General features: G+C 41.7%; 2 protein-coding genes across 2 annotated transcripts; one reads left to right on the forward strand and one right to left on the reverse strand.

The window, feature by feature from the left end:
- The first annotated feature begins 12,900 nt into the window (after window positions 1–12,900).
- Window positions 12,901–15,750, forward strand: GPRIN1 (G protein regulated inducer of neurite outgrowth 1). Its single transcript, XM_044661640.1, has one exon. The coding sequence runs from the start codon at window positions 12,901–12,903 to the stop codon at window positions 15,748–15,750; it is 2,850 nt and encodes a 949-aa protein (XP_044517575.1).
- Window positions 15,751–17,830: 2,080 nt separating this feature from the next.
- On the reverse strand, window positions 17,831–54,514 carry CDHR2 (cadherin related family member 2). The gene is made up of 31 exons (XM_044661641.1): window positions 54,469–54,514; window positions 53,496–53,567; window positions 52,337–52,476; window positions 50,545–50,598; window positions 49,722–49,811; window positions 46,233–46,322; window positions 44,507–44,632; window positions 44,071–44,202; window positions 43,879–43,954; window positions 43,396–43,511; window positions 38,483–38,716; window positions 37,876–38,031; window positions 37,458–37,619; window positions 36,597–36,658; window positions 36,198–36,441; window positions 35,380–35,619; window positions 32,192–32,261; window positions 30,264–30,875; window positions 30,030–30,101; window positions 29,506–29,555; window positions 29,020–29,171; window positions 28,218–28,326; window positions 27,999–28,087; window positions 27,508–27,579; window positions 24,112–24,198; window positions 23,891–23,951; window positions 23,533–23,657; window positions 23,277–23,390; window positions 21,016–21,096; window positions 20,688–20,772; window positions 17,831–18,235 (listed from the first exon to the last, which is right to left on the reverse strand). Exons 1-31 carry the CDS (start codon window positions 54,512–54,514, stop codon window positions 18,110–18,112), a joined length of 3,945 nt encoding a protein of 1,314 aa, XP_044517576.1. The 3' UTR covers window positions 17,831–18,109.
- Window positions 54,515–72,089: the final 17,575 nt, after the last annotated feature.

The following is a 72,089-nucleotide window of genomic DNA, read 5'->3' on the forward strand; positions in this document are numbered from 1 at the left end:
TCCTGAAAGAGGCTTCAGACCTTTGCTCTGAGCCAGCCTTAAAGATCCTCAGGCACCATCCCCCACCTACCACCTACTGGGGAGCCAAGAAAAACTCCACTTGGACCTTTGTTACCAGCAGAATTAGACACCCAAGAGAGGATAAGGTTGTGGGGCTTCTACAACTGGTGTGACTAAACCTTCCTCTTTAGAGAATGAGGTAGAGAAGGGGGATGTCATATAGAATAGTAGAGGCAAAGGATAATTGTAATTGTAAGAGTTTTACATTTCTACAGTACTTTAAGATTTCCAGGATGTTTCTTCTGGGGCACCTCAGAGAGGTCAGAAGTAGCAGTGTTAACCACATTTAAAGCTAAGGGTCCTTGAAAGTAGTGATTAGCTAAAGGTCACCCAAGCTGAGGAACAAAGAAAGCCCTAAGCTTCCTGGAAGCCAATGGGTCATCAAATCTTAAGTAAATGGATCCCAAAGATTTCTCTTACAGCATCTGGATGTCAAACACTTCTCTTTAACAGCACAGGATGGGCAGAGATAGGTACTATATAGTCATAAAGAAGCAGAACTAACAACCTGTTGAGCTTCTAAGAATGGAAGAGTGGTAGAAGGGATGGGAATAGTCGAATCATAGACTTATAAGATCTCAGATCTGGAAAGGATTTCAAAGAACACAGAGGTTTTTGGTTTTTTTGTTTGTTTGTTTGTTTGTTTTTATCCTTACTTTTTTTTTTCTTAGAATTAACGCTAAGTATTGGTTCTAAGGCAGAAGAGCAGTAAGGGCTAGGCAATGGAGGATTAGTGATTTGCCCAGGGTCATATACAAGAAGTATTTGAGCCCAGATTTGAGCCCTGGTCCTCCTTACTCCAGGCCTGGCTCTCTCCACTGAGCCACCTGTCCCCAACATATACCTCTACCATGACCGAGACAAGTGGTCATCCAGCTTCCCCTTAAGGATCTATAATGTTGGAGGTGGCCCTCTACTTTAAGAGAAAGCCCATTATTTTGAGAGAGCTCTAATTGTTTGGGATTTCCCCCCTCACATCAAGTCAAACTCTGCCTCTCTTCATTGCGTTTCCTTCATCTCTCTCTCTGGATCTAGGCAGAATAAGTCTCATTCCTTTTCTGCATGAGAGCCTTTCAGGGAAAAGGCAGTTGTGGTGCAATGGAAAGAAGGCTAAAATTGCAGTCAGAAGATACGGTTTTTGAATCTCACTACAATTGCTGTGTGACCTTTGGAAAATCCCTTCCCCTCTTTGGATCTCATCCATCAAATGAGGAGGTTGGACCTAGATGAGCACTAAGGGCCAACTGGATAGTACAGGGAATAGAGAGAATCAGGCCTAGAGTCGGGAAGACTCATCTTCCCAAGTTCAAATTTGGACGCATACACTTACTGGTTGTGTGACCCTGGGCAAGTCATTTAATCTTGTTTGTCTCAGTTTCCTCATCTGGAAAATGAACTGAAAAAGGAAATGGCAAACTATTCCAGTATCTTTGCCAAGAAAAACCCAAATGGGGTCATGAAAAGTCAGACTCCACTGAAAAATGGCTTAACAGCAACCGCAGCAACAAGAACAATAGGATCATCCCATTCTAAATCTATTATTCTATCTAAATCATGACTCGGACAAAAATAAATTAGAAAATGAGCCTTTTTTTCATCAGGCTAAAAATCCCCATTCCTTTCAACTATTCTCTTGCATAAGTCTTACCACACCACAGGTTTCTCAGCCAACTGCTTGTCATTCCTAGAATAAACTCCAGTTGTATGGGAATTGTCACTGGGAGGATATTTGATACTGGGGACCCCGAAAAAAGAAAGAAGGAAAGAGTAGACACACAGAGGAGAAAATAGCATAGATTTGTGCTAATGCTAGATGAAATTATATCTGAACTCCAAAAATCTTGTTTGGCTATATTTGTTCATATCATTTTGGTTTCTTCAGTTCAATGAACATTTAATAAACACCTACAATGTGTAAAACTCCTATGCTAGACATTGGGGGAGGCATAAAGTTATTTAAGGCACAATATCCTTAATGGGTGGTCGTCCAGATCTCTAATGATGAGGAACTCACTCCCTTCTAAGGCAGTGACTCAGAATTTTTATCCTTATGTCAAGCGTAAATTTGCCTATCTGCAACCTCCAGACATTGCTCCTGGTTCTGTCCTCTGGAACTAAGCAGAGCATATCAAATCCTTATTTCTCACAGAGCTCTTCAAATATTTGTAGACAGCTATTCCCTCCAAAATCTTCTTGTGTCCAAGCTGACCATACCTAGTTCATTCAACTGATCTTCACTGTCATGGGTTTGAGACTCCTCACCATTCTGATCACTTTCCTCTTATCCTTAATAAAATGGGGACTATCATTTCCCTTGTTCTGGATATTGTGCTTCTGTTAATACAATCTAAAAACTATGGTAACTTTTTTGACCTCCATGTCATACTATTGATATATTGAGTTTGCAGTCCACTAAGACCTCACCCCTCCCCAGCTCTTTTTCAGAGCCAGCCTCCTATCATGTTCTCCTCTGGTTCATTGGTATCTCCCAATGATAGAAATGCTATGGGCCCAATGATTGATCATATTGAATAGAAGTGATAATAGCTGCCATCTATATGGCACTTTGAAATTTACAAAGCTGGTTGCACCCATTACCTCATTTGATTTTGCCATCATTTCCTAGCTTTGTAACTCTGAGCTAATCACTTCCCCTTTTCTAAGCCTCAGTTTTCTCATCTGTAAAATGAGAATATTTGCATTGCCTACTTCAAAAGTTTTTGTGAGGAAAATTCTTCATAAATCTCATATTATTATATAAATATGTGCTATCATTATTATACCATAGGCCTGTGAGCAGTTCAGGGCAGAGATTATTGTTCCTATTTTATCGATGAGGAAAAAAACAACTTAGAGCAGTGAGGTAACTTCCTGGGAGTCACACAAGAACTAAGTAACTGGACTAGGATTCAAACTTAGGTTCTCTAAGTGTGAGGCTGATGTCTTTCTATTATACCATACTTCTTTTACAACCAAACACTTCTTCACCTCTACAAGTATCATTTTCCTCATTTGTAAAATTAAGGGGCTAAATGAGATGATATCTGAGGTCTCTGTCCAAATCTTATAATTTTATGATATCCCCTCTTCCATAAGTCATAAGTGCAACAGGCTGCTGTCCAGTGCTAAATTCAGATAGGTATGAAGCAAATAGGATGATAAGGTTCTGTCCTAGAGAACCTCATCCTTCCATAGAGGATCAAGGAGGTCCAGGAAGATCTGGACACAAAAGCATGGGGACCTGCCCCAAATCATCTCATCAGTTATGGCCAAATTGGAGCAAAGATTCAAACAGAATTTCCTAGAAGGTTAGAATTGAAATGGATTATAGGGATCATCTTATTTGATATCTTTGTTTTACAAATAAGATAAGTCTGTTACAGCCTTTAGGCTAGACTCCATCCTTTAAAATATATTCCTTGGGAGCTTGAGAATTCAAGTGATTCTTTTGGAGTGGAAAGAAAAAGGGAAGTCAGGACACTGGAGAAGAATTGGATTCTTTTTTGTCCATGGATGGTCAGGCTTCTAGAACTTCATTGGTTGAATCACATAGCCCTAATTGAACAATCTCTAGACAATAAGTCAATATGGTCAAGCACAGAAAGATATATTCTTGGAGTCAGGAAGACCTATGTTCAAATACCAACTCTGACATGCAGGATGATCCAAAAGTCTTAGTACATGAGTACTACAAACAATAAACTACTTCACGAGTGCTCTTTAACATGCACTAAGATTTTTGGACATCCTGTATTCTGACAGTGTAGAAATCAAGTCATCTCCATACCCTAAGAAGGTTCTAGAGGAAGTACCAATATGCATTGGTAGAGGGAATTGTGTCACTGGAAGTTCAGGTACTAATGGTCCAGTCCCAACCTTATCCCCTCCCACTCCACCTCATTCCCCCCAAATCCAGCAGAATTCTAGGTTTTAGTACTTTGGTCAAGTTCTAAATTGAGAATTTACCTGTGCTATGGTCATGTGGTAATCTCCATTTATTTCGTATCAGATAACTTTGGAAAAGTTTCTTCCCCTCCCTGGGCCTCACTTCCTTCATCTTAGAAGTGGGGGGAGGAGCAAACTCCATAATCCCTCAAGTCTTTTCCAACTCTGATTTTCTAGACCTCTGTATTATAATACAATGAAATCAGTTCTTGACATAAGAAATTTTGGCCTCAAAACTAGCTGTGTGAACCTGGGCAAGTCATTGAACCACTGGTGCTCAGTTTCCTCATCTGTAAAATGGGGATAATAACACTTGTACCCTTCCTTATAGAGGGGCAACTAGTCTGGCTCTTAGTCCACTGAGCCATCATGACAATGGATTATTGAAGGCTAAGTGGAGTACAAATTCTGACGGGCCCCACCAAGATGGAAAGACATCAGGTACTAATGGTATGTTTGTTCTCTAAAGACTAACCTAGTTTAGTTTGAAGTGGGCTATCATCAGGTTATCTGCATGGTGATATTTTTTTTGTGACAGCAACTCTGAAAAACCATCATAGCCTTGAAGAGGTTACAATCTATATCAGGGAGGAAATATCCATACAGATGAAACCACAAATCCTTGAAGGGTTGATATATTTTCAAACTTTAAAACACTGAATATACAGTGCTTTAAAGTTTGAAAATATGTATATATATATATAAGTGGATTATTATAATATAAGCTATCATAATGTTCTATAGTTCCTTCTAGGTCTGACGTTTTATGTTCAAAGCTCTCTTCCAGCTCCAGCATTCTGTGTCCTAAGGTCCCTTTCAGCTCAGTCACCCTCTGTTCTGTTTTCTAAGGTCCTTCTCTCTGATTCGCTCTCCCTCAACCCCACTTCAAAGATGAAGGAATTGAGGCCCAGAGAGGGGATGGAACTTTTCTAAAGTCACCTGGTAAGAAATAAATGGAGATAACCACATGATCAATCATTCGGTACTATTAAGCACTATGTGAAGGCAATGTGCTAGGCATAAAAGACAAAAAGGAAACAGTATAACATTTTGTGTTCTAGTTTTTAACATTCCTTCCAACCCTGGCATTCTTTAATCTAAATTCTAAGATTCTTCCCAACTGTGACATTCTGTGACTAGAGTCCAAGACTCCTTGCAGCTCTGACATTCCATGTTCTGAGGTCCCTCCCAGCTCTGAGAGAACTGATGTTCTGTGTTCCCTGATCCAAAATCTTTTCTAGCTCTGACATTCTATGCGCTAAGGTTCCTCCCAGCTCTGTCACCTCTGACATTCTGTGTCCTCTGATCCAAAGTCCCTTCTAGCTGACATTCCATGTTTTCAGTTCTCTCTCAGCTTCATTATTCTGTAATTCTAATTCACAAGCCATTAATGAACAGGGAGAATTCCTCGAGGTTCTCTCTGCCTTTTTTATGGCTGGAGATAGACACCCTGTCTGCTCCAAAGCCTGTTGACAACAGTTACAGAACCTGCTGGGTCATATGTACATTTGTATATGACTGGGTCCATTTCATTTCCTGGATCCAGCCATTTTTCATACCCAAAATCTTTTTCACCCCATCTTTGAGCAATTAGTACCACCCAGTCCCTGAGGGAGGTGTCCATCTTTCTCTCTCTTTCTGGAGTCTCTCTTACACATCATACACATATATACACACACATACACATACACACTTGCATACCTACAGACATAAAATATGAGCTCATGAGTCCTTGTGTGTCTTGGGAGGATTTTTATTCATAGGTATTTTTGAGCAGCTATGCATCCGAGGACCATCTTAGCTAATCATGGACGTGCTCATCCACAGAAGGCAAGACACAGGGGATGAATTATTTTTGGCCACAGCAATTCATATAAGCATCTCCTCAGGCATGCAGGAGACACAATCTGTATCGGTGAAAGGAATGGCCACATCAAAAGCATTGTAGATTTTTGAAGTAATTCATAAAGGCAGAAGGAGGTATCATAGAAGGAGTATTAAACTCATCTGTCCCAGTTCTGACAATTACTAGCCATGTGACCCTGGGCAGGCCACTTGACTGCTGAGCCTCAGTTTTCTCACCTGTAGAGTCTGAATATAATATTTACACTACCTACTTCATTCACCACTAGGGAGGAAAGTGCTTTGCAAACTGTAAAGGGCTATAGACAGTGAATGTGTTATTCAGATTGGGTCAATAATCATTCATGAAATATCAATTATTTGCAAGAGTAGCATATTTATTTTAAGTCACCAGGTGCCAGTAGGAGACTCAAAGTACTAGAAACTGAAGATACAAAAACAAAAATGAGCTGTACCTGTCCTCAAGAAATTTACATTCTACTAGGGGAAAAGAAAATGTTCACAAGTAAATAAATACAAAGAATATATATAGTAATACAAAGTAAAGGGTGTAGGGAAAGAGAGGCAAGGCAAGAAAGTGAAATAGAGACAGGGACAGAGACAGAGAGCGTGCTAATAATAGGGGAGGGCCAGGAAATGTGTGGAGGACGTAGAAAGTGGCAGCTGAGCCAGGCTTTGTAAAAAACTGGAGATTCTGGGGGCAGCTGGGTGGCTCAATGGATTGAGTCAGGCTCAGAGATGTGAGGTCCTGGGTTCAAATCTGATCTTAAACACTTCCTAGCTGGGTGACCCTGGGTAAGTCACTTAACCCCTATTGCTTTAGCCCTTACCACTCTTCTGCCATAGAACCAATACCCAGTATTGATTCTAAAACAGAAGGTGAGTATTTAAAAAAAACAAACCAAAAAAAACACCTAGGGATTCTGCCAGGCAGAGGTGAAGGGGTACAGATTTGGAGGATCATGTATTCAAGGGAACAGAGGAGGGAGATTGTAGGTCATGTCTGGAGAACAGCAAGTAAGCTAGTTTGACTGGAACAGAAAGTGTGTGAAAAGGAATAATATAAAATAAAATGGGACAGGTGGGTGAAAATCACACTTTGGTTGAGGGAGTGCTATAAAATGCTAGGATTAGAATTTGATAGAGGAAATAGGAGTTGCTGAAGATTTTTGAGGCTAGAAATCAATGCTTTAGGCATATCAATTGACTGTAGTAGGGGACCAGATTGAAGAAGGAAAAGCGTGGAGACAAATTATTGGGCAAGAATAAATTAACAAATAAAATTAAAAGAAGCAAAGCTTCTTTTTATTCAAACCCTTACTTTCCATCTTAGAATCAATACTAAATATCAATTCCAAATCAAAAAAGTGGTAAGAACTAGGCAATTGGGGTTAAGTGACTTGCCCAGGGTCACACAGCTAGGAAGTATCTGAGGCCACATTCAAACCCAGGACCTCCTGTCCCTAGGCCTGGCACCCTATCCACTGAGCCCCCTAGCTATCCCAAGAAACAGAGCTTCTTTGTGCGTGGAAAATACTCTTGCAAGATCTCATTTTACAGGTCCTTTTATATTAGAATCTCTTCTTCCTGCTCTATTCCTCTAAATCCACCAAGCCATTGGCACCGTGTGGTATAGATGCCATACTGGATCAGTAGCAGCCTCAGAGGAGCCCTTATTAGATCCAATATCCCCTCAAATCCACCATACTGAAGAGAAATCATTGTCCTGGTACTATATTGGCTTCTCCAACTTCTGGTTTGCTTTGCTTTGACCCATTAGTCTGTTTATGGGAGCTGCAGGATACAGAAAGTGATACATAAAGGTTAGCTGGTGTTTATTTAGGAAATTTTCCCTAATATATAATACATTTGACCCAGAAGTTTCCCAGGCTTGGACTTTAGTGATAAGCCTACATAGTCTCCCAATGATTACTACCTCTGTACTGTGAAGATGTGTTATTTCCTTTATGTTGGTCTTCCTCTTCCAGAGGCAGATCTCAATGCCTCCTTGCCTTAGCAAACAGTTGGTGAGTCCCTGGGGCCAACCCTTTAGAGATTGGGCAACAGATACACAGATCTTACATCTTACCCCACACAGCTTTCCATCTCGGTAAGACCTGTCTGCACTCTGCTATCAGAGCCTTTAAGAACCTTGACGGTGGCAAGTTGATTAATCAATCACTTAATCAGGGGCATCTGGGTGGCTCAGTGGATTGAGAGCCAGGTCTAGAAATGGGAGGTCCTGGGTTCAAATCTGACCTCAGACACTTCCTAGCTGTGTGACTCTGGGCAAGTCACTTGACCCCCATTGCCTAGCCCTTGCCTCTCTTGCCTTAGAACCAATACACAGTACTAATTCTAAGATGGAACCTAAGATTAAAAAAAAAAAGAATTGGAAGAATCTAGGTTCAAATGTGGCCTCAGACACTGCCTAGCTATGTGATCCTGGGCAAGTCACTTGACCACCATTGCCTAGCCTTTACCACTCTTCTCCCTTGGAGTCAATACATAGTATTGATTCAAAGATGGAACCTAAGATAAAAAAAAACTCAATCTGGGGCATACAGACCTAGAGATGGGAGATCCTGAGTTCAAATCTGGCCTCAGACATTTCTTAGCTGTGTGACACTGGGCAAGTCACTTGACCCCCATTGCCTAGCCCTTACCACTCTTCTGCCTTGGAGCCAATACACAGTATTGATTCTAAGGTGGAAAATGAGGGTTTAAAAAAAATTAATCACTTAATCAATGAGCATTTACTAAGGGCCTACTTTGTGTCCTGTCTTTCAGGATCTTGTTGTATTTTACATTATTATATACATATGTACATATATATATAATTATATTACAACAGGATTCTGTTGTAAAAGGAAAATGTACATTAATAAACATGTATAAAGAATACATATGGTAAAGGTCAGTAATGTCTGGGGACAACAAGAGAAGCTTCATGGGAGTGGGATGCGGAGGAACTTGAGAGGTTTTTTTGTTTTTGTTTCTTAGGGTTTTTGTAAAACCCTTACCTTCCATCTTAAAAACAATACTGTAAATAGGTTCCAAGGCAGAAGAACAATAAGGGCTAGATGACAGGGGTTTAGTGACTTGCCCAGGGTCACACAGCTAAGAAGTATCTAAGGAGGCTAGATTCAAACCCAGGACCTCTTACTTCTTGACCTGGCTCTCAATCCAACAAGCCACCTGGCTGCCCCCTGAGTTTCAAAGAGAGTGAAGGATTCTAAGAGCTAAAGGTGAAGGAGGGAAAGTGTTGAATTAGGGGTTAACGAGCACAAAGGCAAGAAGATTAGAGATGGAGCATCATATTGGAGGAACCCGAAGGCCAGTTTCTTTGGACCTTACCATGTTGGGAGATTGATAATGTTTAAAGAAGTTGGAAATATTGGGTGGGCCAGTTGTGAAGGTCTTTAAAAGCCAAACAGAGGAGTTTACATTTGATCGCAGAAGCAACAGGGAGCCATTGGAGTTTATTGAATAGAGGAGTGACACAGTCAGACCTGCCAAGTGATACGACACAAGGGGTCGTTTAGTAGAGGATGTGATCACTTACTGCTTCATTAACTGCATTAGAGCTCAGAGACTGATGGCAGAGACAAGATGCAATCCCTCGAAACACAGTGTGTCGGCTCAAAATCTCTGAGCAAGAGAAGGTCATGCATGGCTCGTGCATGGGACACCCCATCCTGTACATCTTTGCATCATCTCTCACGCTCCCTCTGATACTTCCTATGCATGTGTCGTCTTCAGGAAATGTTTAGGATTATAGGATTTAGAAAGGGATCATCTAGTCCCAAGACAGTAAGTATAGCTTTGAGTAGAGCCTTGAGAAGGGCTTTGTGCCAGGGCACCAACATTTAATGGGTGCTGACAACCCTCCCTGTTTCAAAAGGGAGAAATAACTGAGCTTAGAACCTAGTTAAAATAGGAAGCTGATAGACAGTGCTTGCTTTCCCAGGCCCTCATCCTACCCCCTCCTCTTGCCTTCTCGCCCAGCCATGGTTGACCTCCGATGCCTATTCCCCCACCCCATCCCCACAGAGCCTAATGCCCTGAAATATGAGGTCTCTTTCTTCCCCTCTTCCCACAAATTAATTTGACTTAAAAGTTTATAGGAAGAGCAGCAACTAGGTAGCACAGTAGATAAGAGAATTGAGAAGACCTGGGTTCTAATGTGGCCTCAGGCACTTCTTAGCCATGTGACCCTGGGTAAGTCACTTAACCCCCCATTGCCTAACCTTTACCACTCTTCTGCCTTAGAATTGATAGGTCAGAGGTGAGGGTTATTTTTTTTCCCTAAGTTTACATGAAAGTAACTTTCTCACCCCTTGGCCCCAAGTTACTAGAATTGTTTATTAGAATTATTAGTTATCCAACTAGTCTGGTCTTTTCTTTTTTTTTTTTTTTTTTCCTTTAAAACTCTTACCTTCTGGCTTGGAATCAATACGGTTTACTGGTTCCAAGATGGAATTGTAATCAGGGCAAGACAATGGGGGTCAGTCAAGTAAATTGCCCAGGGTCACACAGCTAGGAAGTGTCTGAGGCTGCATTTGGAATTCTTTTTTATTTTTTAACCTTACAATACTGTGTATTGATTCCAGGACAGAAGAATGGTAAGGGCTAGGCAATGTGATTTAAGTGACCTGCCCAAAGTAACACAGTTAAGAAGTACTTGAATCCAGATTTGAACCCAGGACTTCCTGGCTCTCAATCCCCTGAGCCACCCAGCTGCCCCCTCATTTTTTCTAAACCCTTACCTTCCATCTTAGAATCCATACTGGGTATTGATTCCAAGGTAGAAGGGTGGAAAGGGCTAGGCAATGGGGATTAAGTGACTTGCCCAGGGTCACTTAGCTAGGAAGTATCTGAGGCCACAATCTTCTCATTTTACAGATAAGAAAACTGAGCCCAAAGGGTTAAGTCATTTGCCTAGTATTATACAGTAATCAAGTAAGTTTCAAGCCCAGGTTCCCTGAAGTCAGTGCTCTTTCCATTATATTACACTTCCCCTTCCATTGAATGACTTTGATGATGATAGACAAATGTAATAATAATAGCTAGTGTTTATACAATGCTTTAAGGTATACAAAGCTCTTTGTTTTATTCAGTTCTTAAAACCCTGGGAGTTAGGTGCTATTATTATCTCCACAGTCCAGATAAGGAGACTGAGTAAACAGCAGCTAAGTGACTTGCTCAGGGTCACACAGCTCGTAATTTGAACTCAAGTAAGTATCTATATAGGATACAAGGAGGCAGCCTTACTCTAAGTGGATAAAAAGCTGGCCTTGGAGCCAGGAAGACCCGTGTTCAAGTTATTCTTTGGAACCATTCAGGCTGTGTGACCCTGGAAAGCCACTGAAGCTCTCAGGGCTCTCTAGAAAACACTTAAGATTCATGGGTTTCTGGGCAGGTACCAGACTGCTGGGATCAAGGGAGTTTTCATGTGGAAGTTCCCTATCCTAATGAAATCCACATATATTCCAAGTCCATATACACTAAGCAGGAACAGAACACAGAACCTAGGGTGCCCACAACTGACAGCCCGTGGCATCTCAGACGACGCCTCTCCCTTCTCTGAACCTTTTCTGCATTCGTTCATTGAGAAGGTTGGGTCGCATCAGGGATTCATGTTTTTTTTTTATAGATCTTTTTTTTTTTTTTTTAAACCCTTGTACTTCGGTGTATTGTCTCATAGGTGGAAGAGTGGTAAGGGTGGGCAATGGGGGTCAAGTGACTTGCCCAGGGTCACACAGCTGGGAAGTGGCTGAGGCCGGGTTTGAACCCAGGACCTCCTGTCTCTAGGCCTGACTCTCACTCCACTGAGCTACCCAGCTGCCCCCCAGGGATTCATGTTTTTAAACATACGATACCTAGAATTATGTAGGAAACTCATTACACGAAGTATAGCTATCAAAATCCACAAGTTTGTGGACCCCAAGTTAAGAACTCCTGCTCTAGGTGATCTCTGAGATTCTTTGCTGTTCAAAATTCTGTGATTTTACGATTTATAGATTTATAGAATGGGAATCACAATACTTTTTTGTGGGTAGCTAGAGGGCACAGTGGACAAAGCACAGGGCCTGGAGTCAGGAAGACTGATCTCCCTGAGGTCAAATCTGGCCTCAGACTCTTCCTGGCATGTTTGCCTCAGTTTCCTCATCTGGAAAATGAGCTAGAGAAGGAAATGGCAAATCACTCCATTATCTTTGCCCAAAAAACTCCAAATGGGGTGGCAAAGACTCAGACCAACTGGAACAAAAATACTTTTAAACTACCTTCTTCAGAGAATTCATGTGAGGGTAGATTGAGATAATGTTTATAAAGTATTGTAGAAATGTACCTTGGAGGCAGCTAGGTGGCTCAGTGGATTGAGAGCCAGGCCTAGAGACAAAAGGTTCTTAACCACCATTGCCTAGGTGTTACCTCTCTTCTGCCTTGGAACCAATATACAGTATTGATTCTAAGGTGGAAGGTCAGGGTTTGCTTTATTTTTTAAGAGATGTGACTTGTTACTATAGCTAATATAGCAGGCCATATTGAAGTCAGTAGCCAGCATCTATTGTATGCCAGGCACTGTGCCAAGTTCTTTACAAATATTATCTTATTTGATCCCCACAACAATCTAGAGAGTTATTGTGCCCATTTAACAGCTCAGAATACTGAGGCAAACAGAGGTTAAGTGACTTGCCCAGGGTCACATAGCTAATAAATGTCTGAGGCTGGGTTTGGACTCAGGTCTTCCTGACTCCGGGTCTAGCACTCTAGTTGCCATTATTTTGTAGCAAAGAGGCAAATTAAGTGATAGGGGATTGAGTTAGGTGGGAGGTCAGGAAAGGAAAAGATTCATGTGGGCCAGAGAGGATGGGAAGGCTTTAAGGAGGAGGTAGACCTTGAAGAGGAAGGCAGGATTTGGATGATTCTTTTACTACTCAGAGTACTAAGTCTGAATAGCCTCCTCTGCCCTGTTTCAGAACCACTGGACAGCTGTTGGATAGACTATGGCCAAGAGCTTATGGGAAAATGGGCAGCACTAAAGAAACAGCCAGCCTGCAGTTGTTGCATCAAGAACCTGGGCCCCATCTGCCACAGGTAGCTCAATCTGCCCCTCTCTGTGATCAGGTTAGGAGCTGCCAAACTGTGGACCTGACCATGAGGAACTGCTGTGTGAGTGAACTGGGCCTCCCCAGTGAAGCAGCTAGCTCTGAGCCCCAAAGTCAGCCCAAGAAAGAACTCTCAGAGGTGAGTCTGGGACCTAGCCACTCCATTGGTCCTGCAGAATTGGCATCTGGACCAGAGAAACAATTACCACTGAATCCAAAAGAACTGGATCCTAGTGGAAGCTCCCTGGTTTGCTCCTCTGATTCCAAGTGCTCCAGCCCCAATCCTTCCTGGGGCACCAGGGATAAGGAGGAGTCAGGGAAAGAGGTCACATCAGGACCACCAACAGGACCCCCCCAAGAAGAGGCTAAAACAGAGACTTCAAGTCTGCTGCCAGCTTCAACCTCAGGGAAGCCAGATCCTGTGTCCTGTGAGAAAAAGGATCCCTCACTCTTGGGGAAAATAGATTCTGTGACTATGAAGAACATGGATCCCACATCCTTGGAGAAAAATGATTCCACTTCTATGGGGATGAAGGATTCCTTGTCCTCAGGAAGATCAGACCCTGCCTCCTTGAAGAAGGATGATCCTGTGTCATTGCAGAAAGGAGATCCTGTATCCTCAGGGAAAGTGGATCTCTTGACCCAGGAGAAAGCAAATCCTAGTTCCATAGGAAGGATGGATCCCATTTCTTTAGGGAAAGCAAATCCTTCATGCTCAGAGAAAGCAAACTCCATAAGTTCTGGGAAGACAGATACCCTATTATTAGGGAAAGTGGATTCTTTGCCCTTGGGGAAGGAAGATGCCACTGCTTTAGAAAAGAGAGATTCTTTGTCTTCAGGGAAAGTAGATTCTGTGGTCTCAGGGAAAACAAATTCCAAGACCTTGGCAAAGGAGGACTCCGGGCCTTTGGAGAAGGAAGATATCATTGCCTCAGAAAAGGCAGAACCCATGCCTGCAGGGAAAATACACCCTATGTCTTTAGGGAAGGCAGATACCACATCTCTGGAGAAAGTGGAGCCTATGCCTTTGGGCAAAGCAGATCCTATGTCTTCTGGGGATGCGGATCTCACATCCTTAGAAAAGGTCGATCTAGTGTCCTTGGGAAAGGCAGCTTCCATTTCTCCAGAGAAAATGGACTCTGTGTCTTTGAGAAATGTGGACCCCATCTCCTCTGATAAAGCAGATCCTGTTTTGTCACAGAAAATAAAACCTATTCCCTCAGGAAAGGTAGAGCCTGTGCTCTCAGGGAAGACAGATTCCACACCTTTGGGAAAGATAGATCCTGTATCCTTGAGAAAGGAAGATCCTATGTTTCTAGGGAAAGCAGATTCTGTCCCCATGGGGAAGGTGGATCATGTTCCCTTAGACAAGGTGGAGCCCATGTCCTTGGGGAAGACAAATTCTGGCCCCTTAGGGGAAGTGGATCTTGTTCCCTCCGACAAGGTAGATTCCATGTCCTTGAAGAAGAGAGTATCTTCAGGGAAAACAGATTCTAGGTCCTTGGAAAAGACAGATCCTACACCCTTGGAGAAGGAAGAAAGAACATCTTCAAGGAAGGGAGACTCTATGTCTTCAGAGAAGAGGGATCCTCTGTCCTTGAAGAAGGTGGATCCCAGCTCCTTGGAGAAGGTAAATCCCATATCCATGGTGGAACTGGATGCTATGTCTTTGGGAAAAACAGATCCCATGTCCTCTAAGAAGTCTCCAGCCTCAAGAGAACTTCTCCCAGAAAAGTCTAGTTGGAGTCCAACTTGCCCTAAACCAGAGGCAATGCCTTCCTCTGATTCACAGCAGTTGAACAAAGAAATGGCTATTTGTGGAGCACCCCAGGACACCCAGTCTGACTTCAGCCATAAGGCAACAGCAGTTCTCACCACTGGGGCTGAGACCCCCTCAGTGCAGGTCCCTGAGACCCAATCAACCACAGAGAAACCTCAAAAGACTGTATCTGTGTCCCTAAGTCAGGGATGGTCATCAGGGCACTCCCAGAAATCAGCCCTGCAGAAGATGAGCCCAGCTGACCCAGTCAGGGCCAGAGCAGAGGAAATCTCACTGACCCGAGAGGAGATCCAGGAGCTTCCCGAAGCACCACAGAAAGGAGTGGGCCCAACTCCAGCCAGGGAAGTCAGGACTAGGGATAATTTCACCAAGGTACCATCCTGGGATGTGAGCGCTCCCCAGCAGGATGCTGGCACCCAGGCAGACACACGTGCTGTCTGTGTGTCCGTGGCAGTGAGCCCCATGACTCCCCAGGATGGCTCAGGCCCCATGACCTTCAGTTTCCAGCCCACTGCCCGGAATGTTCCAGCTTCCCGGAGTCCTGGCCCACTGCTATCTAAGAAGGATGTGGAAATGCAGGTGTCCATGGGTGTGGAGACCCGGTCGGTAGCCACTGGCCCCATGACCCCAGTGACCACATCACCCCAAGCCTCATACCCAGAAGTGCAGGTGCGAGCGGCTGAGGAAGCTCCCGAGCCTGTGCGGGAGGTCAGCTGGGATGAAAAGGGCATGACGTGGGAGGTATACGGGGCTTCCATGGAGGTAGAGGTGCTAGGCATGGCCATCCAGAAGCATCTGGAGAAGCAGATCGAGGAGCATGGGCGACAAGGCGGGCCATCGGGGCCGCAGCTCCCTAGCACCCGGGCTGGCTCTCTCAGAGGTGGCCCCCGCCCTGGTGAAGCTAAGCGTCCCCCCAGCTTGTTCAGGGCCCTGTTGCAGAGTATGCGGAGGCCCCGGTGCTGTTCCCGGGCTGGCCCCACAGCCGAGTGAGCCACCCTTCACCCTACCCTGGCCCTGGGTCCTCCCTGATCCTTTTTATAAATCTACACCAGTGTCTTGTGGTTTCTCAGGCAACACCTCACCTCCCACACCCCTGTCCCCCACTCTCACCTCCTGCCGAAGCCTCTGAAGAGTGAATCACTCACTCTCTTTTACAGAACCACGCTGGGGGTCAGAGGCAGTCGGATCCCAAAGCACCCAGGGGAGGTCCTCTGGCCAGCCTATAGTCATCCCTGCCCACTGTGCCTGGCTTCCCCCTTCCTCCCCCATGCCTTCAGTCCTGGAGGAATGGGTTCACCAAGGAACTGAACAAAGGCCAGGGGCCACTGGGAATCTGCTCCACCCCACCCCCAGCCTGGGCCCCGGGTATCCTCCCCCCTGCCCTTTCGAAGGCACAAGCCCCAGCCCCTGCACCTGCTTGTGTCTCTGATCCCAAGGTTCCATTCACCCTCCAGCTTCTCCTCTCCCCATCTCACTCCAACTGCAGGCCCTGGAGGTAAGCTCGGATCTGGTCAGTCTTCTGGATCCCTGGGTTGCCCCCTCCCCAGACCTCCTTGACTGAGCCCCTGAGGTAGGGAGGGAGGGGAGAAGGGACGCTGTGCTTGCTCCCCTGGGATCCCCAACCCCTGATGCTAGTAGACATTTATACCCTCGTGCTCGAAAGTTGGCAAAGTGTTTTACGCCTGTTATCTCTCTTGGTCCTCACAATGGCTTTGTGATGTAGGGGAGGCTGCAGGTATTATCAGCTCCATTTTACACATGAGGAAACAGGCTCAGAGAGCTAAGTAACTTGCCCTCAGTCTCAAAGGTAGGAAGTGTCAGAGGCAGGATTTGAATGCAAGTCTCTCCTGATTCTAAACCCAGTATGGCACTGCCTCTCCAGCAGGGCCCTAGATGGGGCGACTCCTGAGAAATATGGACAATTTGGTAGCAAGGACTGTGTGCATGTAGGGCCCTGCTGCAAGACCTTAAGTGAGGTTGGAAGTTCTCACGTATGTGAGGCTCTGCGTGTATAAGACCCCAAGTGCACTGCCTTAAAGCTACTGGTATTTCTCAAATGGCCAGTGGGTCCCCGTTCCTGAATCTCTCAGCAGCCAGGCCAGCTGTGGCTTATCCAAGGGAAGGAGTGTAGATGCTGATGGCAGGCCCCCTGAAGGGGAGGTAAGGGCCTGGAATGGCCCTTTACCTCTTCTTGGTCTATGCCACAAAGGTTGGGCTGGCATCACCAGATGTTTCTTCTGGCCTTCATGACTTCCTGGTTAGAGAGGCAGAGAAACACCCCAAGCCTTCTCCTGATTCCCCCAATCATAATTTATTTCCAAATGCCTAGGGCATCTAAAGGGAGCTGCTATTAAGACAGCCCTATCTCCCCCACCCGGAATTGCTGTGCCTAAGGCACCTGAGGAGGGGTCTTCCAGACCATGTCAGGGCTCATAGATAGTCAGGAGTTCACAGACGAGTGCCAGGGCTTATAAACTGTGTAGAAGATCACAAGTCTGAGGTCACAGACAATGAAAGGGCTTATAAAGTGTCATAGATCAATTATGAGCTTTTCAACAGTCTGGAGCTACAAATAGGTTGGGGTTCACAGGCAGGAAAGGGTTCATGGACCAGGGAGCGACAGACCACTCAGGGCTCACAGAGTGAGATGACAAATTGATTATGGAATAAACAGGTGAGGATTCAAATCCCGGCAGGTTGGAGGAAAATACAGATAAAACCCCTAAGCCCTGAGCAAAGGCAGCTATCCTTTTAAAGGCATCCCACACCCCCTCAACAAGACTGCTCCCTGCCCTGGGTTCTCCTAGCTTCTCTCCTTTCTTCTGCTTGTCATCTCCTGTCTCCTGGGTGTGGTATGAGCTCACTCTACCATTTGTAGTGACCAAACCATAACTCCTCATTCCAGTGCCTGACAACTGTCCTACCCCAACACCCCCTGCCCATTGTTTCAGGGTATAATTTGTCAACCTGTACATTGGTAATAAAATATTTCCCCAAACTGGAGGTCTGATTGCTTGAATTGGAGGTGGTGGTGAAGAGGAAGAGGCCGGAACAGAAACCATGCTATGTCTACAAGACAATTGATTTATTTATCAATAGAAACTGGCTGGGGCCATCCACCAGGCCTGAGGCACAAACAGGTGACATAAGTGGGAGAAAAGAGCCATAGCAATGAAATGCTGAGTCTCCATTACTCTACATCCCACAGGCACACGGGTCAGGACTTACAGATTGTCATGTGGGTCACCAACAAATCAGGGTTTATGATATGTGTTCTGAGGGAGGACGAATGGGAGAGGGGGTGACCTCAGAAGACAGGGTGGGAGTGAGGTGTACAGTGTAGACAGGATCAGAGGTCAGTGGTATCCAGAGCTGCATTGACTTCACCGAATTTCAGCTTTATCTTATCCTTTCCTTGATTTTTGCCCTTTCCTGATTCCAGCACCATGGTCAGCGGCTCTGCAGCTCCTTTCTCCTAGGGAGGCAGAGGCCAGTTGTGGATGAAGAGTGAGGAAGGATTCCCATTCCCCTGACCTGCCCACTGGAATCTCCATGGTGGTAGCAGGATTGGGAGGGTGGGAGGCAGGATATACAGACCCACAAAATCTAGTCCCCCTAAGGCAGTGCCTAGAAGGACAGACCTGAGGATTCCAGCGATGCCTAAGAATAGGCTACATGGAAAGGGAAAGGGGGCCTCCTAGGAACCAAGAAATGGGTCCCAGTGAACTGCTACACCTTGGCCCACCCCAAGGACCAAGGCTGGTGAGAATGGCTTTTCCTTCCATCATTTCTGTGCCCTTCTCCTGTCACTCCAATCCCCCAGCCCAGGGTGCTCAGTCAGGAGCTCAATCAGCCATACACAAGACTCTAGGCTCCATGCTCAGAAGGAGCCAAGAGGGGATGGGGGTTGGCATGGGGAACGAAGATAGTGATAAAGAAGAGAATGATGTCTACTCTTAGAGAACTCACAGTCTAGGAGAAGGGATATGTCTCAGAGTACAAGAAGCTACAGTACAAAGGTAGAAAGATTAAATGTATAAAGTATAAACAGAAGGGCAAAGGTGGGAAGGGCTATCAGCCAAGGCTTACTGAGGGAGGAAGAATTTAAGCTGAACCTTGAAGGATAAAAGGGGAAAGATTTCAGCTGACCTAGATGGGTCATTATAGGCCTAGAGCAAAGGTAGGAAGGGAAAAGGAAGAACATATGCAGGCTTACCTTCCTCTAAGCAAAAAATATCATCTTTATTTATGTGAATCAAGTGTTTGTAACTCAAACTCCATTTGAAATATACAAAGAGAACTTGCTACTAAAAGGAGGACTGTAGTGAGCTCTTCTGAAAAATAAAATCTGTTTTATCAATTCTCTGTTTTAAGAATAAAAATGTTCTTAAGGTGAGGCTTGTATGTGTCCATGGTTTTCTGATCTGAAAATTTCAGGACTATCTTTGAGGTGGTTGGAGTTGACCTGAAGTACTGACATCCTGCTTGGGGACAACATCAAAGTGATTCAACCCTTCTTCTGGAACTTTTCCATACCTCTGGGCCCCTGGCCTTCTCGGAGAGACACCACACACACACACACACACACACACACACACACACACACACACACACATTCCCCTCTCCCACACACACAAAACACTACACACTCACCAGACATCATATTCATCCCACAGGTATCACTACATACACCCACATTATCATACACACAATTGCTGCACACACAATACACCTTAGCATACAAACATGCTTTCATGTATCCCCCTTCTCTCACTCTCTCTCTCTCTCTCTCTCTCTCTCTCTCTCTCTCTCTCTCTCTCTCTCTCTCTCTCTGTCACTCCTTCCCTCCCTCTGTTTCTCTCTTCCTCCCTATCTCTCCACCCCTTCTGTCTTCCTCTCTTTCTCCCCCGACTATTGCTGGACTCTTTCCTGACTGAGACTTTTCCATTCCCTGATAAACAGTGGAACATTTGAAGGCCCCATGAGGAACCCAAAGACTAAAACCTTGAGCAGAATTCCCTCGGCTTCTCTCCAGTTGCAATCATCCCCATCCCAAACATACATTGTCAGAGCTAGAAGAAACCTCAGAGACCATCTAACCCAAAACCATCGTTCAACAGAGGAGTAAACTGAGGCCCAGAACAGATAAGAAACTTGCTCAAGGGATTCTACACCTCCAATGCCACAGATATCTTGAGGGGTCCCTCCCTGGAGCTTCCCTAGAGGAACAGCTCTGGGCCTGAGGAGAAAGGTCCATAGGGAGATGTTGGAGAGTCTGGTGAAGTGCAGTGGAAAGTACAATGACCTGGGAGTAGAGCTTTCACAAGTCATAAAATTTAGAGCAGGAGACCTTGAGAAAACTCTTTTATTTTATAGATCAGGAAACTGAGGGGACTAATGATTTGTTACAAGCCATATAGCCAGGCTAAGCAGTAAGCCAGGATTTGACCTCAGGTCCTTTGATTTCAAATTCAGGATACTAAGCCTGAGAATTTAAGCTAGGAAGTCCATTGCCCAGGCCAAGCCCACCTGAAAGCAGAATCTTGTTATTTGTGAATGGGGGCCTAACCCTCTACTAGACCAAAAGATCTCTCATAGAAAGAACTGTGAGCCATTTCTCCTTTTGCATTTTCCCCAGGGAAAAGCCAAGGTTTTTCTCCTAGTAGATATTAAATAACTGTTTGCTGAATTGAAATGAATAATGATTGTGATGGTGATCATTGAGGGGAATGATGATGGGGGAGATTTTGACCATGAGAGTTTTAATGATGGGCTACAAAAGTGTCCGCTGGATTCCTGAGGAATTAGTCACTAGACCAGTCCTGAGTGAAAAAACCTTTCCATCTTTCCTCCCTGAGCTCCCAACAGACCAAACCTACATGGAACCATACAGACTAGGGATGTTCTCACCTCCCTACCCTTCTCACCTTGTGATCCTTCTGGAGGTCTGTATCCATATCCATAATCATGTTCACATCTGCATTCACCTTGTTCTCATCCAGGGAATTGATGCTAGAAGAGAAGACTGAGCTCCAGGGGAGGCAAACAAGACCCCTAGCCTAGGGTAGGAGGCAGTGATGAGATCCCCTTGATCCACAGGACCCCAGGATTTCTCCCATGGCTGGTATCTCCTCAAGCCCAGTTCTTGACAGGGCCAGGTAATCTCTGGAGCCCACTTGAAAGCTCCTCAGGAGGAGTAAGTCAGGGATAAGGTGATTTGTTCAGACAAGATGAACAGGAGAAGGGGCTGCTCACCTGGCAACATCATCTTCATTATGGGGGGAAAAAGATTCAAAGTCCAGATCCATTGAAGACATATTGAGCATGGGGTTGGCTCTGGAGAAATCAGAAAATGTGAGAGTTTGGAAAGACTTCTAGGTTAACTACCTTTAAACTCCTTTCCAGTATTAAATCTATGATCTTACTACAGCCTCCCTAAATGCAAGAATCTCCTTGTTAGATAGTTATCCAGCTTCTTTGCTTGAGCATCTACAGTGACAAGCAATCTACTATCTTGTGAGTGATTTCTTCATATGATAATGGTCATAGAACAATTGAGTGTTAGGTCTGGAAGGAAACTATCTAATCCATTTCGCCCCTGCCTTTTCCATGACCATTTACAGTATGCATCTGTGAAAAGAACACTTGACTCGAGTCAGAGGACTCACATTCAAACCTTGACTCTGAAACTTACTGCCTGCCTGATCTTGGATAGGTCACATATCTTCCTCAGGCCTCAGTTTCTTCATCTATAAAACGAAGAAGTTGACTTCCATGGCCCTGTGATGTCCCTTCCAACTTTAGATCCATGATCCTGTCATCTTCCTATAAATCCTCCAGAAGATCTACCCAAAGTGGGGGAGAGTTTTCTGTCATCCTTTGGACATTCGATAGGTACCAGAGACCCTGATTTACCCAAAGTCACCATGGCAGTAAGTGGCAGGGCTATGACTTGAATCCAGATTTCCTAATTAACCATTCAATGCTCTTTTTACTATGCCAAGCTGTTTCAGTTCCACTTACTGGAATTTCTTCCCTTGAATGGAGTCAAAATCTGCCTCTCCATAGAACAAATCTTAACCTTCTTCCCCATGATCACCCCTTGAATATTTGAAGACAGCTATACATCTCTTTTCCAGGCTAAACATCTCCAGTTCTTTAAATAGACTCTCATGACAAGATCTCTAGTCCTGTCCCATTCTTGGTTACCTTCCTCTATGTGAGCTCTAGTTTAAAACCCAGAACATTTTAGAGCTGGAAGGGACTTTCAAGATTATCTGATCCATCACCTTCTTTCCATAAATAAGGAGGTCCAAGGAAAGGAAAGGACTAGCGCCAAATCACACGGACATAGTATAGCAGCCCAAGCCTCTGATGTGGTGTCATACTAGTCCTTGGTATAAACCCTGGTTCTAGCATTTGCTACCAGAGACACTTAGGGGAATTCACTTAACCTTTTAGAACTCCAGGTGCTCATTTGTAAAATAAGGATAATTCTCTTACTTAGCTCTTAGTTTTTTTTGATATATGAAGTTGGGATAATAATACCTGCACTACCTACTTCAAAGGGTTGTACAGAAATCAGTCAAAAATATTTAAAGCATGTGTATGTGTGTTTCAAGTCCCTCTATCTCAATCGCTTCTATAAAGCAAAAGTTGGACTAGTGGGACTTAGTCCCTTTTAGCTCTATGATTTTATGATTCCACTTGGAGTCAGAACTAAAATTCAGGTTCTCCAAATCAAAATTAGGGGATCTTTCCACCATATTGCATGCTGGATTTGGAATGAGAAAGAGCTGGATTTGAATCCTACTGCCTCTGACTTACTAGATGTGTGACTGTGGGTAAGTCATTGAGTTCTCTGAACTTTGGTTTCTTCATCTATAAAATGAGGATAGTAATAGTACCCACTTCCCAAGTTTGTAGTGAGAATCTAAAAAATGTTTGTAAAGCACTTTGCAAACATAGCGTCATACAAATGTCCATCATTATTATGCCACAGAATATAACTCCCAGAATTGAATGATTTCTCTTTGCCTCTTCTCAATGCTAATAATAAGAATAAGAATAGCTAGCATTTACATAGCAATTTGATGTTTTTTAAAGCACTTTACTTGTTATTTCTTTTGATTCTCACCATAATCAAGGGGAACAGGTGGGGAGAAAAAACAGAGACAGAGAGACAAAGACAGACAGAGACAGAGACAGAGACAGAGATTATTATTATTATCATCCCCATTTTATAGATGAGGAGACTGAGGCTGAGGAGGTTGTAACTACCCAGGGCCAAATAGCTAAGTAAGTGCCTGGGAACTTGGGTCTTTCTGACTCGAGTCCATCATTTTATCCACTGAGCCACCTAGTCACCAATCCTTATTATTTTTAATAATATTAATTATTATTATTTCTTCTAGCTACTTTCTCAGGGCCAAGAGAGGAAGCACTTTGAGCAGTTCTCACCCCTACCCTGAACCCTATCTCTACCATCACCCAGTTAATCCAGGATTGCTGCTCACTTCTCAGAATTAAACAGGTTTGTCCCAGGGATCACGGGGCCCTGCCGGTTGAGTCCAGCGCTTGCCTTCTTGGCCTCTTTAGCAGCCTTCACAGCTCTAAGCTTCCTCTTGTAGCTGGGGAACAGGAGAGAAAGGAGCTGGGTCAGAAGCAGTTGGTGGAGGTGTGGTGGTAGGAAAGTGGGGCAGAGGGTCTCTATTTGCAGAGACAAGGAACAATGACAACCCAGGACTCCCGAGGCTGCAGGTCTCAAGGTACCTCTTCCTAGTACAGACTAATGATGTAGTCATGATGATGATAAGAATGATTAAGGCAATCCCTAGGCCAACAATGATGCTGAGCAACTCCTTCTCCTTGTCTTGCTTTATCTCCTCCCCAGAGCCCTGGAAGATCAGAAGCACTTCATCATTCATGCCCATTCCCCATTCCCTATTCTTCCTCCCACTCTCATCCTATCCAAGATATCTTCTCCTCTCCCACTAGTTCCAATCCCCCACAGCCCTCCTATACTCCTTAATTCCCTATTCTTTTGCTCTCCCCCCAGCTCTTATCTCCCCTTTTCTGCCCCTTCTAGCTTCCATCCCCCTCTTCTCTCTCCCTGTCTAAAAGTACTCACTATCAACACCAATCCCAGTCGTAGCAACGTGTTTAACACCTCCTGGTCACTCCGGATACATCTAGTCAAGAGAAGACCTGTTAGACTCCTACTCAGGACTGGAGAATCCTCCAGTCTCTCAGGAAGGAACCTGGATCCCATTCTAGAGGCCAAAAAGACCTGTTGCCCCTATTCTCCACAAATACCACCGCCCATTCCACTCAGTCACCCGTGCCACTCACATGTTGAGATCATCAAGGGTCAAAGCTGTTCCATTGCTGAACACAAAGTAAGCATCCATATAAGACAAGCTTTTAGCTCTGAGAGATCTGTAGACGGAAGGTGAGAATATGAGGAAGGAGTCAAAGGATTATAGAACCTAAAGATGGGAAGGGCTCTGTTAGAAAAAGTCTGGTGTAGGAAAGCTCACTACCTTCCAAGGCAGCCAATTCCTGTCTTATTTGTTAGGAAATCTTCCTTCTTTCTAGCTTTAAGCTACCTCTCTTTTACCCATGGTTCCTAGCTCTGGCCTAAGGGGCCAAATAGGAGTAATTGAATCCCTTTACCTCACTGAGGCCTTTCAAACGCAGTGTGACAGCTATTATACCCCAATCCCTTATGCCAGTCTTCTCCAAGTTTAACTTCCTCAGTTCCTTCAACTAATGCTTGAATGGTCTCTATTCCTCTCACCATTTTGGTTGCCCTCTTCTGTACATTCTCCAATTTGTTAAAGTCCTTCCTAAAATGTAAACCCTAGAATTGAAGACAATCCAAATGGGTTCTAGCCAGGGCAGAGGTCATAAAGACAATAGCCTCTCTTTTTCTGGTCAGGTTGCCTCTATTAATCTATCTGAACATGGAATTTGTTTTCCCTTTCACATATCACATTACACTGGGGACTCACGGACTTTGAAGCCCATCAGAGAAGATTCTCCTCCCAACCAGGTCTTCTTCATATAGATGGTTACCAAACCATGCTTCCTTATTCTGCCTTGTGCTGGTTATTGATGCTGATGCTTTATATCCACTATGGGACTATGAGCATCCTGAGGGCAAGGACTATTTGATAATATTGGCAGTAAGACCTATAAGGAACTGACTCATCTCCAGAGCTAGATTAGGACCTAGGGAGGCATCTCTTGACTCTTGAGGGTCTTCAGGGAACAGACCAGTAAATTAAGTGCCTGGGTAGGTAATGGAATATCTCAGGGATTCACAACTAAGAGAGACTCCAGAAAGTAGCATGTAAAGTCGAAGGCCTCTTTCCTTCAGGTGAAGGAATTGGCCTTTCAAAGGTATCTTGTCTCTTTGGGAAACTCTTGAAGCCTTTGGGTAAGTCAGTGAAGCTGATGCTGCAAGTTGAGACTTAGCTAGTCCATGGTTCATGGGAAAAGAAATTCAGGGGTTTAGTGGATTCTAAGTTCCGTGTTAGCCAAGAAACCCTCCATTAAAGTTTTCCTAAAGAATTGTGTCTGGATCTCTCCTTTGCCTCCTAAAAGTAGGTGGTGCAAAAAAGAGAGCACTGAATATGGAGAAAGGACAGACCTTAGTCAAATCAGATTTCTTACTAGCTGTTTGACAGTGGACAAGTCACTTAACCTCTGTCTGCCTCATTTTAGTCATCTGCAAAATGGGGATCAAAATAGGATTGTTGTGAGGAGCAAATGACAGAATATTTATAAAGTACTTAGCACAGTGCCTAGCACATAGTAGTTGCTTAATAAATGTTTGTTTCCTTCCTTGGTTTCTTCACTACCACACCTCGCCTTTTAGTGTATTCACCTTTAACCATGATCTATCCCATCTAGTGAAGTGTCAGTCTCTGGAACTCATTCAGTTAGTGGTTTGTTCAACAAATATGTGCTGAATGAATGTATTTTAGGATATTTTTTTAAACTTTTATCTTTCCATCTTAGAATCAATATGAAGTATCAACTCTAAGACAGAAGAGCAGTAAGGGCTAGGCAATTGGGGTTAAGTGACTTGCCCAGAGTCATATAGCCAGGAAGTGTCTGATCATATTTGAACCTGGGGCTTCTCAGCTCCAGGCCTGGTACTCTATCCACTATGTTGCCTATGTAATTAGAACAGTCTCAGACAAGAATAGATGACCTCTAGAATTAACCATTTCCTTTCCATGGAGACCTTCAAAAAGACTTTGGATGTCTAGTTGTTAATAATGCAAAGAGGATTCCTTTCAAGGCATGGGTTGGACTAAATAGACTCATAGTTCTGAGGTTCTATGATACTTTAAAATAAAGGCCACAGAACTGCTAGTCTCACAGTGGACCACGTACCTGTATTCAAAACTGACTTCTCATACTCACTGGTTGTGTGATCCTAGGCAAGACACTTAATCTCTGTTTGCCTCAATTTCCTCAATTGTAAAATATGGATAATAATAGCACTCACCTTACAGAGTTATTGTGAGGATGAAATGAGAAAAAGTTTTGTGATTGTAAAATGCTTAGCACAGTGCCTGGCACATAGTAAGTGCTAGATAAGTGTTAGTTCTTATTATTATAGTTATTAATGGGATTTAGAGTTAGAAAGGACCTTGAAGACTAGCTTCAAATGTATGATCCCACAATTCCAGTCCAGTTCTCTCCTTCTATAGGTAAAAAAATGGAGCCTAAGTGAGATAAAGTAATTTAACCAAGGGACACACAAGTATTATGTGGTAGAACTATGATTTGTGTTTAGATAGTCTGATTCCAGAACTTACATGTTCTTACATGTTATAAGTTATAAAGAGAGACATTTAGGGTTCAATTTACAAAAAGAACTTCCAAGCAATCAAACTATCCCAAAGTGGAATGGGTGCCTTCAAAAGGTAGTGAATTCTGGGGGCAGCTAGGTGGCTCAATGGATTGAGAGCCAGTCTTAGAGATAGGAGATCCCAGGTTCAAATATGACTGTGGGCATTTCCTAACTGTGTGACTCTGAGCAAGACACTTAACTCCCATTTCCTAGCCCTTATTGCTCTTCCGTTTTTGAAATAATACACAATTATTGTGTTCTGAGATGGAAGGTAAGGCAAAGGAGGAGGAAGAGGTGGAGGAGGAGGGAAAGAAGGAGGAGAAAGAGGAGAAAGAAGAACAAGAAGAAGAACAAGAGCATAAGGAGGAGGAGGAAAAGGAAGAGGAGAAGGAAGAGTAGGAAAAGGAGAGTTCTCCATCCCTGGAACTCTTTAAACACAGGATGACTGATCACTTTTCTTGGATGTTGGGGAGAAGTCTTGCTTAAGTCCAGGTTGGACTATGTATGTTTCTGGCACTTCTGAGGTTCCTCTACCTCTGATATTCTGTGACGCTGCATTCCCTATGGCTAGAGAAAAGGGCTCTCAGAAAAGTTCCTGAAGTTAATGCTGAAGAGGCTGGCTCCGACCACAATGGCCACCTTGGAAGCAAACTGGAACCCAAATTATAAGGAATGAATCCTGCCCTGACTTTAAGATAGGAAGGACCAAACTTTTCCATGGGTAGAGACCTTGAAGAAGCAATGACTGGTATTTAATGAATATCCCAGGCTTAGGCTGAGGATCAACATCTCCCCCAATCCCATCTCAGGTCTCCTTCCACCACCTGTAACCTGTACTTCTTATTCACCACCCCCTATTCTGTGCTCCAAGCCCTCACCTGGAGGTTGAGTCATCAATGTCCTTGATGCTCACAATGGAGACTGTGGTCCTTGTTGCTTCCATCAGGGCACTACAAATCAAGCAGAGACCAGGAGAGCTAAGAGAGGCTAATGTCCCTTTATCTCTCCAGGTCTAGCCCTGGTCCCAGCTCACAGTCTGAGAGTCACTTTGACTAGATCCTGAATGGTCTGAGCCACTTCCCAATTCTGGCAGTACCAGGCTCAGGGATAGGCACAGAGAGAGACAGGGCCAAGACTAGGGATGGACACTGAAACAAGGGCAGGTCTGAAGCAGGATTAAGAACAGAGATGGGGTTGGGAGAGAGCCACAGAAGAAAGGGCAAGGATAGGGACGGGGACTGGCTTTTTGAGATATGGGTATATTAAGGGCTACTCAGGGTTGGGCACACAGAGGCAGGATCCTGTTTCCCTCCTTGGGGCCCTCTCCTCCCAAGAGTCCCTGAGATTGAAGACTGGGCCCAGACCATACGCTCTGATTTTATCAATGTTGTTTCCCACTTCTGTAGCTCCTGATGAGAACTGAAGCCGTAGACGATGGCTCTGGTCCACAGTGAAGAGCTATAAAAGGTTAGGAAAAAGAAGATTGTGGCTCTGAAGAGTGGTAGAGGCTGAGCACTTGAAAGGATGGGAGCTGGGATGGAGTTAGAGAGCTAGCAGGTCAAAGGAGCCTGCAGGCTCATACACTCACATTCAGGGAGGTGCTGGCTGATAGAGGAGGGTCCTTACTAGGGTTATCTTGGGCTCTGATTGTTAGCTGGTAGGTTCCCTGGCGGGAACTGTCGAGGGACTTCACAACCCTGGAGAAAGTCAGAATTAGGGCTAAGGGCTCCCCTCCATCATACTCAGAAAACCCCCCTTCATATCTTCCCCTCCTGCTCTACCCTCTCCCTCCAAGAATCATAGACTTTTTTTTTTAAACCCTTGTACTTCGGTGTATTGTCTCATAGGTGGCAGATTGGTAAGGGTGGGCAATGGGGGTCAAGTGACTTGCCCAGGGTCACACAGCTGGGAAGTGGCTGAGGCCGGGTTTGAACCTAGGACCTCCTGTCTCTAGGCCTGACTCTCATTCCACTGAGCTACCCAGCTGCCCCCTGAATCATAGACTTTTAAAGCTAGAAAGGACCTTGGAAGTGACTGAGTCTAGTGCCCTACCCAACGGAGAAAAATTATATTGCCTCCTCAATAGGTACCCTAGCTTCTGCTTGGTTGTTTGCAGAATCTCACTACCTACCAAAGTAACCCCAAACCACAGAATGTCAGATTTGGAAGAGAGCATAGAAACCATCTAGGCCAACCCACATCCGAATAGGAATCCTCTAAAATATTCTCCTGAAAGTGGCCATTCAGCCTTCCCTGGAAGACCTCCAGTCTTCCACAATCAATGACCACCCCTTCATTCCACAGTTGGAAAGTCAATTATTCCTGCCCTAAAACAAGGCCATTCAGCTTCTTTTTGATTCCCAACTCTGAGACCCTCTGCCCCAGGTTACTTTATGATGCCTGTGTATATGTTGCCCTTAGATGAATCCTCGATATTGAACAGGCCTTCAAGGGGGATTCTGGAGTTATCATTGGTGATGAATTCTATCCCATCAATGAAGAAGGAAAGGACCGCATTGTCCCCATCATCCTTATCTGTGGCCTGTGAAAAAGAGTCAGAGATGGTAGCCTAGAATGGGGCTTTTTAGTCTGAGACCTGGAAATACTGGTGGGTGTGGGGAGGACAGTGGCCAGATAATCAGTTTCATGATTCCCCCAGACCTGAAAGAGAATCTAAAGATCATCAAATCATTAATTTTTTTAATATGAAAAAAGGGAAACAACTTACTAAGATCACATAGGAAATCAGTGGAAGAGAGGAGCTAGAACTCAGGTCTTTTGACTCCTGGGTGGAAATTCTTTCTAACTCATCATGTGATCTTCTAGAGAACATGTCAATTGGTTGAGCCCACAGGTCCTAAGAGGAGGCCTCTTACCTTAACCATAGCCACCTGCTGATTTAGAGAGAGGGCCTCCGGCACAATCACTACAGGGAAGAGACAGGATGAGTAAAACCAGCAGATGCCAGATCTCAAGAACAAGATGCAAGCAGCATTGGGAGAGCAAGGGAATGGGGATGGGAAGATAGTGGTATGGCTAGGAACCAGACTTGTCATTTCATTAAGACAGAGGAGATTCCCTCTATCAAGTAGACCCATACCTACTCTACCCTTTAAAATCTCAGAGAGCTTGGGAAAAAACGTGTCTTCTTAAGTGTCTTCTCTAGAGTCACATAGTTTGTATATGTGGGAGGAAGGACTTGCACACAGATCTTCCTGACTTACAAGAATGTGGGATGCAGGGGGGGAGGGGGGGGAACAAGGAAGGATCTCAAATTTGGCTCCTCATCAGAGTTCTCTGGTCTTGGACTAATGAGGTTGAGGCCACTTCTCAAAACAGCAAGGGGACCCAGATAGAGAGAGGTGCAGGGCACAGAGAAAGGAAAGGGGTTATTCCTCACCAAATGTCTCATCCACAGGCAGGAATTCAGGTGGATGGTCATTCACATCCAAGACGGCGATGGGTAGAGTCTCTGCAAAAGCAGAAGAGAGGGACTCGGTCCTACAGAAAGAGGCTAAAAGGGATGTCTCCAAGGCTCCCTATTTTCTCTCCTCTCTCTCCACCCTGGCATTATTTCAGCCTCAGTTTCCCCCATTCACCATTCTCCCTGTTCCCGCCTGAGCAGAGGCCTCACCGTTAGGGCTGTTGGCGGGGAAACCCTCAGCCGTGTGGAGATCCCAGGCCTGGAGGAGCAGACTGACGAGGTCGCAGACCTCATAGTCTATGGCCGAGCTATCGTTGATGTAGACGCTGCCGTTGGGGACCAGCTTGAACCAGTCCTGGCACACAGAACCCACGTTAGTCCCGCTCTTGAAGCAGCCTATTTCCTGAAGGCGGATTTCCAGCGAGGCATTGGTGTCAGGGTCCTGGGCCTCCACCTGGGCCACGAGTTCATCCTCATAGTCTTGGTGCTCATACACTTTGATCTCCTTCAAAGAGGATGCCAGAATGCTCGGCGCTTCATCGTTCACATCTTCCGTGATCACTAGCACCGTGGCAGATCCTATCTCGTTAGACTCAGCGGCATTCTGAGCCAGCACCATCAGTGTGAAGTTGCTGGGGGGCCTCTCATAGTCTAGGCTCACGTCTGAAACCAGGGACACGTTCCCCTGACTCTCCCCTGAGCCCAGGAACACGGAGCGGATCTGAAAGTTACTGGCTCCATCCCCAGTTAAGCTGAAGGCGACACGGTTGTTCACATCCGTCTGGTCAGCATCCCAGGCCTCCACGATGCCCAGGTATGCACCTATGGACCCAAAAAGGAAACAGAGTCTCTGTCTCTCTTCCAAGACCTTCAGCTACCTAGAGATGGGAGGTCCTGGGTTCAAATATGACCTCAGACACTTCCTAACTGTGTGACCCTGGGCAAGTCACTTAACCCCCATTGCCTAGCCCTTACAGCTCAATATACAGTATGATTCTAAGACAGAAAGTAAGGGTTTAAAAAATAATAAAAATAAAAAGAACCAAGACCTTTAGCTGCCCAGTCTATTCTTCAAGACACACCCCTTTGATTCAGAATCTGGTCCCTTGGGATATATTTCATTGGGAGCCGCTGGGAGGCACTCCTTGAGCCTGAGACATTGGAAGATGAACCCACACCAAGAACTAGGTCCTCCCTCCCCACCATCCTGGAATTTGATGTGCTGAAGTGGGGGGTGAGTTCCCAGTGACCTAGAAAACTGGGACTTGGTGTACTTATTTATTATGTTGGATAGGGGCAGGGACTGGACCTGTGACTTCAATGGTATAGGGAAAGGAAGCTTCTGTACCTCTTTTGCAACAGTTACCTAGAGCACAGAAAGGTTACGTGATTTGCCCCAGGTCAGTCAGCCAGAATATGTCAGAGGGTAAGCTGGGTGGCTCAGTAGATTGAGAGCCAGGCCTAGAGAAGGGAGGTCCTAGGTTCAAATCTGGCTTCACACACTTCCTAGCTGTTTGACCCTGGGCAAGTCACTTGACCCCCAATGCCTAGCCCTTACCACTCTTCTGCCTTAGAGCCAACATACAGTATTGATTTTAAGATGGAAGGTAAGAGTTTTTTTTAAAAAAGGAGAATATATCAGAGCCAGGACTTGAACCCAGAGCTCCCTGACTTCTAGACTTGTTCCTTAGCCATGAACCCACACTGCCTCTATTATTATATGACATAATATAGTATAAATGACATAATATAGTATAAATATTAGCTAATAGTATTACTATATTAACCATTATATATTAATAATATATTCTATTTTGCAATTAATATATTAATAATACTTATAAATACATGTTATTATGACTCATGTCTGGAGGCATTTACAGTTTACAAAGTTTGCCTACTACATTCCACCAAGACAGAGCATGGAATCTTTATGCAGATAAGAAAACCTAGGACCAAAGATGAGTAACTTCCTCAAGATGGTTACAGCTAATAAATAGCAGAAGTAGAGCTCAAACCCAGGCCTGCCTCTGGGACTTTGGGCAAATCCTCTGGATCCAAGGTTCAAGGATACTCCCTCCCCTACCCACAGACCTACATGCCTTTCATTCCAGGTAGGGGGAGAGAGTAATACTCACCCATTAGTCTTTCCTTTACATGGAATTCATAAATCGTACGGCTGAACACAGGCTTGTTGTCATTGATGTCCTGCAGATAGAGTAAAATTAAGTATAGCAAAATAGAAGCATATAAAAGAGGTTGTGGACCAAATGTGGGGTGTGCACTGAATGCGAGATGACATTGCAGCCCAATCTCCCCCATTTCCAACAAGCCCTTTCCCCTGGATGTCATCAATGAGCTAAAATCCCCACCAACTGCACTTCTAGGAAAACCAAAAAGGAATCAGGAACAGAGATAGGAAGGTTAGAATGGATTTCAGATGGAGAGTAATCTGGACTTATGCCCAAAGTGTTATAAAATTGTGTCTTTTGACCCAGAAATATTCCTGCTAGGTTTTTTTTTTCCTAGGGTGACCAGGGGAAAAGGAAAAGAACTTGAATGTTCTAAAATATTTATGGCAGCTCTCTTTGTGGTGGCAAAGAACTGGAAATTGAGGAGATGTTCCTCAATTGGGGGATGGATGAATAAATTGTGGTATATGATTATGATGGAATACTATTGTGCTATAAAGAATGACCAGCAGGAGGATTTTAGAAAAACATGAAAAGACTTGCATGAAATAATGAAAAGTGAAATGAGCAGAACCAAGAGAATGCTGTAGTGTATACAGTAACAGCAATGTTGTTCATAGAATAACTGTGAATGATTAAGCTCTTCTGAGTAATAAGAACATTCAAATTAACTATAAATGGCCTAGGAAGGAAGATACTAAAGACCTCCAAAGAAAACACTGGCATACAGAAGCACTGATAGTATGACTCCACAGATAGAGATAGAGATAGAGATAGAGATAGAGATAGAGATAGAGATAGAGATAAATAGAGATAGAGATAGCTTTAGCTATATCCGTGCTAAGTATTAGCCTTCTCTAATACAGGGATGGGAGGAAAAGAGGGAGACAACTCAGAATTCAAAATGTAACAAAAAAAATTTTTAAGTAAAAACATACACACACACACACAAGAATGAAACTCAGAATGCAATGGCCACTTTTTTATTCCTCAATCTTCCCTCTCAGATGACTATAATGCATTTATTATAGCTCCTAGTAGAGTAAGTTAGAAAATGGAGAGGCAGGGCTAGAAGAGACCTTAAAAATCCAGTCCAAGCCTTCATTTTATAGGTGAGGACACTGTGGTCTAGAAAAGTTGAATGTCTTGTCTATAAGCCCATAGGTATGTTATAGCTGATTGTGTTTGTATCTAACCCTTCATCTATATCATATGCTCTGTGAGAACAGGGACTATGTATTATCTACTCACAATGGGCACTGAAATATTTATTAAGAGAACTGATATCATCAGTCCTGAGGTCCCTCCTTTTGAACATTCTTCTGAGATACTGCTCCCTCCTGGCTCTCCTCCTACCTACATAATGATTCTTCTTCGTTTCTTTTTCTGTAACATCATCCACCTTCTGCCTCCCAAGTGTGGATGTCCCCCAAGGCTCTACTATGGATCCTCTTCTCATTCTATATTTTCTTCGATGATCTCATCTGTCCCCATGTGTTCGCTACTCATTTCTTCAGATGATTTCCAAATCTATATCAACCATAATCCCTCTTAAACAGCCATGTCACATCATCAACTGTCTGCTAGATATCTTTTCTTGGATATCTCATAAATATCTCAGACTCAAGATGTCCAAAATGGAATCGATTGTCTTCTCTCAAAACCCATCTCTCTTCTTAAATTCCCAGTTTCTATTGAGAATATCAATATCTTTCCATTAATCCAGATATAATAATAACTACCTTTTACAAAGCACTTTCTGGTCTGTGAATCACTGTACAAATGTTATCTTGTTGGATTTTCATTAACAACTCTGTGAAGGTGCTATTATCTCTGTTTTATAGAAGGAGAACCTGAGACTGAGAGATGTATTAAATAACTTGCCCCTTCTCACACAACTAATAACTGTCTGAGACAGAATTTGAACTCAGGTCTTCCTTGCTCTAAATCCAAAGCTCTCACTCACTGTACCTCCTAGTTGTTTCCTCAATGCATTACATCCCTTTCTCTCTCACATGGACACCGAAATTCTTTTTCAGGCCTTCATTATACTGCCTATTATATTGGTGTCCTGTTCCCCAGCCTCCAGTGTCTCTATCTAATATAAACTCCACACAATTGCCAAAATAATCTTCCTAACGTGCCATTCTGACCCTGCCACTTCCTTGCTCAAAAGCCTTCAAGTGACTCCCTATTTCCCTCTAGAATACAATATAAACCCTTTAACCAGGCATTTAAAGGCATCTACAATCTGGATAGAACCTCCTTTCTAGCCTTAGTGCACATTACTTACTTTCCTCTATGCATTGTATGTTCTGCCCAAATTGAAATGCTCATTGTTCTCCAAACCTGACCTCAGACCTCCTATCTACATACATTCATACAGGCTATAATATTCACTCCACTTCAGAATCTTATCTCTGCCCTTCAGAATCTTAGATCTTCCTTGGAGGCTCAGCTGAGGTGCCACTTTTTCTGTGGCCTTCCCACTTTCTGACGCCTTCCCACTCACCCAGCTGTCAGTGTTTTCTTACTTTTAAAATTACCTTGTTTCACCGTGTACAGTTATCAGCATGTATTTTGCTTTCCCCCAACAAAATACAACCCCTTTGAGGGCAAGGTATGGATGGCTAGGTTGTGGTTGCTGTATTCCCACTGTCCAGCACAGGATGTTGTAATATGATAAGCGATCAATAAACAAAGTTAATAAATGGGTTGGATTTACTGATTTATTTGTTGTTTAATTAAATAGAAGTGTAACCCCAGTCCCAAAGTCCCTTGGTATGAGATTCTTTCCTCATTGGCAGATATGAATACCCTGCCCTTCATGAAGGTTGTGGCAGAGTTGGCAGGAGCTCAATGGGTTCGAGGCCTCGGGTTTCAGAAGAAAATGAGAATGGGCAAGAGATGAGCTGACCCAAAACGTCATCTCCTGACCCAGAACTCACAGCCTCTAAAAAACAAGACCTTCTACCTCTAGGACATTGTAAGGCCAAAACAATAAGATCTCTTTCCCACTCCCTCCCAGGAATTTCTATATTATGGGAAGAGAATAAAAGGTGCTGAACCTAAAGAAGAGAGTGGGAGCTTTAAGTTGGTGGGAGAAGGGCTGGTTCTTCCCCGGGTGCTATTACCTCTACGTTGATGGTGACGTTGACTGTGGTGTTGAGAGAGGGCTCTCCCAGATCATACACTAGCACTGTCAGCACGATCTTTCCTAACAGGAGTGGATCAATGGCCTCACGGTCCAAGGGGCCCTGGTTCTTCAGTAACCCAGTGACTGGGTCCAAGGTGAAGTTGTTATTATATGGCCCAGGCAGGAGTTCAAAACGGATCTCACTGTTGTTAGTATCAGGTTCATCGTTGTCATAGGCCTTCGGGGTGTGGAAAGAGGAAAGGAAGAAAGGAGAGGTCACCAGCCATAATCATTGCTGTGTCACCTATCTGGTCCAGCAATAGTGCAAACCCTGGGCGGTGGTTAGAGTCCTGGCTTAGCAGTCAAGTGGCAATGGACAAGTTTTTTGGACTCAACATGCCTTGATTTAATAATTTGTACTTATAATAGCACTTCAAATCTAAACAACAACCCTGGGAGGTATTATTACCTTCATGTTATAGCTGAGGAAACTGAGGCAGACAGAAGTTAAGTGACTTGCCTAGGGTCACGTAGCCAGAAAGTGTCAGAGGACAGTTTTGAATTCAGGTCTTCCAACTCAAGGTCTAATGCTCTATCTACTGGACCACCAAACTACATGGCCTCAATTTATCCTGCTATAAGGAACTTGAGGGATTCTGAGAATTCCATGACTCCTCCAAATATAGAATCTAAATTCTTCTCAGTGTGTTTAAAGCCCAATCTCTGGGGCTCAATTTCTTCTTAGCAACAGCAGATCTTTCTCTGCCCCAGAATCCACTGCTGATCCCACCCCATTTATCTACTCCCAGCCCTCACCTGGATGGTCACTGTGACGTTGTCCTCCTCCTCCTTGACAAAGATGTTATAGGAGCCACTAACCACAGGGGCGTTGTCATTGATGTCCAGCACGATGATATGCAGGAGGGTGGAGCCAGTCAGGCCACCTCCATCTGTAGCCTGCAGCGTGAGGTAGTAGACAGATTGCAGCTCCCGGTCTAGCAGGTTACCATCCTTCACTGTCACCTCTCCAGTGTTGGGGTCCACCTGAAAGATATCCGCACTATGGCGGCCAGATTAGAGGGGAAAGAGAAAGACTCCTGGGAACAAGGTAGGCCTACTAGTGCTCATCCAATAGGACTGCTATTGGCTTGAGGGCCCAGCCTCCACCCTAGAGCCCTGAGCCCACTAACTCTGTGAGGATGGGCATGTACATACCTGTTCCCTGAGAGGAGGTGGTAAGTGATGTGTCCTCGGAACTCAGTATCAGGGTCTGTGGCCTAGATGAACATATCCCAGGCTATCATCAATTAGCCAAATCTCCCTCACCTTATTGCCCAATGGCTCCCAACCTCTATTCCTGGGGAGCTAGAATATGCCCAGAAAAGGGTGACCAGGATACTGAAAAGATTGGAGATCATATCATATGTTGGTCAACTGATGGAACTAAGAAGTAGACTTGAAGTAAGAGGGACCTATTTGTGGTCTTCAAATATCTGAAAGTCTGCTCTCATTTTGCTTGGCACCAGAGATCAGGGGTAGATTTCTCTTCTTGAGAAACAACATTTCCTAACAAGTAGTGCTGACCCAAAGTAGAATCAACTGCTTCAAGAGGGAGGGATTTACCCATCACTGGAGGTTTTCAAGAGATGACTGGATGACCACTTATTAGAGATATTATAGAGGGGATTTCTGCTTAGGGAGGACGTCATCAACATGTTCTCTGGGGCCCCTACAGATCTGATATTCAGTGATTCTGAGTCTGATTCTACCTGTGTTCCTTTCTGAGTCTATTCGTCTCTCTTTTTCTCTGTCTCCCTGCTTCCTTTCCATCTGTCACTCTCATTCATTCAGACAGACAGACACACCTACATTTGTACATTCTTTCTCCTGGCTTTTGCTTTCTCTCTCCCATATGCTGCTCCATGCTTCTCATATATAGACACTCTGAGAAACACTGATTTTTCCCCCCATAACTCAAAATACTAGCCCAGGTTAGCCCCAGGAATTGGGGAAGTCCTTTCCTCCTATCTATCCTCTAGCCCAGGGAGCCCCTGGTTCTTCTTTCCCATCCCTCACCTGGATGTCCTTGGTAACCACCGTGCCATTCGGGCAGTGCTCATATACATAGAGAGTATACTGGGTCTTATTGAACTCAGGTGCATGGTCGTTAATATCTTCCACATGGATGGTTACCTGGGCAGTGGAGGCCTTGTGGCTTTCGACATCAGTGGCTATGACCTATCTCAGAAGAGACAAGTATTAAGGAGGCAGCACAGTGAAGGAGAAAGGGCACCACATTTGTAGACAGAAAGACCCAGATTCTAAAAGCAACTCTGTTATTTACTTAGCAGTGTGACCTTGGGAGGCTCACTCCCCCTTTCTTGGCATCGATTATCCCCTTTTTGTAGAATGGGGGTAGGGATGTATCAAATGGTCTCTAAGGTCTGTTTTAGTTGGTGCCCTCTGCCCACTAAGTAATCCCACCATCTCTCACCTCTACCTCCATTGTTTGCTTTTTCTCAAAATCCACAAGGTTAGACTGCCAGACTAACACTTGCACCTCTCCTGTGTTCACCACCCTTTCAGGTGACACGATAAAAGCCATGTGGTCAGGGCCAGTCAGGGACAGTGAGAAAGTGCCATTGAGGCCCTGGAAACAAGAAAGATATAGGTTCTGTTAGTTATGGTTCCCTTCCAGAAGCCAGACTTTCCTTATTTAATAATGAGAGTAAAGCATCTTACTACAATTCAATTAAGCAGCCATATACTCCCATTTACCCCAGTATCTAAGCCACTACCATTTACCATTGTCTATCCCATCCAACTCCCACCCAACACCATTTACTATTATCCATGTTTATCCATTCTCATGGTGCTCCATAAAACTTCCATCTGTTTCCAACCATCACTATCTACCTCAACAAGGAGTCTTCAGCTGGTTCCCAAAGATCTCACCCCTCCCCTGACTTGCTGCATGGTTTCACATGAAGGGAATGGTTAGCAGTCAGAAGAGGGGCAGGGAGCTCCATGAAAAAGACCTCAAGGTGGAAACAGAAGGAAGCATGTGTACCGTTGGGCTGGCAGCATGAGACAGTGCGTACCTTGTCTGGATCATAAGCCACCATGGACAGGTTGCTAATTGGTACCCTGGTGGAGGAGTGCTCAGCCACATAGCCACTAAAAGTGGTTACCGTCTTGTCATCAGAGAAATCACAGGCAGGCAAGATGCAGTTGTAGAATTTAGGGGAGTGATCATTAACATCTGTCACCCGTATGGTCACCCATGTCCTGGCCTTAGCCTCTTGCCCATAAATGTTGAGATGGATTTCTGTGGCCTGCAGACAAAAAAAAGGAGAGGCTTAGGGAAGGCAGAACAGGAGGCAGTGAAAGTTGACCACAAAGTGGCCAAGTAATGAATTCTTCTGGACAGGTGACTCATTTGTGTCGGTGCAATAAAGTTCCCATACCGGTGGGATCATGGATCATACATTCAGAGATGGAAGCCAGCTTTTTGCCTGCCTAGGCTTTCAACTCTTTTTCTACCCTCCTGTTTTCCTTGGTAACCTCTTCTGCACAACACTCATTTCTTCCAAAATTATCATTGACCCCCAATTTCTTTGGAGATAAAAAGTTCTAATTCCTTAGCCTGGCATTCAAGATATTCCACAAACTATACCAATCCTACCTGTAGCTTTATCTCTTATTACTCCCCACCATGAACTATATTCTACAGTCAGCAAATTAATACATATTTATTAAGTACTTATTGTGTATCAAGCACTCTGCTAATACTGGGGGTACAAACAAAGGCAGAAAAAATAGTCCCTACTCTCAAGGAGCTCCCCATCTAATGGGGTAGACAACATACAAACAACTACGTACAAACAAGATATTGACAAAATTAATTGAAGATATGGGCATCTCGATGGCAGCCAAGACAAACAACTGAACAATGACGATTACAATGAATTCATCAACAAGGGCATGGAGGAGGGTGGCGCTTGCATTAACAGGCATCAAGAAAGGCTTCATGAAGAAGGGAAGAGTATAGCTAAGACTGGAAAGAAATCAGAGTTTCCAGGAGGTAGAAATGAGGACAGAGAGAATTCCAGGCATAGGGGACAACCAGTGAAAATGCTCATCTCTGGAGAGGGAGGTCTTGTTTGAGGAAGAACAAGGAGGCCAATGGGTTTCTTCAGTAAACTAAACAACTCTCTGCCTTTAGGATACATTGTGTTTTCTAAAACTTTTATGATTCAATGTGAAAAGAGCCCTGTAATTGTAGTCAAAGGACCCAGATTTAAAGGAAATGCTGTCATTTATTATTTGTCTAACACTGGACAACTCATGTGTCCTCTTTAAGGCTTGTTTTCTTCAACTACAAAAATGAAAATTTTGGACTAGATGGCATTCAATATTGCTTCCACCTCTAAATCTATAAGCATCCATTGTTTCTTCCTGACTTCATCCTTTTCTCATGCTATTCTCTATGCCTGGGATTCCTCTGTCTTCCTTCTTCAGCTATTGAATTCTAATGCATTTACCATGTGATATTCTATATTACAGTTATCTATGTTCTATCTCCCTACTTCAAGAGGACAGGGACCCCAAACATAGATGGAAAAGGTTAAAGATAAAACAGACAATTTTGGTTATGTAAAATTGAAAATGTTTTGCATACACAAAACAAATGCAACCAAAATTAGAAGGGAAACAAGTAATGGGGGGTGGGGAGATCTTTGTAGCAAGTTTCTCCAATAATAGTCTCATTTCCAAAATGTATAGTGAACTGATTCAAATTCATAAGAAGAGTTATTTCTCGGTTGATAAATGGTCAAAGGCAGTTTTCTAAGTGAGAAATTCAAGCTATCTGTGTAAAAAATGTTCCATATCACTAATAATTTTTAAATGCAAATTAAAACAGATAGGAATTTCCACCTCATCTATAAGCCTGGCAAAGTTGACCAAAAAAAATGGAAAATGAGAAATGCAAGAAGGGCTTCAGAGAAACAGATGCTTCGATGCACTTTTGGTAGAGGAGTAAATTAATCCAGCCATTCTGGAAAGCAATTTGCCCAGAAAGTTAGTAAACCATGCATAGCCTTTGACCCCACATTGCTGCTACTAGGCCTATACCCCAAAGAGAACAAAGAAAAAGGTAAAGGATCTAAATACACAAAAATATTATAGTAGCTCTTTTCATAGTGGCAATGAACTAGAAACTAAGGGGAATTGGGTGAACAACAATTGAAGAATAGATGAAGAAATTATAGCAAATTAACATAATGGAATATTATTGAAATGATGAAAGGGTTGCCTCCTGTGAAACATAAAAAGACTTGTATGGATTGATGTAGAATAAAGAGATCAGAACCAGAAGAACAGTTCAGACAATAACCACATTGTAAAGATGAACAACTTGGAAAGACTTAATTAAGAACAATGACCAATCACCATTCCAGAGGACCAGTGATGAAGCTTGCTGTGCTCCTCCTGACAGAAAGATGATGAACTCAGGGTACAGACTGAAATTTTTTTTTTCTGGACGTGGACGATATGGCAATTTGTTTTGCTTAATTATGAATATTTGTCACAAGGATTTTTCCCCTCTTCTCTTTTTTCCAGTAGGGGGAGGAGAAGATGGGAGAGAAAGAAAATAGACTTTTGCTTATTGGGAAAAAATAATTTAAAAAAGAGAGAACTGGGACCACATCTCATCTAAATCATTCCCAGCCCCCACCATAGGGATCCACAGGATGTAATCACATAATGAATGTTTATTTATTTGAATTGTTGATTATGATGTTTGGGGAGAATGTTGTTGAGATTTTTAAAATTTTTTAAATTACCCTTCTGAGGACACATATTTTTAAAAAATATAGGTCTATTCCTTTTATTTTCTTTCAGTTGAAAAAAATTCCCACAATTGTTTTCTGATATTTTGTGATCCAAATTCTCTCCCTCTCTCCTTCTCCTTCCTCCTCCATGAGATAGTAAATAATCTGATACAGGTTATACCAGTGTTGTCATGCACTACATATTTCCATGTTCCCTATGTCATGAAAGAAGACATATATTGCACATTATTATTATTTATTATTATTATTCCTGTTGACTCCTTAGGAGCATAGGGCCGCAACCATCTCACGCCAGCGGACTCTGTTCTGGGCAACTTCCCCCAGCTGGGCCCATGTCATTCCGACTGTTTTTGTTTCATTTTCGGCAGATCTTCGCCAGGTCTGTTTTGGTCTTCCGACTTTCCTCCTCCCTGAAGGGTTCCAGCTCAATGCTTGTCTGGCTACGTTGTCTTCCGGTTTTCGTAGCATATGTCCTATCCATCTCCACTTACGTTTCTTTATGTCCTGACTAATGGGATACTGGATTGTTCTTTCCCAGAGTCTGGCATTGGAGATCTTTTCAGGACATCTGATGTTCAAGATGTGGCGTAGACATCTATTAACAAAGACCTGGAGTTTATTGGTGTTAGCGCTCGTCACTCTCCAGCTTTCTGATCCACATAGGAGGACGGCCTTTACGTTGGTATTGAAGATTCGGAGCTTAGTGACGAGGGACAGTGCTCTGGAGGTCCAGACAGGCCGCAGGGTGTTAAATGCCTGTCTGGCTTTGTTGATTCGGTTTCTGATGTCCTCATCTGCTCCGCCGTCCTTACTGACTATGCTACCCAAATAGGTGAAGTGGTCCGTCTCCTTATATTGCACATACGAAGAAAAATTCATAAAGGAAATAAAGTGAAAAATGGCATGCTTCAGTCTGCATTCAGACCCCAACATCTCCTTCTATGGTGGTGGATAGCAGTTTTCATCATGAAAGATACACACTCTTAATAAATGTTAAATGAATGGATGAATGAAAGTATGTTTCCAGCTTGCCAGTAGTTCATTTTTGCATTAGTTCATTCTGCTTAGTCACCCAGATTCAAAGGATGGACTTTGCAAATGGGCTTCATACGACAGAAAGTCTAGAGAAAACAGAAGTGTTGAATCACACAGCCCTGGGTCTTTATCCCAGGATTCCTTGATTTGACCAGCCTGCATTCTTGGGTTCAGGACACCTGCTTTCATCTAACCTGTGCTAAGCCTGGCCTGAGTGTGTAGCATTGCCCTTTAGCATCACTACTCCCAACTCTAAGGTTCTTCTTCCCCTCCAAAGAAGGAAGCAGGGTAGAAGGAAGCTGCCCCCACCCATGTGCTATGGGCCAGTCTTCCATGTTTGCAAGTCTGTCACTACCTCAGAAATACACAGCTCAAATCCCACCCCCAGAGAAATATTCTCAAGTAGCTAGTTAGCACAGTAGAGAGTCAGACCTGAAGATGGGAGGTCCTGGGTTCAAATTTGACCTCAGCCATATAGCACTTATGTTATTGTTGAGTCTTTTTTTCAGTTGTAGATAAGGAGGCAAATATAGAAAGCATTTATTTTTATTTTTTTAAACCTTTACTTTCTGTCTTGGGATTGATACTAAGTGTTGGTTCCAAGGAATAAGAGCCCTAAGGGCTAGGCAATTAGGGTTAAGTGACTTGTCCAAGGTCACACAACTAGGAAGTGTCTGAGGTCAGATTTGAACCCAGGACTTCCCTTCTCTATGTCTGGTTCTTCATGACTCCATTTGATGTTTTCTTTGCAAAAATACTGGAGTGGTTTGTCATTTCCTTCTCCAGCTCATTTAACAGAGGAGGAAACTGAGGCAAAAAGAGTAAGTGATTTGCCCAGGATCATACAACTAGTAAATATCTGAGACCTCGTTTGAACTCAAGAAGATGAGTTTTTCTGTCTCCAAGATGGGCATTTGAATACTCACTTCACCACCTAGATGCTTCCATCTATAATCATACATACCTATAGATAGTGCCCACTTCACAGATACAGAGAGATGTAGAGGGAGAAGAGGGAAAAGGAGGGAAAGGAAGGCGAGAAAAGAGAAAAGGATTCCAGGAGCCAGAACTCCAGTTAGAACTGGGTGAAATCTGTGTCCCTTCTTCATCTATGAGCTCACCGTGACCTCCAAGTGCACCTCTTCATCCTCATCTAGCAGTAGTTCTCGATCCAAAGAATGGTTCACAGTGATGACTCCAGTCTGCTCATTGATGGCAAACCAAGGCCTTGTAGAGTCTGAGTAAGAAAATTGAGATGAGGGGCTGGGGGGGGGACTGGCAAGCTGAAAGCTATACTTCTATTCCCAAACCAAGGAAACTCCCCAAGAGAGAATCATAGGCATGGCTCCTGAAGCCAAATTTAAGATCCCGGGGATATTGGGAAGATACTCTGCTATTAACTAGTTCTGTGACTTCAAGCAAGTCATTTATCTTCTCTAAATCTCAATGGTTTTAACTCTATGATCCTCTGAAATCTTCTGTGCTCCCCCCCTTTCCATTACACTCCCTTTCTCCAGAGAGGAGGAAGAAACAGACAAAGGAAAAGATGTAAAGGAAAGAGGAAGAAAGAAAAGGAAGACCCAGCAGGCCCATCGCCTTCTCACTAGAGATAGAGAATTTGACTGGATCGTTGATGCCTTTGTCTCCATCCATAGTCTTTAAGGTCAACACTGAGGTGCCCTGGAAGGAGAGGCCACAAGCCTGATTAGAAGGGAGGTTCCAAGGAATATTTAGACCACCATATATACCTTACCCGATCCCAGGACCCCTCTCCCCACCTCCCAGCCCTGCCTCACCAAGGGGGCATCTTCTCCTACTGAAGCTGTATAAGGCTCCTGGAGAAACTGTGGGTCCAGATCTGGAAGATCAATCACTGTAATAGTCAGGAAGACTGTTTGAGAACACAGTGTGTTGTTCTTGTCTTGGTCCTGTAAAAAATGGCACCGAAGGTTTGTGTGTGTGTGTGTGTGTGTGTGTGTGTGTGTGTGTGTGTGTGTGTTTATGTGTGTGTGTGAGAGAGACTTTCTTAATTAATTCTACCTTCTCCCCTTCCTTCTCTCTCCCTAGCTCCCCAACCAGAACTTTATAATCAAGTCCTAGGAAGGTCCCTTTCCCCTTCCCCAACAGGAAATCCCCCCTCTTCCTAGAAAGGCCCTTTCCCCCTCAACCCCAGGAAGTCCTCACTCCATCCCCAAGAAGTTTCCCTTTCCCTAGACCAGAGTCTGCTCTCACACAAGACTGCAGTTTCAGTTGATAGAACATGCTTTTGTTGTTGTAGCTGAGAGGACCTTCAAGGAAGATGGTGCCATTGGACCGGATGGAGAAGAGCTTCTGATTTTCTGGAGTGTTGGGAATAACCTGACATGGGGTGGGGATAGAGATAGAACAAGGTTGCTGAGCCCAGTCACCACAGGGCAAGGACAGGCCGTTGTTCGGGGCCCTAAAGGACAGATGGCCTGGATCCAGTGGAATCAGCTCTGAGACTTCCCAAAGATTCTGGTCTTTCTTTCCTTCTTCCTCCAGAAACTCATCATCTCTGGTTCTACTCTATTATGTTGATAATGTTGCCATCCTTTACATAACAGCTCCCACCCAACACATTTCCCTCCATCTCTTCCATCAGGTCTTAGGAATCTCTGAAGCTAAGCAGGGAGCCATAGTCAATTCCTCCCTCTTCCAACTGGTAACCACTCTCACTGCCCCCACTGAATCCAAGCTATTAGAGACCCAATTGGAAATGTTGAAGTCCCATATACTCTCCAGCTGGAACTAAGACAAGAACATACCCGTTCTGATTACAATCATATCTAACCAGCTAACCTAACTAGGTCTTGGACCTGGAGGACAACAGTGGGGGATTTCCCCCCCAGTATTTATCTTTTTCCCAGATTTCACCTTGGCACCTCTCTTTGTCTAAACTTCCTCGGAGTGCAGTTATCCCAGTCCAGTTTCAGTGGGATCTCTTTCCTGGAACCTATCCCCATAATCAGGGTAGGAGCAAGGAAACACGACATCTGCTTCCTGGCATGAATGAATCTGAAGTTGGATTGCCCTCTGCTCCAGCCCCAGGCCCACCATTCTCCACTGCTGAATTTAATCCACACACTGTGATTCCTATGGCTCTGACCCTGGTACCCAGTTTACTCCCTCTCCTCTGACCCTGGGCTGAAGATGAGTATGTTTGACCAAGAGGCCAAACTCTGCCAATGACTTGCCATGTGACTGGCCAGCCCTTTCCCCTCCCTGTGCCTCAGTTTCTTCATCTGTATATTAAAGAGGTCCAAGGGTCTCTAAGGTTCTTTTTAGCTCTAAATCCTCTACCCAGTATTCAAGTCTGGGCAAGCCACTTAATTGGATTAGCTACTTCTCTAAGGTCCTGAGTTTGTGACTTTATGAGTGATCTTCCCCTCAGAGTCAGAGAGCAAAGATAAAATTAGCATGTGAGAGGTGTAAACATCCTTAGAACATAAAATTTAGAATGTCTGACTGGGGATGGACCTTAGAGACCATTTAATCCAACTCCTTCATTATACAAATGGAGAAAGGAAAGCTCAGGAGGCAGCTTGCTTCTTCCCTGAGAATGAGTGGCAGAGGGGGATGCGAGAGCCCAACTCCATTTCTCCTGAGCTGTTCCGTTTCTCCCACCAGATACCCCTCCTTCTTCCCTGCCCACTCATAGCCCCGAAATTGTCCAATGAAGAGAGGAGGGACATTTCCCACTGCCTCTTCCCCTTCCACACCCCAGGATTGGTCCCACCTAGTTTCGTGGGAAGACACTGCCCTCTTGTGGCCACATAAAGAGCAATCCTGCTTCCAGGTTCTAGGGCAGACCCTAACTTCTGGATCATGGAGGGGGTCAGAAGATTCCTGTTGTCCCATGGATCCATAGCCCATGAATGACCCTCCACGCTAGGTGATCTCAGAGCACTGACATGACTTTGCTCCCTGCCTGACTCACCTCAAGAATGGTGTAGTTCACCAAGCCACCAAGCCCTGTGTCGGGGTCTTCTGCTCTTACTGTGTAAACCTGGGAGCCCACAGGCAGAGTCTATAACATAGAGAAGAGAAGGATCAGGAGCTTTAGCGACTGGACACTCTACTCTCTACTCCTAGATCGGCTCAAAACCCCACTCCTGGGGACCTGGGTCACCTTCCCGGCATGGGGACAGGAGCAGATAAGGGCTCAGGCTTCCTCAGTTTCCAAGACCTGAAGATTTCTCACTAAAGCATCCTGATGCTCAGTAACCAAATCCAGAAATGTCTCCTTTCTTGCTTGAAGGCTCCAGGTCTGAGATCCTCCAACCAGGTCTCTAGGGCTGGCCCAGGACCAAAGGGACCAATAGGTCTTTGGAGGCCAAACTCATGGAGAGGGGAGGGTTGGAAGGATATTTCTTCATTGCTGCTCAGAAATCCTTCTTTTTTACTGCACGTGAGTTATTTCAAACCTCAAACCTCCTTCTCTCCCTCAAGCCCTCAAGCCTCCCTCACTTTTCCTTCCTTTACTCCTAGTAGATCTCACTTCTTACTTCACTGAAAGCAAATTCATTATACTTAGATCTCATCTCCTCCATCTACACACATGTTCACGGATCCTCTCCTTCCTTCAAGTCTCAGAGGTGTCACCCCTCTTCACTAAGATTAACTTCTCTTCCTGTACCCTTAATTAAATTCCCTCCCACTTCCTTCAGAACCTTAATCTGTCAATCATGCCCTCTTTCTCCTGCTTCTTCAAGCTCTCCTCATCTGGCTCCTTCCCTTTATCCCATAGACATATCCCAGCAGCCTTAATCCTAAAAAAAAGGAAAAAAAATATTTTTTCTATACCCTACAACCTTCTTAAGCTGTTGAACCTCCTCCCTATCATTGGGAGTCTCTTAGAAAGTGTGGTCTTTGCATTCTGCCTCAGTCTACCCACTGTTTTCAGCCTTTGCAATCTAGCTTTTATCCTTTTTTAAAAACCTTTACCTTCTGTCTTAGATTGACACAAATATCAGTTCCAGGGCAGAAGAGTGGTAAGGGCTAGGCAAATGGAGCTAAATGGCTTGCTTAGGGTCCCACAGGAAGTGATTAAGGTCATATTTGAACCCAGGTCCTCCCAACTCCAGGCGTGGCTCTCTATCCACTGAGTAACCTAGCTTGCTCCTCTTCTTGTTCTTACTATTTAACTAAAATTGCTCTCTCCGAGGTGTCTGAGAACCCCTTGTTGATCAAATCCAATCCTCTTAGGGGCCAGAGATATATCCTCTAAGTCCACATCTTCCTCTTCAAAGTATCTGATTCACAACCACCCCCTCCTGGATGCTCTCTCTTCCTTTTTCTTTTATAATATTGCCTTCTCCTGGTTCTCCTCCTCTCTCTCCTATGGTTCCACCTCTGCCTCTGAAACTAATACTTCCTCCTCCTCCATCCTTAGAACACTTTTCCAAAGTGCCAGTGTTTAATCAAGTTCTCATTTCTTGATAATTTCATCTACTTGCACAACTTCAATGTTCACTTATGTGTTGATAACCAAGTATACAATCTCTCTCTAACCCTGACAACTGCCTGAAGATCAGTCCTCTATCTCTAACTGCCTGTTCAATATCTGAGCTTGGATATCACTATGTTCAAAACCGACCTCATCATCTTCCTTTCTGCCCTCCTTCCTGACTTCCTTATTTCTGTTTCCACCATCCTCATCATGTGGGCAGAAACAGTCTTTCTTCCCTTTATTCCATACATCTAATCGGTTACTGCGTTTTGTAGGCTCTAACACCATAGTAACTCTCATCCATCCCATCTTCCCTTAGGCTCATTGTCTCATACTAGTCTAGCTGGAGGGCAGCTAGGTGGAACCATAATTCACAGAATTCTGGACCTGGGGTCAGAAAGACTCATCCTCCTGAGTTCAAATCTGGTCCGAGACACTTCTTAGCTGTGTGACACTGAGTAAGTCACTTAACCCTGTTTACCTCAGTTTCCTCATCTGTCAAATGAGCTGGAGAAGGAAATGGCAAACCACTGCAGTATCTTTGCCAAGAAGTCCCCAAATGGGATCATAGAGTAGGACTGAAAATGACTGAATATAACAATAGTAGAATTAGGAACATCTGAGGACAATTAATCCAATCTTCATATTTTACAGATGGGAAAACTGAGGCCCACAAATTGACTTGCTCAAGGTTATAAAGAATTAGTAGCAGGGACTAGAACCTATGCCTAAGTTCTGGTCTAGTGAACTTTCCTTTCTCTTGTAATGCCCACCTCATGAGCTTAATTCATGTTCTTATCACTGCTCACCTAGATTACTGAAATAATCTCCTAGTTGGTAATTCTCCTTTTACTATTTCATTAAATGTGGCATCAAGAGACCTAACTTGGAGTCTAGACTGCCACTGACATCATATGACTGTGGGCAAGTCACTTCATCTCTCTGACTTGTTTTTCTCATCAGGAAAGTGGGAATAATAATACTTATCGATCTCTCACGAGGTACTTTACAAATTTTAAATTATCATCCTACATATGATGTCCCAAGGAAGGAACTGAACATAAACTCCAGGGTGGCAAGAATAATTTCTAATCCTTCTCTGTCTCAACAGGACCAGCACCATTACTTTTATTAAGCCCACAAATTGCAAAAACCCAATGTGGTCCTTTGCTCACCTTGGTCCTGATTTCAGATCCTGGCTCTCAATCTGCCTGATCCAGATTTATGACCTACGTCAGTGATGATAAACCTCTGGCATGGGTGCCAAAGATGGCATGAAGAGCACTCTCTGTGAGCCACCTTCCCCATGCCCCCAGTTAGTTACTAGAAAGGCAGAGGGACTCCAGCAGAGCTGCTCCCCTTTCCCTCTCCACCTCACCTGGCAACATTTTTTCTCATCCCCTACCCCTCTGCCTAGCAGCCAATGGGAGCACACAGAGGGTAAGGTGAGTGACTCACAGGGGCAAAACTAGAGGGGAGCAGAGCACTCTAGCCACTCCCCTCCTCCCTCTCTACATTCACTGAGGACATTCCTCACTTCACCGTTCCAATGGGAGCGCTTTCTCCCCTGTGTGGGGTAAGTGGGGGGGGGGGAGTCAGTGCCTGCCAGGCACTCACTGGGAGAGTGGGGCACGGCACTCCATCTCTAAATGGTTAGCCATCACTCACCTATGTGGTCCAAACCCTAGTCCTCTCTGCTTGGTTCTAACTTTAAATCCTAACCTCCTTGGTCCTGACCTTTATACTACAAATATCCCACTGCACCAAACCTGGAGATGGGAGCAACTGGGTTCAAATCTGACTGCAGGCATTTCCTAGCTATGTGACCCTGGAAAAGTCACTTATCTCCAATTGCCCAGCCCTTACTGCTGCATTGGAACTATTACGTAGTATTGATTCTAAAACAGACAAAAAGGGTTGTGGTTTTTTTTTAATCCTGCTGCCCTCCAAGATGGCTGAGTTCATAACACATGCTACCTCATTGATACTAGTAGAATAGGGTGTATCCTGGAAAACTGGCTGATTGTCATTTCTGTCTTGCACGATGACTTGTAACTGCTTCTGCACCTTTATGAGGGAAAAAGAGGCTCACATTAGACTGTATAATCCCTAGAGGTAAAAAAACATTTTATTTTCATATCTGTATCCCCAAAAGTGAATATGATGCTTTGGATATAGCAAGTTCTTAATAAATATTGACTGACTTGGTTTAATTCTCAGAACTGCCTAAACATGGCACAGAATCTTCCCGAAGTTCAGAAGAGCTAGGCTCCCTATGCACGAGTACACAATCTGATAGGTCTAGCTGAGTGAGGAAAGGGCATAGTTGAGCCCATTCCTAACCATCCTGGATCTGGGGGGTAAGAAGAGAAGAAGAAAATGCCAATTACTGTCATAAAAAGCCTGAAGCTTTAGGAGACAGGTCAAGCAAGACAAATGAGCTGACAAAGCTTTCAGTTTCACTTTGACAATCTGTATGGATGTTAAATGACTTCCTGTCCTGAGTCTCATATCAAGTAACTCATATTTCCTCCTATTTCAGACCAGGTGTATTTCAGCGATCCTCAGACATCCTGGTACCAACCCAGTCTGTCTCTTGTTTAATTCTTGCTCACCTCCCAAATATGAGCTTTTTCTGCCCCAATTGAAGATTCTCCTTTCTTCGACCTGAGGTTTGCCTAACCTGTTGATCACACCTATGGGAAAATAGGACACTGGACCCAGAAGTTGCCTATGTTCTAAATTAGCCCTCTGGAGCTCCTAACCCAATTCTCCAAGCTCTAGGTATTCTCTAACATACCTCTGGATTTGTATGGTCCCAAACAGAGATGGTGACGGAAAAAAGGAACAATGTCTGTGGAAAAAAAGGAAGGGAAGGGTGATGCAAAGCTGACCTAGTGTGGATCCATTGAGCTGAACCAGATTTCAGAAGGTGGAGCTATGAAGGGTTGCCTATACAGTGCCCACATTCTTAATCATACTGGATCCTTAGTTTCTTGCTCCAGCCTCAACTCCTCAAGTTACCAGACGTGGCCCATTCCTACCCAGATCTATTCATACTCCTATGCTTTCTCCCATAATCCCCATTCTGTGCCCTCTCACCATGGCTATGTCATGCCCCAAGAACCTATATCCTCTGCTCAGATCATCCTCTACCCAGATTTACTGAACTATGTATCTGAATTTGTCATCTCTCTACCTGCTACCTTGGTTTTCAGTGTAGACTATTCTTGTTTTAGGATTATAGATTTATAGCAAGAGGGGGTTCTAGAGATCATCTAGTCCAGTGTCATCCATCATCTTACAAGTGAGGAAATTGAGGTGTAGAGATTTCAATTAAATTAAATAACTTGACCAGGGTTATACATCTAACAATTATCTGGGGTGTTTTAATGGCAAGTTTCTCAGATAAAGACCTAATTTCTCTAATATATAGAGAACTCCAATATATAAAGTCAAATATATAAGGACATGAATCATTCCCCAGTTGATAAATGGTCAAAACATATAAACAGGCAGTTTTCAGAAGAAGAAATCAAAGTTATCTATAGTCATGTGAAAAAATGCTCTAATTCATTATTAATTAGAAAATGCAAATTTAAATAGTTCTGAAGTGACACCTTACATGTATCAGAATGATCAGTAGGACAGAAAAGGAAAATTACAAATGTTGGAAGGGATGTGCAAAATTTGGGACGGAGTTGTGAACTGATCCAACCATTCTGGAGAACACTTTGGAACTATGCCCAAAGGCCTATAAAGCCATGCTTAAATTTTGACCCAGAAATACCACTGCTGGGTCCATATCCCAAAGAGCACAAAGAAAAACAAATAGGGCCTACATATACAAAAATATTTATATCAGCTCTTTTTGTGGCAAAGAATTAGAAATTGAGGGGATGCCCATCAATTGGGGAATGGCCAAACAAATTGTGGTAGATGATTGTGATGGAATACTAGCGTGATATAAGAAATGAGGAGCAGAATTGCTTCCAAAAAATCTGGGAAGACATAAAAACTGAAGCAAAGTGAAGTGAGCACACTAGGAGAACATCATACAGAGTAACAACAATATTGTACAATGTTCATCTGTGAATGACAGCCATTCTCAGCAATACAGTGATCCAAGACAGTTCTGAAGGACTTATAATAAAAAAAAATCTAACTCCAGAGAAAGAACTGATGGAACCTGAAACTAGATTGAAGCACTTTTTTCTCTATTTTTCTTGCTTTTTTGTTTTTGCAACATGACTAATATGCAAATATGTTTTGCATGATTTTACATGTATAACTGATATCAGATTTCTTACCTCTCAATAAGGGAGAGGGGAGAAAGAATTTGGAACACAAATTTTTTAAAAAGATAGATATTTAAAATAAATAAATAAATTTTAAAGCATCTAGGATGATGTTTAAACCTAGGTCTCCCTTACTTGAAGTGATACTACAACTTATGGTATAGCACCTTGCTCTGAGTCAACACTGTCCCTAGACCTAATGTCCTGTAAGCTATCTTTCCAGAAGATTCCCTTTCCTACTCCCTCCAGTTTCAGCCAATGATAACCTCCTCCCATCTTGTTCCATACTTTTACCTCATAGTCCAAAGGACTGCTCAGGGTCACCATCCCTGTGTCCTTATTGACAGCAAAGAAATAGGAATAACGGCCACTTATGTCATAGGTCAGGGGGTCTTTATCTGGGTCTGTAGCTGTAATCCAGAAAGCCACAGTACCTGCATTTGGAGACAGAACACACACACACACACACACACACAGAGTTTCCCTTAGAGTTGACCCCTGGGGCTGAGTGAGAGGCAGAGCATGGTCCTAGAAGAGCTTCTGGGAATGTCTAGGTTTTGCAGACATACATTCAAGGGTTATTCGGTTTAGAAAGAAACATGGAGGTCAACCTATTCTAGGACGTCAAGGCTAAGTTCAGCTTGAGAATAGGTACATACTTACTAAATGTGTATTGTTTGATGGTCTGATGTGATATTAGAATAAATAACGGGCTGGTAGAGACAGAAGGGACTCTGGAATATAGGATACCAGAGATGGAAAATGCTTTAGGCATCATCTAGTGCCCTAGATTTGATTCTAACTCCTAATTGTATAAGTGAGGCCCAGAGAAGGAAGACAACTTGCTCCAGGTGACACTTTGGGACAGTAGTATAGAAAGACTTGAACATGAGTCATTTGCTCTTTATTCTATTTCTCTTTCCCCTCCCCCAATCCTGTCTCCCTTTTGGGCAAAGAGAGGATCAGAGCAGAGCTTAACAGCAAAACTCTCAATTAACTGAAACCCTTAATTGTGCCCTTTCATGAGGATCCCCTCATGAAGAGGTTTCTGGGACAGGTACCTGGAGGGACACATTTAGAAATGATCTTTAGAAATCCTCAAATAAAAAAATAACAAAACAAATGCATGACAGTACAAGAAGCAGCTGGGGAGATGGGTTGTCAGAGAACACACCCTCAAATCCAGGATCTTGGTCAAGTCCTTTCCTTCTCTAGGTCTCAGTCTCCTAATCTGTAAATTGAGAGCTGAGCAGGATAGATAATTTTAAGGTCTCCTGAGACAAAAGTCTACTGTTTAGTATTTAAAGAGAAGAGATGATTTTGAGTCAACAGCTCAAGCCCAAATTGACATAGGCCTGAACCACTATCCCTTCTCTTCCAGGATAATTTCAGTCCCTCACTATAGGTCTGTGCCCAGGGCCAAGCTACCCACCTTGACACAACATGTACTCACCCTCAGGCATGTCCTCAGGCAGTGCAACCACGGTCATGTTAGAGGTGAAACTTGGAGCTGAGTTCCCATGCACTACAAAGGCAATACTGAGTCCTGAGCACTGAGTATTGAGTTCTGAGACCTGTGACCTGAGACTTTGCTCCCCAAGACCCAGTCTCCAACCCTGAGCGCTGATCCCAAAGCCCCAGACTCCAAGCCCAGCTTAACCTTCATCAAATCTCCAGCACTGAGTCTTTAGCACTGAGCCTCTCCCTCCCCAAATTCTACCCTTCAATCCTGAGCCCTGAGCCCTGGCACTGAGCTCTAACCTAAGATTCAGAATGCCCATGTCCCAGTCCCATGCCCTGCTCTGTGTCCTGATATCCTATCTGTCCTAAACTCCAGGCTGTGGCCATCCCCAGTTACCTGATCTTGATCCCCAGCCTCCACAAATCCCAACCTTCAGTCCTGATCCTAGTCCTGATCTTCTCATCAGCCTTGCTCCCTGAATCCCAGGTTCTTTTGCTCCTGACAGCACAAATCCTATCCCCAGCCATGATCATAATCCCGATTTTAATTCTATCTTCCCCTATCCCATAACTGCCCAAATCCCAGATCCCAAGCACAATTCTTTCAACCCCAGCTTTGGCATGCTCCCTTCCCTTGGGCATGGACACCACCCTCTCTTGTATACTCTTCAGTCTGAGCATGAGAATGAACCTATAGGAACTATTTGGCAGTGAAGGTTCTAGGACAAAATCCAAGTTCAAGTTTGAATCTCAAGACTAATGACAGTGCCACTTCCAGAAAGCCCTTAGATGGCTTAATAATTATGGACTTCTCAGGTTAACTTTCCTAGTCTGGCCATTGATTTTTCAGGGGCTCCATTGGACTACAGAGGGGAAGACCAATATGAGAATGGTTCCCCAGGCATCAGTATGTCACAAGCCCCAGATGATGATGTAGAAGAAGGGAACCAGATGGAAATTCCTACCAGAGACCATGAGACAGGACAGAAGGATCAGCAGGCTCCAGGCCATCCTGTCCTGGGGGCACCTGTTGAAAAGAAAAGTCTTCCATAAAGTCATCTGAACATAATTCCTTCTTCTGATCCCAACTGTACCACTGAGAGCAAGATGTCCTAAGCCTGGTATGCTCATTCTATCCCTCAAAGACACATTCATTCAATTTTGACTACAGTTTATCCATATTGTATTGTGAGTTTTGTATACTTATCCAAATCTGTGCCTAACTGAAACAACACTATATATTTGCTGTATCTTCTCCAAGATATTTTTTTTAACCCTTGTACTTTGGTGTATTGTCTCATAGGTGGAAGATTGGTAAGGGTGGGCAATGGGGTTCAAGTGACTTGCCCAGGGTCACACAGCTGGGAATTGGCTGAGGCCGAGTTTGAACCTAGGACCTCCTGTCTCTAGGCCTGACTTTCACTCCACTGAGCTACCCAGCTGCCCCCTTCTCCAAGATATTTTTAAGCAAGTTTCTTTTGTTAAATAAGTTCCACCAAAAATTCTAGAGGAAAATCCTTGTTTATCCTTTCAACTCAATTAAACATCAAATTAGAGATTTTTAAAAGAGAATAAAAAGATTTTAAAAAGCAAATAAAGTGGTAGAGGAAAATTGGGGAAAGAAATTAGCTGTACAAGAAAATTATTTTAAAAATTAATGGCTTGGTAAAAGAGGCTAAAAAATATTGAAGAAAATAATTTCTTAAAAATCAGAATAAGTCAAGTGGAAGCTAATGACTCCATGAGACATCAAGAAATAATAAAGCAAAATCAAAAGCATGAAAAAATAGCATAAAATGTGAATTATCTCATCAGAAAAACAACCGGCCTGGAAAATAGATCAGGGAAAGCTAATTTAAAAATTATTGTACTACCAAAAAACCATGATCAACAAAAAACGTAGACATAATATTTCAAGGTATTATGAAAGAAAACTATCCAGATATCTTAGAACCAGAGGGCAAAGTAGAAATTGAAAGATTCCACCAGTCACCTCCTAAAAGAAATCTCAAAATGAAAATTCCCAAGAATATTATAGCTAAAATCCAGAGCTCTCAGGGCAAAGAGAATATATTACAATAGTCAGAAATATAATTTAAATGCCATGGAACCACACTCAGGATCACATAGGATTTAGCATTTATCACTAATAACCTACCCAACAAAACTAAGTATAAGCCTACATGGTGCAGGGAATGGATATTTAATGAAACATAGACTTTCAAGTCTTCCTCATGAAAAGACCAGAAGAGAATAGAAAATGTAACTCAAGAGAACCATAAAGAGATAAACATGAGCAATAAGTCATAAAGGGTTTTTTTTCCATACAGAGCCACACATGATTGACTTATTCTTTATTAATAGATCAAATGCCCATATTAATAGATGATGTTATACTGGGGGGGGAGGGTAAAGAAATCATAAGGGACTTAATAAGGTTAAACTGTATACATTCCTCTATTGGAAGATGATACATGTAACTACTAAGAACATTATCATTAGAAGAGTCAGAAGAAGTCTATTTAGACAGAGGGTATGGGTATAAGTCTAAAATGTTGGCATAGAATGGTCTATTATATTTTCCTCAAAAAAAGAATGCAAGGATGAGAAAAAGAGATGCACTGGGAAAAGAGGAAAGAAGAAGAGGAAGGGGGAAATTATTTCACATAAAAGGTACATAAGGAAGAGTTTTTATAATAGAGGCTAAAGGGATAAGCAGACAGTGCTGGAATCTCATTCTCATTTGATATCTGAACTGGTTCAAGGAAGGAAGTATGTGTATATATAAATATATATATATGTGTGTGTATATATATATATACATATATATGTATATATAGTATGCACACATGGATAGACAAAGTAAGGTATAGAAATTCATATTACCAAACAGGGAAGTAGGAGAGGAAAGGCCCAAGAGAAAGGAAGAGGGATGACAAAGGGGTTAGATTAAGGAAGGTAGTAACTAAAAACAGAATAGAATTTTGAGAAAGTAACAGGATGAAAAAAGAGAAACATGAATAAAAGAAAATAAGATGGTGAGAAATATACAGTTAGCAACCATAACTGTGAATATGAATGAGATGAACTCACCCATAAAACAAAAGAAGATAGCAGAATGAATTAGAAACCAGAATCAAACAATATGTTGTTTACCAGAGACACATTTGGAACATAAAGACACTCAGAGTTATAATAAGGGGGCTAGAGCTAAATCTATTATGCTTCAGCTGAAGTGAAAAAGACAAGGATAGCAATCATAACCTCAGACAAAGTAAAAGCAAAATAGCCCTAATTAAAAGAGATAATCAGAGAAACTATATTTTGCTTAAAGATACCATAATAATGAATTAATATTGACACTGAACATATATATACAAAATGGTATAACATACAAATTCTTAAAGGAAATATTAAATGACTTACAAGAAAAAATAGACTAAAATTATATTGGTAGTGGACATCAATCAATTCTTTTCTGCCCTAGATAAATCTAACCATAAAATAAACAAGAAATAAATTTAAGAGAGGAATAAAACTTTAGAAATGTTAGTTATCATAGAACTCTGTAGAATATTGAATGGGAACAAAAAAGAATGTGCCTATTTCTAAGCTGAGCATAGCCTCTTCACAAAAACCTGTATCAGGGCTTTAAAACCTCACAAAAAAAAGTGGAAAGGCAAAAATATATTCTTTTTGGAACATAATACAATAAAAATTACATACATCAAAGAGTCTTTGAAGCATAAATTAAAAGTTAATTACAAATTAAATAGCTTAATCTTAAAGAATGAGTGGGCCAAAGAACAAATCAGAGAAATAATCAATAAGACAAGATGCAAAATTTGTGAGATGAAGCCAAAGCAGTACTTGGGGTGGGGGGGAATTATATCTCTCAATGCTTATACTAACAAAAGAGAGAAAAATCAGAAAGAAATGCAATTTAAAAAATAAAAAGGTCATTTAAAGTTCCTCAATTAAATACCAAAATAGAAATTTTGAACACCAAAGGAGAGATTAATAAAAAGTTTAAGAAAAATGAACAAATATATAAAAGTAGAAACTAGGTTATGAGAAAGAAAAAAATTAAACAATTGGCTAATATTTTTTCAAAAAAAGAAAAAGAAAAGAAAACCGAAATATCACTATAAAAAATGAAAAAAGATGCTTGTACCACCAATGAAAAAAAAATAAACTAATTATTAGGAACTATTTTGACCAATTACATTCTAATAAAACTAAGAATCTATATTAAACATGAATATTTATAAAATATAAATTGCACAGATTAAAAAATAAAAAATGGAACATATAAATAATTCTATCTTCAAAAAAAGAAACTGAACAAGTCATAGATGAGCTTACTAAATTTAAAAAAGAAAATCCAAGACAAGATGGATTTACAATAGACTTATACCAAACATTTAAAGATGAATTCATTCCAACTCTATATAAATTGTGAGAAAATAGTTAAGGAGAGAGTCCTGTCAAATTCCTTCTTTAGCACAAATGTAGTTTCAATACCTAAATAAGGGAGAACAAAAGCAGCAGAAAACTTAAGATCAATTTTCCTAATGAATATCGATGCAAAATTTTCACAAAAATACTAGCAAGGTGATTATAGCAATAAATCACAAAGATATAACCAGGTAGGATTTATACCAGGAATACAGGGAGACATCAATATTAGGAAAACTATAAGCAAAATTGACCATATCAATAGCAAAAACAACAAAAAATCATGTGATCATATCAATAGATGCATAAAAATGTTTTTACAAATTTCTATACCCATTCCTGTTTTAAAAAAAAAAACAACACTAGCAAGCAGAGAAATAAGTGGAATTTTTTAAATTCTAAGTATTTAGAATTTTAAAGAGCAAGCAGATCCATAAATAAGGGAAGAATTCATCAGAGAGGTTCATGGGAGGCTTAAAAAACTGCACAAACAAAGCCAATGCAGCAAAAATTAAAAATAGAAAATAGGAGGAGGGGAGAGGGAGGATTTTATAGCATTTCTCTGATAAAGATTCCATTTTTCTCACATAGAGAAAGATGAGACAAATTTATAAAAATAAGAGACATTCCCCAATTGATAAATGACCAAAGGATATGAATAGAAAGTTTCCAAAGGAAGAAATTAAAGCTATCAATAGATCTATAAAAGAAATGCTCTAGAACACTAATAATTAGAGAAATGCAAATTACAACAACTCTGGGGTACTTTTATATTCATCAGATTGATTAAGATGACAGAAAAGGAACAGGCACACTACTGCACTGTTGGTGGCACTGTGAAATAATCCATCCATTCTGGAGAACAATTTGGAACTATACCCAAAGGACCATAAAACTGCATAACTTTGACCCAACAATACTGCCACTTGATGCATACCCCAAGGAGATCAAAGAAAAAGGAAAAGAACCCATACACACAAAAATATCCATAGCAACTCTTTTTGTGATGGCAAAGAATTGGAAATTGAGGGGATGCCCATCAACTGGGAAATGGCTGAACATGTGTGAATGTGATGGTATACTATTGTGCTGTAAGAAATGATGACTTACGTGAACTGATGCAAAGTGAAATGAGCAGAACTAGAAGAACAATCTACATAATAATGGCAATATTGCAAAGATAAACAGTTGTGAAACAGTTAATAACTCTGATCATTATAATGAACCACCAGAACTCCAAAGATTTATGATGAAAAATGCTATCCATCACGAGATAGAGAACTGAAGGACTTAGAATGCAGATTGAAAATGATTTTTTCCCCTGGTTTTTCTCACTTGATTCACTTGTTTATTTTTGGAACATAGAGGATACAGAAATATGTTTTGTGTAACTTCATTGGTAGAATGAACATCATATTTCTTACCATCTCAATGGGTATGGTAGGGTGTAGGTGGAGGGAGATAGTTTGTAACTGAAAAAAAACATTTTTTTAAATTAGTATCTCTTATGTGCCAGGTACCCTTCCAGTATAGGAATACAAAGACAAAAAAAAAAAATGAAACAATGTCTGTCCTTGAGGAGGAATTTGGTGATATAGTGGATAGAACACTGAACCTAGAATCAGAAAGATGAGTTCAAATCTAGAACCTAGTCTCAGAATCTTACTGTGTGACCCTGGGTAGGTCACTTAACCTCTGTTTGCTTCCATTTCTCTAACTGTGAATTGAAGATCAAAACAGCACCTATCTCTTATGGTTGTCATTGAGAATTAAATGAGCTAATATTTATAAGGCACTTAGCAAAGTTCCTAGAACATTTTGTTGTTGTTCAGTCATTTCAATTGCATCCAACTCTTTATAACCCCATTTCATGTTTTCAGCAAAGATTGGAGTGGTTTGCCATTTTCTTCTCTAGCACATTTTACAGATGAGGAAACTGAGGCAAATAAGGTTCAGTGACTTGCTCAGGGTCACACAGCTAGTAAGTGTCTAAGGCCAGATTTGAACTCAGATCTTCCTGACTCCAGGCCCAGTGCTCTAGCCACTACATCACCAACATAATAGGTGCTTAATAAATGTTTTTTCCTTTTCCTTCATATAAATATACATATGTATACTTATACATATGTATATCTATAGGTATATGTGTATGCTGTGTGTGTTGTATATGCATATAATATATACATGGGAATTTATATGTGTGCATATATATTATTTATCATTTTAAAGTTCAAAATACAAAAATTATTTCAATATTGTATGGTCTAAGGATATCTTGTTTTTTTCTAGTCCACATCTATATATTTTCATATATGGGTAAAATATGTAGACTGATACATATAATACAATGCAACAGAAAGAATTGGCTCTAGAGCTGTGCCTTGAAGGGATTCCTTTAGGAATCTAAAACTTGAGCATTCCAGTCATGACATTATTTGAGCACATGGAGACAAGAGGTGGATTCTGGGAAACAATTATGATTTTGGTCTACTCGAATGTAGCATAGGTAGAGAGCAATGCGAAATAAGTCTTAGGTGAGTAGGAAACAAGTTGTGGAAGATCTTGACTGCCAAGCTAAGAAGTTGGTATTTTATCCTGCTAATGCAGGAACAAGCAGAGGAGTTCTACAATCAAATCTGTAGCTGAGGAAGACTATTTTGGCAACAGTGTAGAAGGGTAGACTAAAGAAGGGAAAAGAATAGAGACAAAGAGACCAGTTAGGATGCTATTGGAAACAATATACTCAATACAGGCTATGTTCAGTTCACAATATTGACTAAGGTCCTTATTCCATAGATTAGAATAGTTTTTTTCCCCTAAAAAGCAATGAAATCATCCTGGAGATTTCATTGCTTTAGGGAAGTAAGGCTTAAACCATGGATGTAGCTTTCTAGAAGTCCAAACTATTAGAAACCTAGCTCATTTAGCCTTGCTGGTCTCCCCACTGCAGTGTGAGTCCACACAGCCTCATGCCTTCCTTATAAAGGGAGGGGATCTACAACCAACTGAAAGGATACCACATCCTTGCCAAACATCCTTGTTATGATATTGCGTGGTAGACTTATTTTGTTCAATATTCCCTTTGATGCAGCGATGCCACTCTTCAAATGAGATAACATGAACAGCATTTAGCAAATTTTCAAGTGCTATAGAAATGCTAGCTATTATTATTGTTAGGTATATATATTCAAAGAAATCAAAGAAAGACGGAATGGACCTCTACGTACACAAAGCACTTCTAGCAGCACTTTCTGTTGAAGCAAGAACTGAAAACAAAGTGGGTGTTCATTGATTGGGGAATGGGCAAACAAGTTATACTGTATGATTAGGCCTTCAGAAATGGTAAAAGAGATCCATTCAGAGAAACCTGGGACTCCTTACAGGAAGTGATGCAAAGTGAAGGAAGCAGACCTGGAACAATACATGTCATGTCCATAACATTATAAAGGAAAACTGTGGAAGACTTAAGAACTCGGATCAGCGCAAGAACAAATCCTTGCTCCAGAAGACTGATGTTGCGCCTCCTGGTGGAAAGGGGGCCAGACTGGGTGGTGTGGCCATTGGAATATAAACGTGTTTTATTTAACTATACTTTTGTTATAAGGAAAGCCTTTTACTGGGGAGAGAGGAGGAGAAACAATAAGAGGAGGAAGAAGAAGAGGAAGGATTTTTCATATACCCAGAACAAAAAGAGTACTAGGAGATAGGCAAGGAGGACCATGTTGACACCATCGTATTAAATTTAATAAAGCATTAGGGATAGGACCTAAACATGAGATTTCATTGGTATAGGGAACTCTCTGCTGAGGAAACTCTGTCTACCAATTCAGGGCAGCACCTTTTCTGCAGCTTATAATCTTCAAGAGTTCTAGAGAACCAAGAGGTTTAAATGCTTGGCCTTGAATCACAGAGCCAGAGTGTGTCAGAGATGATTTGCACCCAGGTCATCTTGGTTCACAGGCCAGCTCTCTATCCACTCATTATTCCATGCTACCTTTAATATGTATTAAAGTTAATGTACATTATTAAAATATATTTTAATTATATTTTAAATCAAGTCTATATGTTATACAGTCACAATTTTAAAGTATTCTAGTGTTTTGGCCTTTGTGTATGGAAGTATGGATGTTCATAGATACTTTACTAGTTCATAATACAAAAAAATTTTTTTTGTTTAATATTACACAGCCTAAGAGTGTTTCATTTTGTTCTAATACCAAACTTGGGTCACTGGACAAATTTAAATTGGGCCTGGCACATAAGAACCAGTGATAGGTAATGAGGTCCTGAACAAAGATAATATTCTATGAGTGGAAAGAAGAGATTCAAGATGTATTATGGAGAACAAATCTATAGTACATGACAAACAATTGAATAAGGGAGAGAGAAGAATCAAAGATGAATTTGAGGTTAGGTCATTGATGACTAAGAGGACAATGGCACTCTCGATAGAAATAGGGAAGTTTGGGAAAGACAAGTTTAAAGGGGAAGATAATGGGTTACATTATGGAACATGCTGAGACAAAACATCAAAGTGGAAATGTCCAACAGTGCAAGATTCAAAAGTGAAACTCAGAAGAGAGATTAGAATCCATGACAGATAATTGAACTCATGGACACAAATGAAATTCATTCATTCATTCAACAAGCACTTATCAATCTCTTTGCTGACCTCTAATCTCACATCTCCAACTGCCTTTCAGAGATCTCAAATTGTATATTCAAAAGACATATTAACCTCAACGTATTCCAAACAAAACTTATCATCTTTTCCCCTAAATCCTCTTCCCTTGAAAACTTTACTATTACTGCCAAGGACACCACCAATCCCTCTAATCTCCCAGGCTCCTCATCAACTCACTGTCTCTCATCCCTCACATCTACTCTTTTGCCAAGGCATGTTAATTTGACCTTCGCAACATTTCTTGAATGTACCCTTTTTTCTCCTCTAAAATTGTCACCACCCTAGTGTATGGCCTCATCATTTCACACCTGGACTATTGCATAATCTGCTAGTTGGTATGCCTGCCATAAGTCCCTTCCCACTCCAGTCCATTCCCTATTCAGCCTTCAAAGTGATTTTCCTAAAATGCATGTCCAAACATGTCACCCTTATGCTCAATAAACTCCAGTGGCTCCCTAGCACCACTAGAATCAAATACAAAACTATCTGTTTGCTATTCAAAGCCCTTCACAACTTATCTCTCCCAATACCTACACTTTCCCAATCTTCTTACCCCTAACACTGCTCTATGCACTTTTAGATCTAGGGACACTGGCTTCTTGGCTTCTCCACAGATAAGATACTCCAGTCCTCAGCTACAGACATTTCTCTAGCTGTACCACATGCCTGGAATGCTCTCCTTCCTCATCTCTAATTCCTAGTTTCCCTGGCTTCCTTCAAATTACAAATAAAATCTCACTTTCAACCAGAAACCTTTCCTAATCCTTCTTAATTCTAGTTCCTTCTCTCTGCTAATTAATTCCTATTCATCCTGCTTGGTTATACACATTTTTTTTGCTTGTCATCTCTACCATTAGATTGCCACCTCTTTGAGAATGGGGTTTGTCTTTTAGTTTTTTTTACATTTCAGGAATTTAGCACAGTGCTTGGCCTATAGTGGGCATTTAATAAATACTTACTATGAAAAATCTATTATGTGCTCTTTTAGGCACTATAGATGCAAAGACAAAACCAAAAAAAAAAAAAAAAAGTCCATCTAAGACTGAAGTTTATATGGTGCTCTCAAGTTTTCAAAAGACTTGTACTATCTTATTTAATCCTAAAAAAATCTAATAAGATAAGTACTACAGGTATTATTATATCCACTTTACTGATGAACAAAGATTCAGAGGAGAAAATATCAGATGGAATTTGAACTTGGGTCTTTCCCCACTCCAAAGCCAATACCAAATTTATGACATCACAATGCCTCTCCCCTAAGAAAGAGAGTATATATATATAGATAGAGGAGAAGGACCAGGATAGAGAATGGGAGACCCTTGATAAAGAGACAGGAGGCAAATGGTGATCCAACAAAGGAGAATAAAAAGAAGTGATCATTCGAGCAAAAGGATAATCACAGACAAACAAGAAAGATGAATTGTCATAGAAGTTAATACATTCTCAAGTGTCTAAAATTATAAAACACAATTCATTCCAAAATCCTAATGTCTTCCAGACTTACTATCTCTATGAAAGGTATCACTAAGCCCTTTTTTCGGTGTTCTGTACCTTCTTGTTTTTATCTGAATCTCAATTCATTCACCATCTATCTCCCTATTACATCTTTAATTTCTCCTTCTATATTGGTTCCTTTCCTTCCATTTATAGATATGGTCAAATCTCCCCAATCCTCCCCACAAAAAATTTTCCTAGGCCCTCCCTCCCCTTCATTGCCAAAATCCTGAAGAGTTAAATAGAAAAGCAAAGATGCCTCTCTTCACCATGATTTATTCTAGAAATGTTTGTGATACAAATAAGAGAAATAAATAAAGTAGGAGAGGATTTAGGGGGAGAGATAATGAGTTTGGTTTGGGACATGCTGAATTTAAGATGTCTACTGAGACATTTAATTTGAAATTTCTGAAAGGCAGTCAGGGATGAAAAACTGGAGGTCAACAGGATGTTTGGAGGAGGATAAGTAGACCTAAGAATCATTAGCATAGAGATGTAAATTAAATCCATGGCAACTGATGAGATCACCAAATAAAGTGGGATAGAAGGAGAATAGAAGGCTCTGGAGAGAACCCTGAAGGTACAAGGGAGGATTCAGCAAAGAAAGAGCAATCAGAGAGGTAGGAGAACCAGGAAAGTGGTGGCCTGAAAACCTAGAGGAAAGAGTATTAAGGAGGAGAGAGTGATCAGTAGTTTCAAAGGCTGCAGAAAGATCAAGGAGAATGAGGATGGAGAAAAGGTCATTGGGTTTGCTAACTAAGAGGTCATTTAGTAACTTTGTAGAGAGAATTTCAATGGAATAATAAGGTTTGAAGTCTGGTCGTAAGAGATTTTTAAAAGAGTGGGAGGAGAGAAAGTGGAGACATTTGTTGTAGAGGACTTTTTAGAGGAGTTTAGTTACAAAGGGCAGAAGAGATATTGATTAGTGATAGGAGGATCAAGTGAGACTTTTCAGAATAGGAGAGACGTGGGCATGTTTGTAGGCAGGAGAGAAAATGATACAGGAGAGAGACAGAGATAGACAGAGAGACAGAGAGAGAGAGACTGAAAATAAGTGAGAGTGGGAATGACAGAGGAGGCAATCTGTTAGAGGAAATGGATTGGAATAGGATCACTTGAACAAGTAGAGAAGTTAGTCTTGGTAAAGAATAAGGCCATTTCATCATGTGAGGCAGGTATAAAAGAGGAAATAGTGGCAAGGAATCTGTGTGATAAGAGATGAGGAAGAGGTGAAATGAGCTAGATGGCATAGTGAATAGAGAGCCAGACCTGGAATCAGAAAGAGTTGAGTTCAAATCTGACCTCATACTTTCTAACTCTGTGACCCTGGGTAGATCACTTCTTTTTACCTTAGTTTTCTTATCTGCAAAATGGAGATAATAATAATTCATTTCTCTCCCAGGGTTATCATGAGAATCAAATGAGAGACTATTTGTAAACCCTTAGCACAGTGCCTGGTGCATAGTACTATATAAATGTCAGCTCTTATCATTATTAGTAAGAAGGGAGAAGAAGGAATTTTCAGTAACTGGCCTCCGTCTTTTGCATAAAATATGAGGCAATATTCTCAACTGAGAGAAGAGAGGGATGGGGAGCCACAAGAGGTTTGAGGAGAGATGAAAAGGTTTGGAAAAGCCACTGAAGAGAATGAGATAGTGAACTGATAAGGGAGGTATAATAAGATTGCCTAGCAGCAAGGAGGACTGGGTTAATATTGAAAACTTTTCTAGAAATAAGCAGGTAGGTGACTCAGTGGATTGAGCTGGGAAGATATGAGTTCAAATCCGATTTCAGACACTTCTTAACTGTGTGGTCCTGAGCAGGTCATTTAACCCTATTTGCCTCATTTTCTTTATCTGTAAAATGAGCTGGAGAAGGAAATGGCAAACCATTCTGGTATCTTTGCCAAGAAAATTCCAAGTGGAGTCTCGAAGCCAAAGACCAAAATGAATGAACAACAACAACACATAGAAATAAGACATGTATTCAAAGAGATGATTATTGTTAATGGTTGGGTCATGCCAATATAAATTATATGGAAATACCATCAAAATTAGTATAAAGATTTAATGTATTTACTATTCAAACTACCAAGATATTACTTCATAGAATTAGCAAAATAACAACAAAACTTATTTGGAATAACAAAAGGTCCAGAATCTCAAGAGAAATCATGGTGGGGAAGGTAATGTCAAGGAAAAAAATTAATGCTGATACTTTACTCGTCAGTCGGGTACCAATTTGTCAGAAAATGTTTTATTTAATTTTCTATTAATCTATATCTCTTACACAAGACAATTTCAAATAATATTTTTAGGAATCTTGAACAAAGAAAAGCTATCCTAACATGCATTTGAATTAGTATCCCACATTTGAGCAAAGAGTCATCTAGATGACTTAGAGCACTAGGCTTGGAATCGGAAAGACTCATCTTCCTGAATTCAAATATGTCCTCAGACATTTACTAACTGTGTGCAAGTCATTTGACCCTATTCACCTCAATTTCCTCATCTGTAAAATGAGCTGGAGAAGAAAATGGCAAATAACTCTAGTATCTTTGCCAAGAAAACCCCAAATGTAGTCATGAAGAACAGACACAACTCAACAATTGAAAAATGAAATCACAATCCCATTCCTTCCAGACAGTTCTCCTCGCTCCTGAAGTTAAATAAAATCTTCTAATTCTACCTTAATCCTTTTTTAGTAGAGAAGAGAAAATTCCAGCCTGCCAGTCACTTCTGGTGAGTGGGAAAGAGAAATTTACCCTTAGATGGGTCAAGTACTAAATTACTTCAGGAATAAGGAAGGTAAAAATGTACATAAGACCAAGGCAATAGATCAATTTGGTTACATAATCCATTTTCCTATGAAAATGTTTTCTTTTCTATATGAAGCTCCTTTCCAAGGGGGTTTTCAAAGGATTTTAGAAAGGATTTAAAAATATATTTTCTTAATATTTCTAGAGAAACTAATATGTATGCATGTATGTATATATTTCCACAGTAGGAATGAAAATGGAATAGCACTTCTAGACTTCAAACTATATTTAAAACAGTAATTATTAAACTATTTTAGTACTGCTTAAAAAAGGAAAAAATAGATCTATGGAACAGACTAGATAAACCATAATCAGAGAGAATCATACTCAATAGTTTACCCATTTGATAAACCCAAGAAAATAATATATTTGGAGGTGGAAAGTTGGCAAGAACTGGTGATAAAACTAAAAAGCAGTTTTGGGGAGAAAAGTATAAACAAGCATCTTACAAGATATACCACAATAAATTCCAAATATACATGCTCAACTTAAATATAAAAGGTTTCATAATAAAAAAAATTTAAAGAAAAATGGAAGTACCTTTCACAATTGTCAGTAAGAAAAGAATTTTTAACAATGGATAGAAATAATAAAAAAGGACAATTACTATTACATAAAATAAAAGAGATTTTGTGCTAAAAAAAAAAAACATTTCAAGGGGTAGACAGGTGCCTCAGTGGATAGAAATCTAGGTCCAGAGAGGGGAGGTCCTAGGTTCAAATCTGGCCTCAGATACTTCATAACTGTTTATGGAGCAAGTCACTTAACCCCCATTGCCTAGCCCTTACTGCTCTTCTGCCTTGGAACCTATTATTGATTCTAAGACGGAATGTAAGGGATCTTGTTTTGTTTTTTAGTAAGAAAAGAAATGGACAATCAGGAAAAATCTTCACATCACATGTCTGATGTCCAAAATATGTAGATTTTGGAACAATGTAGGACAAAGTCATTCTTAACAGATAAGCAGTCAAAATCAATATAAAAAAAAAATTTCCAAAAGAAGAATTCTTTTATCATGATCATTCTAAAATATGATCCAAATTAACAATAAGAAAAAAGTAAATTATATTAAATCTGAAGTTTTAACTCACACCTAGCAAACTGGTAAAGATAAGAAAAGGTGGGATTGATATTAGAAGAATTGTAGGAAGATAGGAAAATTAAAACACTGTGGGTGGGACTATGGATTGATTTAATCATTCTGGAAAACAATCTGCAATTTTATTTATTTGGATGTTTGGCTTTAATCCCTTTTTATGACAAAAGTGACTAAGTTGTTTGTAACCTTTGACCAGTTTTTAAACCCCTGTGCAATCTATGGGTTGAGGGCTCTAATCCAGTCTCTGCCAAAACCTGTTACTAGTTTGCTGGGGTTCACCCCATACTAGACTATGCTTCCACTCTCACACCAGTGAGACAGACCTTTCTTGCTAACTTTCTAAATTGTCTTGGAATAGAAAATTGTTCTATCCCATGATTTTTGTTGCTTCTGATACTCCAGAATTCATTTTGAGGCATTATTTTGATGGTGTTTGGAGAGGAATTTGAGAGAGGTCAGGCAATTCTTTGCCTTTACCATCTGAATTGGGCATAAAAATAGAAATTCTGAAAAGAAAAAAATGAACTAGTAAGTAAAAAATAGGAGTTAGGTTTTCTTTTCAAACTAATAAAATGGAAACACCGTTTAATTACCTAATTTAAAAAGGGAAGGAAATCATATTAACAATATCAAAAATGAAAAAGAATTCACAATAAATGAAGAAAAAGACCATTATTAGAAACTATTTTGGCCAACCATATGCCAAAAAAAATTAGGACTTAAATAAAATTAGTGAATATTTGAAAAACATAAAATACCCAGAATAACAGATCAAGGAAAATAATGTAACTTAATCACAGAAAAAGAAATTGAACAAGGAACAAGTGAACAAAGAACAAAATGAACCAGATCATATTTAAATGAATGTTGTTAGACCATTATAATTAAACAAGTATAATATCATATAAATTATTTTTAAAAGATAAAAAGAATTAGCCCTACTTAATTCCTTCTGTAATACAAATATGGTCTTGATATTTACCAAACTGGGGAAGGACTAAGCAGAGAAAGAAAATTATAGACCAATATCTCTAATGACTATTAAAACTAAAATATTGGATGAAATAGTAACAAAGGAGCTACAATATATTTTAAATATCCATTATTACCAGATTGTATTTATATCAGAAATGCAGAGTTGGCTTAAAATAAGGAAAAGTACAATCATAATATTTCATATTAATAGCAAAAGGAGTAACTCATAATCATATCAATAGATGTAGAAAAAGCTTTTCACAAAATATATTTCTATCTTAAGAAAACATAAAAAAGCCCAAGAATATCTGGACTTTTCTTTAATATGACTAGTAGTATCTATCTAAAACCAAGAGCCAACATTATATGCTATGGAAATCATTTCTCACATATGCCTCTTTCTTTCCTTTTACCCTGACCCCTACCAGCTCAATCACTCATGAGCTGACAGCTGGACTACTGAAATAACTTTCTAGTTGGTCTCCCTGGCTCAAACCTCTCCTTACTCCAATCCATTCTCCACTCAACTATCAAAGTGAACTTTTTAGATATGTCTCTCTGTCTCTGTCTCTCTCTCACACATATACACACATACACACCTGATTCAGTAAACTCCAGTGGTTCCCTATAATCAAATCTCTGGAATCAAATATAAAATATTCTATTTGGCTTTTAAATCCCTTTATAACCTGTCTGCTTTCTACTTTTCCAGTCTTCTTACACCTTTCTCCCTTGGTTATACTCTATGATTCTATGATATCAACCTCTGCTTTTCCAGGAACTAGAGTCACAGCTAATAATTATTCCTGTAACTCTCTGTCTTCTTATCTTTGCTTCCTGGTTTTCCTGCTTTCCTTCAAGTCTTAGCTCAAATCCTACCTTCTACAAGAGTCCTTTCCTAATACTTCTTAATACTAGTACTTACCCCTCTAAGATTATCTCCAATTTATCCTGTATGTATCTTGGTAGCACATAGTTATATGTCATCTTCCCCATTAAGTTGTAAATTCCTTGAAGTGAGGGTCTGGTTTTGCCTTTATTTGTATACCCAACACTTAGAATAACTCCTAGAACATAGTAGATACTTAATAAAAGCTTGTTAATTTGACTTGACATACTACAGTGTGATAATCATGACAACTATTTCAAGCATGTTTAAAAAAATAGAAAAGCTAGTCAATGGGACAGATTGGCAACACACAACCTAGGAATAAAGCATAGTATGGTTGTTTTTAAAAAACTCAAAGACTCCAAACACTAAGTGAAAAACTTGAGGGAAAACTGGAAAGTAGTCTACTTTCATATAACTATTAGTACAAGACAAATTAGCATAAGACTAGTATTTAACACTGTATTCTACAACAAGTTCCATATGGATAAACAAGCAATTTACAATACCTTTCACAACCTCAGATAAGAGAAGACTTCCTAACCAGATAATGAATTCAGAGGATTTCAAAAGACAAAATGAACAATTCTGATTGTATATAAAATTGAAAAGCCTTTTCATAAACAAAATCAGTATAATTAAAAAATATAGGGGAATCAATTAGAAGGAACAAAATCTTCGTGACAAGTTTCACTGAGAAAAGTCAATATCCAAGATATACAGGGAATGGATTAAAATATATAAAAACAAAAGTGATTCCCCAATAGCTAAATGACCAAATGGTATGAATGACCATTTATCAGACAAAAAGCAAACTATCCACAACTATATTTTTTAAATGGTCCAAATCTCTAACAGTATAGACACTTCAAAATACATACTGATACTCCCTCAAATACTCTAATCCCCTCAATATTCTCATTTCCTCCTCCTCCACTTCATCTCAGCTATAACCAGAAATAGTTAGATCCTTGCCCTTGATCTTGTCATCACTCATGAAGTATTCTACTCTCTGATTCCTGAGCTCTGAAATTCCTTTATATCATAATCTTTTTTTTTTAATCCTTACTTTCTGTCTTAGTAACAACTGTAAAAGAGAAGGGCAAGGGCTATGCCAACAGGGTTAGGTGACTTGTCCAGGGTCACACAGCTGGACACGCTGAGGTCAGATTTGAATCCAGGCCCTCCCTATTCCAGACCAAGTGCTCTATCTACTGTGCCACCTAGCTGTCCCTTGAACATAATCTTGTATCATTATATCTTTTCCTAACCTATTCTTTGTCCTCACTTTAGCCTCCATTCGCTCTGCTCCTCAGTTCTTTTCCAGTCCTTCATTCCTGCATATCCTGTATTCTCTTTCCTTCTCTACCTCACTCTCTTGATGAACCAGCTAAATGATACTGTCCTGCACTCTTGAATGCCTTATCCTTTTATTCTCTTGCTGATCACATTTTGCCAAAACTGCCTCAAGATTATTCACACCATCTACCTCATTTGCTCCTATGTATGAGTTTACTGAATAAAATTGCAAAACTTGCTGATTGCATCCACTACAAATTTACATGTTAGGTCTTCACCATAGCAGGATAACCATTTTAACAATAAGATTATGTGTACTTTAAAATATATTTTTATGGCGGCAGCTAGATGACTCAGTGGATTGAGAGCCAGAGCTAGAGATGGGAGGTCCTGAGTCCAAATATGACTTTAGACTCTTTCCTAGCTGTGTGACCTTGGGCAAGTCACTTACCCCTCCCTCCCCGACAATTGCCTAGCCCTGACTACTCTTCTGCCTTAGAACCAATACACAGCATTAATTCTAAGATGGAAGGTAAGGGTTTAAAAGATGAATTATATTTTGTTCATTGTATATTCTGAAAGTATGAGAAAATAAAAACAACTCAAGTAGCTTTCCCATTCACCACAGCAGCTTTCCCATACCTTCTCATCTCTCCTTGAGCCTCCTTTAGCCTTCATTCTCCCCAGCCACTTAGCCCAGAACTTTGCTTAAAACTTCACTGGAAAAACTGAGGTAATTCTCGAGAGCTCGCTTCTCTCTGTTCTTCTTCATCTCACATCATTCAGCCATTTTCACACACCATTTTGTACTTGACTGTAGTCTCAGATGACAAGGTAAGCCTTCTCCTGGTTAACATCAACACCTTTAAA

The sequence above is a fragment of the Gracilinanus agilis genome, chromosome 2, assembly GCF_016433145.1.
Source record: "Gracilinanus agilis isolate LMUSP501 chromosome 2, AgileGrace, whole genome shotgun sequence".
Classification (NCBI taxonomy): Eukaryota; Metazoa; Chordata; class Mammalia; order Didelphimorphia; family Didelphidae; genus Gracilinanus; species Gracilinanus agilis.

Bases quoted from the DNA above. Each gene is read 5' to 3' on its own strand.
- CDHR2 (XM_044661641.1), bottom strand. From the start codon at position 54,514: ATGGCCTGGAGCCTGCTGATCCTTCTGTCCTGTCTCATGGTCTCTG. The intron at 44,203-44,506 runs GTGAGAGCAGAC...CATTTTTTACAG, and splicing joins AACTGAAACTGCAGTCTTGT to GACCAAGACAAGAACAACAC. The intron at 36,442-36,596 runs GTATGTACATGC...TGGCCGCCATAG, and splicing joins CACCTCCTCTCAGGGAACAG to TGCGGATATCTTTCAGGTGG.
- GPRIN1 (XM_044661640.1), top strand. From the start codon at position 12,901: ATGGGCAGCACTAAAGAAACAGCCAGCCTGCAGTTGTTGCATCAAGAA.